General features: G+C 46.1%; 3 protein-coding genes across 6 annotated transcripts; 1 reads left to right on the top strand and 2 right to left on the bottom strand.

Annotated features, from left to right (window-relative positions):
- Window positions 1-10,788: 10,788 nt before the first annotated feature.
- On the bottom strand, window positions 10,789-14,524 carry LOC136522299 (uncharacterized). 4 transcript variants are annotated; one of them, XM_066516130.1, is made up of 3 exons: window positions 13,336-14,524; window positions 13,016-13,219; window positions 11,217-11,348 (listed from the first exon to the last, which is right to left on the bottom strand). In XM_066516130.1, the coding sequence occupies exons 1-2, from the start codon at window positions 14,522-14,524 to the stop codon at window positions 13,149-13,151; spliced, it is 1,260 nt and encodes a 419-aa protein (XP_066372227.1). In that variant the 3' UTR covers window positions 11,217-11,348; window positions 13,016-13,148. The 4 variants fall into 4 exon arrangements, with proteins under 4 accessions (XP_066372226.1, XP_066372224.1, XP_066372227.1 ...); XM_066516129.1 differs by having other exon boundaries at window positions 10,789-11,245; window positions 13,016-14,524; XM_066516127.1 differs by having other exon boundaries at window positions 11,162-11,301; window positions 13,016-14,524.
- On the top strand, window positions 11,264-12,463 carry LOC136522300 (1-aminocyclopropane-1-carboxylate oxidase 1-like). Its single transcript, XM_066516131.1, has 3 exons — window positions 11,264-11,373; window positions 11,459-11,673; window positions 11,790-12,463. Exons 1-3 carry the CDS (start codon window positions 11,272-11,274, stop codon window positions 12,352-12,354), a joined length of 882 nt encoding a protein of 293 aa, XP_066372228.1. The 5' UTR covers window positions 11,264-11,271; the 3' UTR covers window positions 12,355-12,463.
- A 6,763-nt stretch (window positions 14,525-21,287) lies between the features above and the next one.
- Window positions 21,288-25,624, bottom strand: LOC136520204 (beta-galactosidase 9-like). The gene is made up of 11 exons (XM_066513653.1): window positions 24,473-25,624; window positions 23,980-24,068; window positions 23,796-23,901; window positions 23,579-23,666; window positions 23,318-23,436; window positions 22,896-23,230; window positions 22,670-22,779; window positions 22,460-22,569; window positions 22,251-22,361; window positions 22,068-22,169; window positions 21,288-21,971 (listed from the first exon to the last, which is right to left on the bottom strand). The coding sequence occupies exons 1-11, from the start codon at window positions 25,151-25,153 to the stop codon at window positions 21,660-21,662; spliced, it is 2,163 nt and encodes a 720-aa protein (XP_066369750.1). The 5' UTR covers window positions 25,154-25,624; the 3' UTR covers window positions 21,288-21,659.
- Between the last annotated feature and the right edge of the window lie 29,654 nt (window positions 25,625-55,278).

Genomic DNA, 55,278 nt, shown 5'->3' with positions numbered 1-55,278 from the left:
GGACGCTTGGACCCCGAGGGACAAGTTTGACACCGTAGTTGCTGAAGTCAAACCAGTGCTCGACTGCGTCGACCTCAAGGTGGCTCCTCAGCTCGACGGCAGGTCGCCACGCCCAGACATCATCATCGAAAGGTGCAAGATAGCGTGGGAGAGCTTCAAGAGCTTCAACCGCGACACCGTTGTTATCGGCATTACTCATGCCCTTGCGGTGGTTCGGTCCCACTATCAATCCATTGACCTTCAGGCAATAGGGGCTGGATTCGCCGAAGGGATGGGCGAGGTGAAGACCCAGTAGCTGGAGGATGAGGTGGAGAACGCGGTGAAAAAGCTGGCCGACGACATCGACCTGTTTGGTGAGACGAACGGCGATGGCGAAGCTCGATGATATGCTCAGAGATTATCATCTATAACATATGGACAGTGTAGTTAGAACATGTGAAAGCACAAAAAACATTTATGTCTGTGTATAAATGATATAAGGTGCATGTGTATGCAGTTTGCTGGTATTTCGGTGAAAAAATCTTCGTAGTTTTGACCATAATGTAATTATATGTAGTATAAGTAGCGTCCGAGCAGTTAGTTTGTTGTTGAACTCCTTGGCCTTAGCTAGCCCATAGTCCATAACGTGGAGCGTGGAGCCCGTGCACGTGTCGGAGGAACAGGCGTCACCAAGGAACCACAGCCGACCACCCATAACGCAGAGCACGGAGCCCGTAGCACGTGTAGGGAGAGATCGGAGACTGGGTCTTCTCCATAGAGCGCAGAGCAGAACGTGTGCTGCTCGGTGGTTGGCGAAATAACTTGGAGGTAAATGTAGTATAAGTGGCGTCCAAGCAATTAGTTCTTGACTGAGCTCTCGGCCTTGGCTAGCACATAGTCCATAACATCGAGCGCGAAGCCCATAGACGTGTAGGAGGAATAGGCGTGACCAAGGAACCGCAGCCGACCACCCATAACGCAGAGTGCAGAGCCCATAGCTTGTGTAGGGAGAGATCAAAGACTGGGTCTTTTCCGTAGAGAACAGAATAGAACAAATATCTTAGAGATTTGGAGAAAAGTCTTCAGCGATTTGGAGAAAAATGTTTTGGCAAAATACATTAGTGATTTGGAGAAAACATGTTTGACGATTGAGAGAAAACATGTTCGGCGATTTAGAGAATACGTGTTCGGTGTTTTGGTGAATACGTGTTCAGCAAAAACGTTGGAGACTTGGAGACACATGGGTAGCGCAGTTATGACGATTTTGTATTGGAGTTCAACATGGAGTAGCTGAAAGCTCGGCGACTGTAAGTGGAGATTAAACCATAATGGAGAAATAATGGAGACAAATTATGGAGACCAACACTTTATTCATCATAAAGTGGAGAGTACATATCTAGAACGTTTCAAGGATAGAAACGTATAAGGTGCTTGATGTGCCAAGAATTGGGAACATCGATTCCGTCTAAGTCACATAGGCGATAAGACCCTGGTCGGGTAACCTCTTTGACATCGTAAGGCCCTTCCCATGGGGAGGAGAGCTTGTGCATCCCTTTGGTTTTTTGTTTTCTGTGGAGAACGAGGTCACCGACAGTAAATGAACGACCTTTGATGTTACGGTTGTAGTACATCCGCAAGCCTTCTAGATATTTGGCTATGCGGACATAAAGTGATTAGGCGTTCTTCCTTGACCCTATCGACATCCTCTATCCGAACAACTGTGGCTTGCTCTTCATCATAATCTTCCACCCTAGGTGCTCAGAAGGCAATATCCACTGGTAGTATGGCTTCTGAGCCGTAAACCAAGAAATATGGAGACACACCGGTGCTGCGACTAGCTTGAGTGTGCAGTCCCTAGACTATAGTAGGTAGCTCCTTGAGCCATTTGCCTGGATGCTTTTCTTCTTCCTGACATAGCCTCTTTTTGAGGGCATCAAGGATCATGTCGTTCGCCCATTCGACCTAGCCGTTGGCTCTAGGGTGGACAATAGAGACGTACTTGACGGAGATGCACCAATGTTCGTAGAAGTCCCAAAAGTGATGGCCAGTAAATGTAGTTCTAAGGTTGGTGATGATGCTATTCGAAAGACCAAATCTATGGATGATATCTTCAAAGAGCTCGACTGCTTTCTTTGCAGTAGCCAAGACGAGCGGTTTATACTCGATCCACTTGGAGAACTTGTCGATGGCGATGTATACGTACCAAAAACCACCTGGCGCTGACTTAAAAGGCTCAATCATATCCAGTCCCCAGCATGCGAAGGGCCAGGAAGCTAGGATGGTCTGCAGCTCTTGTGCCAGCACATATATTTGCTTGGCGAAAAATTGGCATCCTTCACAACATCAGACAAGGTCTTCTACGTCGGAGATGGCCGTGGACCAGTAGAAACCAGCTTGGAAAGCTTTGCCGACCAGTGTTCTTGAGGCCGCATGGTTGCCGTAGGAACCAGAGTGAATTTTGAGAAGTAGTTTCACTCCGTCTTCTTGGGTGATGCACTTTTGCAGTATCCCTTCCTTAGCACTTTTCCTCATCAAGTCGTCGTCCACCAGCACATAATGCATGCTTCGACGGATTAGGCGTTCGATTTTAGTCTTATTGGTGGGTACTTCGGTGTTGGAGAGGTACTTTATGAACTGTTCCCTCCAATCGGTGTCCGACAAAGGTACCATAAGAACCAGCTGCTCGGAGGGGGGAACTTCCTGAATTTCCTTATCTTCCTTAATGGATGGCGCTAGAAGATCTTGAACGAAGACCCCCAATGGAATCATGGAGTGAGAGGAGCCTAACTTGGATAAGTGGTTAGCGAGCTGATTTTGATCGCACACCATGTGGTGGTACTTGATACCGTAGAATTTCCCTTCAAGCTTCCTGACTTCGGCGCAATATGCATCCATCTTCTCACTAGAGCAGGACCAATCTTTGTTGAGCTGGTTGATGACCAGCGTGGAGTCCCCGTATACCATGAGGCATTTGACACCGAGCTCAACGGTTATACGGAGTCCGTGGAGACATGCTTCATATTCGGCGACGTTGTTGGAGGCCAGAAAGTGTATTAGGAGAACATATCGGAGCTTATCCTTGGTCGGCGTAAGGAACAGAATGCCAGCACCAGCACCATTGATGTTAAGGGTGCCGTCGAAGTACATCACCTAGTGCTCAGGGTAGGTTGCAACGATGGGCTCTTGGATCTTGGTCCACTCAGCGATGAAATCAGCAAGCGCCTAAGACTTGATGGTGGGCTTGCTTCTGAATTCAATGGAGTAAGTGCCAAGCTCAATAGCCCACTTGATGATACAGCCGTTGGCCTCTTTGTTGTGGAGGATGTCCCTAAAGGGAACTCGATGACTACGGCGACCTTATAATACTCAAAGTAGTGGTGGAGCTTGCGTGACGTAATCAGAACGGCGTATAGCAGCTTCTGGACCTGAGGATAACGGGTCTTAGGCTCATTAAGAACCTCGCTGATGAAATATACCAAATGTTGCACCTTATAGGCATGCCCGACCTCCTCGCGTTCGACCACAATGGCTGTGCTGACAACACGAGAAGTAGCGACGATGTAGATCAGGAGAGTTTCATCTAGCCGTGGTGCCGTCATGATCGGAGGCTTTGTTAAGAACAACTTGAGCTGCTCGAAGGCTGTGTCTGCCTCCTCAGACCAGGAAAAGCACTCGGAGGCCTGGAGAAGTTTGAAGAATGGTAGCCCTTTTTTGCCGAGGCGCGATATGAAGCGACTTAAAGCAGCTATGCAGCCTGTAAGCTTCTGTATAACCTTGACACATGTTGGCCATTTCTTGTTGGTGATGGCGGAGACCTTGTTTGGATTAGGCTCAATGCCTCGTACACTGACAATGTAGCCCAGGAGTATACCGGATGGAACTCCAAAGATGCACTTTGAAGAGTTCAGCTTCCATCGGTACCTTTTAAGGTTGGCGAACGTTTCTTCGAGGTCGGCGATAAGATCTTCAACGGTCTTGGACTTGACGACCACATCATCGATGTAAGCTTCGACGTTGCGTCCAATCTGTTGATCGAGGCACATCTGGATAGCCCTTTGATAAGTTACCCCAGCGTTTTTGAGTCCAAAGGACATGATGGTGTAGCAGTACGCACCAAAGGGTGTGATGAATGACATCTTGATCTGGTCTTCTTCCTTGAGGGAGATTTAGTGATAGCCGAAGTAACAGTCAAGGAAGGAGAGCAGTTCGTAGCCTAGCGATGGAGTCTACAACATCATCTATCCGAGGCAGACCGAAGGAGTCTTTAGGGCAGTGTTTGTTAAGATCAGTGTAATCAACGCACATTCTCTGTTCTTTATTCTTTTTTTGAACGAGAACAGGGTTTGCTAACCACTCAGGATGATACACTTCTTTTATGAATCCGACAGCTAAGAGCCATTTTATTTCTACCCTAATAGCCTCCTTGTCTGGCACGAATCGACGGAGTTTCTGCTTGATCGGATTGGCGGTCGGTGAGACATTCAAGGAGTGCTCGATCTTCTCCCGTGGTACCCCCGGTATGTCTGTTGGTTTCTAAGCAAACACATCGGCGTTGGCACATTGAAAGCTCTAGTTTGGTTTTGGTTAATTGATGAAACCCTAAGTGCTAACCTAGTTTATCAAGATGATTATGAGATAGGTAGCACTACTCTAAGTGATGAAGCAATGACGAAGATCATGACAATGGTGATGGTCAAATGATTAAACTTGGAAAAGAAGAAAGAGAAAAACAAAAGGCTCAAGGCAAAGGTATAAAATGTAGGAGCCATTTTGTTTTAGTGATCAAGACACTTAGTAAGTGTGATCACATTTAGGATTGATAGCCATACTATTAAGAGGGGTAAAACTCGTATCGGAATGCGGTTATCAAAGTGCCACTAGATGCTCTAACTCATTGTATATGCATTTAGGATCTAGTGGAGTGCTAACACCCTTGATAATATTTGTGAAAATATGCTAACACATGTGCACAAGGTGTTTGCAGGGTTGAGATGGGTTTGGGTCCCTCTCTATTGCGCTGGATGCAAAATTCTTGGTGGTTGGCACATTTGAGCAAGGGTGAAGAAGTTAGAGTTGAAATGGAGTTGGTCGAAATGATGCTGGTGTCGGTCTACTGACCGGACGCTGGGTCACTCAGCGACCGGACGCTAAAAGACTGCGTCCGGTCGAGCTGTCAGACGACACAGTGGCTAGGGTTGAGCACCGGACGCTGGCTGCGTCCGGTCAAGGTGGACCGGACGCGTCCGGTCGAAAAAACATGCCTCGAGGAGCTTACTAGAAACGACCGGACGCTGGGGCTTCAGCGTCCGATCAGTTTTGACTGGAGCGTCCGGTCAGCTTCGTAGCCGTTGAAATCTGACAAACAGCGTTTGAAGCTGGTGACGCGTGGCGTCCATCGGGCGACCGGACGCTGAGGGCCAGCGTCCGGTCAGAGCGTGTTTTGCCCAATGAAGGGGTACAACGGCTCTATTTGATGGGGGCTCTATTTATAGCCCCATGGCCGGCTCAAGGGACAACTCTTGCACATTTTCATTGACATAGCATCCTTGTGAGCTTAGCCAAAGCCCTCCCACTCATCTCAATCATTGATCCATCATCATTGTGAGATTGGGAGAGAATCCAAGTGCATTGCTTGAGTGATTGCATCTAGAGGCACTTGGTATTCGTGTTGCGCTGCGGATTTCGCTTGTTTCTCTTGGTGGTTGCCACCACCTAGACGGTTGGAGCAGCGGTGAAGGATCGGCACGAGTTGGTGATTGTTCATGGCCGCCTTCAGTGATTGTGAGGGGAGTTGTACCTTCCCCAGCGGAGCGCCGAAAGGTAACTCTAGTAAATTGCTCATGTCATTGAGTTACCTCACTTGTGGGTCGGTTCTTGCGGTGTCCTATCGTGTGGACGAGGTTTGTGAAACACCTCTTAGCCACTGAACCACCAAGTGTTGGTCGACACAACGGGGACGTAGCGTGTTGGCAAGCACGTGAACCTCGGGAGAAAATCGATTGTCTCTTGTCTTTGGCATTCTCCCGGTGATTGGCTATATATTCATTTTATGATTGGTTCATCCCCTACACGTCGGTATAATCACTCTACTCACTCATTTACATTCTTGCAAACTAGTTGATACAAGCTCTTTAGTGTAATTAGAATTGAGAGCTTGCTTTATTATTTATATTCATCTAGTTGAGCTCTTTAGAGTAGCAAGGTTGAGAGCTCTTAGTGAGTAATTACATAGCAAGTTTGTGTGCCTAAGTATTCATTGCAATTAGAATTGTTGGATAGGTGGCTTGCAACCCTTGTAGAGCTAGAGTAAGTTTGCATTACGCTATTTGTCATACTAATCAAATTGCTCTAGTTGATTTGTAGATTTTTAAATAGGCTATTCACCCCCCCCTCTAGCCATATTAGGACCTTTCACACGTAGGAAGGAGACAAGCGCGCTTTCCTATTTGGGGTCAAGGTGAGCCCCAATCTTTAGAGTCTTGGAGGGGTCATTGAGGCCAAGGCCGATCTCCTTGATTTCCTTGGACTTGGCGGAGGCACGAGGAGGCACTAGCTCTGGGATCTCCATGTCGTCGGCGGGCACCGTCTTGGCTTCGATGACCACGCTAGCCATCTAGATGGAGAGGTTAGTGGCTTCGGTGAGGGTGAGACTCTTAGTCTCGCAGGCATAGGCGATGGAGAGGTTGGCCTATAGGGCCAGGACTCCTGTAGGCGAGGGCATCTTCAGCACCAGATACGCTTAGTGCGGTACAACCATGAACATGGCCAGAGCTAGCCGACCAAGTATGATGTGGTAGGTAGTGTTGAAGTCGACGACGTAGAAGTTGATGTGCTCGACGCGATAGTTGCTTGCCGTGCCAAACTGTACTGGTAGGGTGATCTCTCCAAGTGGTTTGGAGGCCCTGCTAGGTACCACACCCTAAAAGGAGGAGTCAGAGGGTGTGAGATCTGCTAATCCGAGGCCCAATTCTTTTAGGGCTCCGATGAAGAGGAGATTTAGAGCGCTCCCACCATCGACGAGCACTTTTCTGAAAAGCACCTTCTGGACGGTTGCATCGAGGATGAGGGGGAAACGCCCTATGTAGGGAATGTCCGCCCACTGGTCGGCCCCTCTAAAGGTGATGGGGACCTCGGACCATGGGCGATAGCTAGGGTTGACGGCGGCGTCTTCCGTAGTGACGGCGAGCACCTGCCGTGCGGCGAGCTTCCATTCTCTTCTGCTCTCGATGGAGGCGAGGCCCCCGAAGATGGTGGCGACCACCTTTTCGTGGTCCTAGAAGGCATTGTTATTGCCCCCAGGTGGTTGGCGCTCCCTGGCTCTGTCATTGGTGTTGTCGTCCAACTTTTTGTCCTAGAACTCCTTAGCCAGGACGAGGTAGTTCTTCATCTTATGTTTGGTATTCTTATGGAGAGGGCATGGACCATCGGGGGTCTTCTTGTATTGCTCATCATAGTTGCGTTTGGCCCGAGGTTCATTGACGGTGGCGACGATGTGGTCTGGCCGGTGGCGGCGATTTTGGCCAGACTTGGGTCCTTCAGGCCGATCATGGCCGCTGTCACGACAGTAACTGCGGTCGTCATAGCGGCGGTCGTTGTGGCGTCGGTCGTCGGGGCGGTCGTCGTAGCGGCATGTTGGGCGATGAGTACCCGCATCCTCGTTGAAGCACACCTCGGCTTCCTCGGTGTCAGCGTACTGGTTGATGGTCGTGATCATTTCACCAATCCCTATGGGCGGCTTGTAGTTGAACTTAGAGCGAAGCTCGCGGTGGTGGAGTCCTCGGATGAAGACGGTGATGACCTCAGCTTCCGTGATGTTGGGAAGAGAGTTCCTCATCTTGGAAAAGCATCGGATGTAGCTACAGAGGAGCTCGAACGGCTTCTAGTTGATGCGGTTCAGATTGTGCTTGGTGCCCGACTGAGTATATGTAGCCATGTAATTGTCGGTGAAGACTTTTTTCAGCTCTTCCCAGGATCCGATGGAGTCTGGGGCAAGGCTTGTAAACCAGCTCATGGCGGCCGACATGAGCATGACGGGAAGATAGTTCGCCATGACACTGGTGTCTCCTCCGGTGGCGCGGACAGCAATGGCATAAGCCTGTAGCCACTGTGTTGGGTTCATCCTTCCTTCATAGGGCTTGACCCCAGTGATTTTGAAACCATGGGGCCACCAAAGTGTTTGGAGCGCCCTCGTGAATGCTAGGGGCCCCTCGGGGTTGTCGGCGCCGTCGTTTGTAGCGTTGCCATCGACGAGCGGCTCGAGAGTTGAGTCTAGGTTACCGTACTCTTGCTCGTACTCCTGACGGCGGTGAACTTCTTCTTCATGGCGACCGAAGCGGCGTTCGTCGATATGTCGTCGTGCATCTCGGAGATTGTTGAGGTACACTCGGACGTCCTGGTCGACCTCCTGGTCGGGTTGGCAGTGATGTTCAATGTGGTTGCCCCTAGCTCTGCCCTGGAGGGGTTGTCTATCGTCGCGGTGCTAGTCGGTGAAGCGACTTGGGCGGCGATCGGATCTTGTGGCGACTGATCGGCGAATCGAGGTTGTGGTGTAAGAAGGTCTCTGATCCTGGCGAATCTCATTGAGCTGGCAATGCGCCGCTTTAAGCATTGCAACGACCTTGGCGACCTCCGGTGTCTGTGGGAGCCGAGCGAGCTCATTGGTGGCCACGGCCAGGTTGGCGTTTAGAGTCTTGTAGACGTCGTGGCCGTCAACACGAAGAAACTCAACGTCAAGGTTGCGCTGGAGTGGCCTTCCTTGCGAGTCGAGCTGCTGCTCGGCCATCACAAGGGTCATCTCATTTGCTCGGCATTGTGCGTGGTTGATGTTTCGGTTCTCACGAGCGGCGCGTTCCTCCTCGGTTTCACCGTTCCGAGGGGGGCTATCGACGCTGACGTTGAAGATTGCGCCACCACGGAACGTAGGGGGAAGAAGTAGCTCGGTGGTCGTTTCAGCGATGTTCTCTGTAGAGCCCTAGGACTCGGAGTCCGGATTCTCCTCTGGGATGGTCTGGAGGGACGCTCCGGAGCATCGGCCGACGTGGAGCATGTTGACGGTCGGCGGAGGCTGGTTGGCAGAAGGATGGACATCTCCAACCTGGTCGGTGAATCTGCCCCTTAGGGCATCTTGGTAAGCGACGGCGGCGTTGGTGAACCCGAAGGGTAGGGCCGTAGCCCCTGGAGTTTTTCGAGCAGCCTCCGATAGATCTGGATCGGAGGGTGGTCGGCGCTGAACCAGAGTGTCCAGAGCCGATTCAGCGATGGAGAGGCAATCGACGAGCTTCAGGCCAACTCGATCGATAGACGCGATCAGATCGTTATTATTGATTTGCCTCCTCTGGTAGCGAGGAAGCGGGCGGCGAGTCGTCGATGAAGGCGACCTCGGAGGCGGTTCCGAGATCGGATCTGTAGTCACAGGCGCAGGGGTGATCGACGCAAAATCGATCTGCATCGGCTCGAGGCGCTCTCCGACTCCGTCAGCGTTGATGATCCACGAGATCGATCCGACCGTGAAGATCTGGCCGGGCTGCGGGAGGGACGAAGAGCATGCGGAAAAAGCCATCTTGTTCGACAAGGAAACAACATGCAATCCCCTACCTGATGCGCCAACTATTGACAAAAGATGCTCGGCAGTCCACCGAGGGGTATCCCGCAATGGTAGATTTGTCGATGGAGGTGCGCGTGATCAGGAACCGAATGGTGACATAAGGTGCGGAGACAGCGATTTAGACAGGTTTGGGCCGTCTGATCGACGTAATACCCTACGTCATGTGTCTTTGGTGTATTATATTGATCTGGATGACCATGTAAACCTATCGATTAGGGGACCCCTGCCTCTCCTTATATACTCTGGAGGGGTAGGGTTACAAGAAAAGTATCCTATTTGGTACTATACAATATCTTACGGTGTACATCGATCAGTGCCGTGCACGCCTTGATCTTGTGGGCTGGGCCACTTCTGATGGTGCGGCCCATGTCTTGTCTTGTGGATACCGGAGGCCATACCCCCACAGGAGGGCAGACCCAATTGTATAACACTAACACTCTCCCTTAGTATGTTATGCTCGTGGCACGTTCATTGTAACTTTTATTATTTCTCGATCTTAATACAAAGCTGCGTAAACCTTTTACGTATTCGAGAAAAAAATTTAGATAAATATCATATGGTAGGTACTCTTTTTTAAGTTTTTTTTTTTGAGAAATAGGCACTCTTTTTAAGTGTCTTTATTTATTATAAAAAAGGAAGAAAGCAGACCGTGGGCTAACTTACACGATTACACTTTAGGATCACACACAATTACGCCCTAACCGGCACCTGGGCCTGGAGCAAAAGCCCCCGTGCGTCCTCGCTGCACGCGGCTGGGCCGTTCCTCCGCAATGTACTTCCACTTGCTCCGCGTAGGCTGCCGACCGCCGTCCGTGACCGCCCGAGTGCCAGACGCGCACCGCTCCCTCCGTCTCCGGGGGCGCGGGTGCCTGCCGAGATTTCTCTCCGGCGTGTATCCATGTCATGCCGCTCAGCCGCTCAGGCAGCAGCACACGGCAGAGATATTAGCCCCGTCCAAATTCCAAAAGCATACCAAATTATGTGAATCAAGAAGGAAGATTAAAAACGGTTGCGATAAGATGAATGCATCGAACAGCAAATTCATCCAACAGGTGCTGCTTAAAAAAAGGACAGACATGATCCAGCAAATCTCTGAGAAAATCTAGGGTTGCATCGACAAACGATATGCAACGAATAGTTTCGAATTCAATTTAACTATTTTGTGATTGACTCTGCTCACAGGTCCGCATCCACTGAATCACAAAGTCAAGCTAACTGCCATGATTAGTCTGACTTGAAAGAGATCTCAAACCTGAGATTTCACTCCTCCCAATATCAGCGATCGTTACAATACCATGACTGGGGCAGCAAGAGTAGTCATCTCAATAGATAACATGCATTACCACTCATTTTTATATGGAAGTAAAACAGAATAAACAAATAACAATCATGCTGTGATCATAGGTCAACCATGTTGATGAGTTACCAAGGATGCCACATAGGTTATCTTAGCTAAATCATATGGGAATAGTGCAATGTATGTGGACATGATTCTACATAAACCTCATAAGAAAACAAGGTTTCCTTCATTCTCAAACAACATCATGTTAGCAATCTCAAAAGGGATATTCCCAACATTCCTATGTAGGCCACTATAAATACCTGGCCTGCTGTAGATGTAGCGTACCAACTTGAGAAGAGCAGACAGCACATCTGATTAGTCTGCAACACACCCAGTGTTTCAGGAAATGGAGATTCCAGTGATAAAGATGGATCAGCTGCATGGCAAGAAGAGGTCAGAGACACTTTCACTCCTCCATAATGCCTGTGCGCAATGGGGTTTCTTTTGGGTAAGTAACAAAATATGAATCATTGTCTAGATGAGGAGAATTTCATTCTATTTTCTAACATATTGCATGCTAAACTGCATGGCAGCTTGAGAATCATGGAGTCAATGAGGACCTCATGAATAAAATGAAGGATCTGGTGAACAAACACTATGAACAGGACAAGGAGAAGAACTTCTACAGTTCAGAGAAAGCAAAAATCCTAGATTATGAGAAAGCTTCATCAAATGTTGACTGGGAGTGCAGTTTCATGTACCGTCATCAGCCAAAATCAAACAGGCATGATATTCCTGAGCTGCTTCGGTGAGTGCGAAGTTTAAATAGAACAAAAACATTTTACCAAGTCTAACAGTCATCTGTTGTGAACTATAAATCACAAAATTGTAAATCAAACTAACATGATCCAATGAACTGTGCAGTGCAACAGTGTTTGAATATGCAGAAGAAGTAATCAAATTGGCTCAACAGCTTGCAGTAGTTATGAGTGAAAATCTTGGGCTGGACAAGGATTATATCGAGAAGGCATTTTCTAAACCTTCTGTAGGCATCAAGGTGGCAAAGTATCCCAGGTGCAGTCATCCAGAGCTTGTGATGGGCCTCAGGGAACACACTGATGCTGGGGGGATCATACTTCTATTTCAAGATGAGTTAGTCCCAGGTTTGGAGTTTCTAAAAGATGGTAAGTGGATCGCAATACCTCCAACAGAAGGCAATAGAATTTTTGTAAACCTTGGAGATCAGATTGAAGTGATGACCAATGGAATCTACAAGAGCATATGCCATCGGGTCCTTCCAAATAAGAATGGGAGCCGCCTGTCTATTGCAACATTCTATAACCCTGGTGCCGATGCCATAATCTACCCAGCTCCAAAGCTTACATATCCTAGCCAATATCGTTTCCAAGACTACCTTAATTTCTATTCTACTACCAAGTTTAGTGATAAGGTATCAAGGTTCCAGACTACAAAGGCAATATTGAAGTGAATCACATCAAAAGCCTGGAGAAAACAAGTATCTTGTTCAGCAATACTGCATCAGCGTGTAGATGCGTTTGTATGTATTGCTCCTAATGAACAGCAACATGTTAATTTATGTATTTTACTTTCAGTGTTTATCTGTTTGAAGAATAAACAGCTTACACTACTTGTACTTAATGTAATATATTACACGCATGCGGGTTTCTTCAGACAGTAAAATGTCATGTTAGTTATGAAGATGCCAATAAAGGGCATACCCAGTGCAGAGAGCTCCCTCTCTGTGCAAGGTCTGGGGAAGGGTGTTAGTGGCAAGCCTTACCCTTGCCTGTGCAATGCGAGGAGACCGTGACTCGAACCCGGGACCTTCCGGTCACAGGCAGTAAGACTCTACCGCTTGCACCAGGCCCACCCTTTAGTTATGAAGATGCCAATCTATTATTTAATTAAGAATCTTATAAACACTAAGAATTAACATATACAATAATAAGTTAGTTGCTTTGTAAATGAACCAACCTTCAGTTTGTATGGTTTAAAAACTAAGAAGCTGTATGTTTTGAAGTTAGCAGATGTTAAAGCACCACGCATGCATAGTAGTACTTCTATAAAATTAAACAGACCTTCCAAGAGAATTAAACATTCAGTTAATCTAAGTAGAAATGTAGACTCACAAGTTGTTCGAGCTTTAATTCCTTAGCAGTATAAATTCAACTTGCAGGGCGCAGTTTTGCCAATACAGCTTTAGTCAGGAAAGTGTTGGTTCTCTCAGCAGCTCTCTCGAGTAAAACCCTCTGATGCTTACATTCATGCCAACACTTTGACACGAAGCACTTCAGAAAGTTGCCAAATTTCAATGACCTCGGGAACTTTGATGCCTGGTCATCAATCACATAAATTAGCTCACCAACGGTGCTTGGTGTCAAGCAAATATCTTGACTGAGAATGTTGTAAAATAGTGTGAACAGAGATTCTGTCCAGACCAAATTAGTACCAATACTCTCCTGATGCTGAGGTATACAAACTGGTTTCCTCTCTTGTTCCTCTCCTGAAAGCAGCCTATGGCAGAAAGCAGTGACGTGCAGTGGATGCATGCATTCCTTGACAATACGTGTTAGCACATCACACTGGGGAACATTTAGCCCGCCCTTTCTAAGAACCAGTGGAAACAGTACAGCTTCCAGTGCTGCAGCTGGATGGCGCTTGCAGAGACCCAATGCAGTGGAAAGGAGAACCGATGAAGCTGGTCTTTGAAGCTCGAGTAACTGTGGTAGGAAAACAGAACACAGAACAAGTGCTGGTCCTTTTCCATCCACTCCATCTCCCTCAAGCACTAAGTTGGAAAGCAAGACCCTCAGAGTGTCATCATCGGCTTCCCACGGCCGTACTAAGCTAAGCACTTCAGCAGCATTCCTGGACTGAACGCAAAGGTCCTGCAAATCCTTCACCACCCGCTGAGCCGACAAGACAGATTCCACTGTCACAATCTCCTTCCGCATAGCCAGGACCCTCTGCACGATTGAGTTCTCAAGCGGAGGAGCCTGAGGAGGAAGAACACGTCCAGGCGCCTCCTGCATCTCCACGTCCTCGTCTTGCACCAACACCAAGGTCTCCAACCCAATCCCGTCCAAACCATCCCCACCACCACGACCAGCACGGGTCCCGCTCCTGCTCCCCATCAAGCTCCGGCAATCAACGGGGAGCCACGGCAGGACAGGATGCGCCCGCGCGGCCGCTTCTTTAAGCCACGTTGGCGGATCGTGAAACCCATCGATAAACTCATCGGAGTCAACACCAGGGACGCCCACCTCTTCAGGCAATCCGTCGATCAGGTGGCGGGCGCCGCGGCGGACCCATAGTCCATATCGGCCAGGCTGGGCGGAGAGGACGCGGGCGGCGAGGGTGCGGAGGAGGTGCGGGTCGAGGAGGTCAGCGGAAGAGGCGAGGAAGGACAGCGCCTGGGACTGGAGGAAGGGCGGTAGGGTCTGGAAGAGGATGGCGGCCGTGGGGTCGGAGGCGGAGGCGGGGAGCGTGGGCGCTGGCAGGAGAAGGAGGCGCAGGAGCGCGGCGGCCGGGGGAGGCGCGCTGGGGCAGTCTCCAGAAGAGGGGGAAGAGGAGAAGGCGGCGGCGTTGGCGGCGGGGGAGACGAGGAGGTGGCGGAACAGCGGCAGCCACTGCTCCATTGGGGGATCGCGGGAAGGTTCCCGCGTTTTTGTTCTGAATTCTGACGATGAGGTTGAAAGGGGAGTGAAAAACTGAGCTTCCTCTCCACACCAAACAGCATCAACTCGGGAAACGGGAATGGACCTATATAATCTATGAGCCGGTCTCGACAGAAGTTTCATAAAGAGCTTTATAAACACTCCCTCCATTTTCTAAATTATAAGATATTTTAAATTTCTTAAGTACAGTCTTTATTAAAATATCTTATAATTTAAAATAGGAGAGTGTAACTTACTCTCTTCATTTCAAATTATAAGTTATTTTAGCTTTTTTAATATATAGCTTTTGTTATGCACCTAGATATACACTATGTCTAAATACATAGTAAAAATGTATGTACTTAGAAAAACCAAAACGATTTACAATTTAAATTGTATGGAATAGTAAATATGCCGATATGTTACAATATTAATGAAGGAAAAAATAATCAAAGTTTAGTAGAAGTAAAATAAGTATCATGGGAGATGAAATTAGTCTATTATTTGTAACACTTAGGCCTTGTTTAGATGACCCCCAAATTCCAAGTTTTTTCACTCTCTCTCCATCACATCAATTTTTAGCCGCTTGCATGGAGCATTAAATGTAGGTAAAAAAAATAACTAATTGCACAGTTTAGTTGGAAATCACGAGATAAATCTTTTGAGCCTAGTTGATCCACGATTGGACAATATTTGTCAAATAAGACGAAAGTGGTACTATTTATCGAGTTGCAAAAAGTTGCAATCTAAACATGGCCTTAAAAACTTGAAAACTAATATATAAAACCTCTAATAAAACTGACCTTAGCAACCCGCCATCAAAGTAGTCAATAGCGCCACCATGACATACCGGAGTAAATGGGGGTTATGTTGCTCTCACTTGCGCCAAGCAATGGCGAGGTATAGAGCAGGGATCACATTTGTAGTATTATGTTAAGGAAATATTTATATACCTAAAAATTACGAATTATTTAAGGTCTTGTCGATGTTTTACCACCGGCAACCCGCCACGGGGTACCCGGGACGGTGATTTGTTCGGAGGGGTATCGGCGTTTGCAGGAACTCGATGGTAAACGCAGGGAGACAACGATTTATACTGGTTCGGCACGCCGGAAAGTCACGGCGCCCTACGTCCAGTGTGGGGGTGGATAGTATATTGCGCCCTGCGCTATTTGTTGTGTTGCGAGGTATGTTGTGGTTGTGAGTTCTATCGGTTATGTGTTGCTGTAGTTTGATCTAGGGACCCCTGCCCTCCTTTATATAGTCCAGGAGAGGCGGGAGTCCTAGTTGATTACAAAGTAGAGATCCTAGTAGGATTACGTGTAACTAGTCCTAGTAGGATTACATGTAGGGAATCCTAGTTAGACTAGGTCTTCTTCTCTCTTCTCCGTGGGAAACCCCATGGGTCCCGCATCGACAAGCCCCCGAGCATTTCATGGATGAGCTTCAGAAGCCTTCTTGTTCTTTTTGGTCTTCGTTGAGTTGTTGTTAATCCGTTCCATGTTCTTCTGAAGTGAAACCTTGAGATGGTCTTCTTTGTCTTTTCTTCGGCTAATGTGCACTTTTTGACAAAAGTGCACTCAATGAGTGTAGCCCCCGAGCCTCTTGCTTGTTGGGACAAGAAGCCAGAGGGTCCCTTTAGTCTTCTTGGTTGCTCCGAGTTCTTTTTCGGTGGGTGCAATTTTTCGTAAAAATTGCACTCACTGAGTGTAGCCCCCGAGCCTCTTGCCTTTGCTTGCAAAAGTTGGAGGGTCCAGAATCTTGTCTTCAAAAAATTTTTGGGGTTATGTATCCCGTAGCCCCCGAGCCTTCTCCGAGTACTTTTCTTTAGAATAGAAATCGGATGAAGGGTCTTGATGTGTTGTCTTTGTTGTAGTCTTGAGTACTTGTATTCTTGGTCTTTCATCCTTGAATTCGAGCCCCCGGGCGTAGTTGAAGCGAATGCTGAGCCCCCAAGCTTAGTGCGAGTTGTTTTTATTCATCCAGGTCGTTTCTAGACTTCTCTAGTTCTTGATGTACCTCTTCCAGGTTGTTTGCACTTCGTCCAGGTTCTTTTTGAATTTGTCTTGGTACTTATAGCATCTCTTCGGAGTTGTTTTCTGATCGATCCGGGTTCTTTCTGAACTTGTATGTACCTTGTCCGGGTTGTTTTCTGATCAATCCGGGTTCTTTCTGAATTCGTCTGTACCTTGTCCGGGTTGTTTTCTGATCAATCCGGATTCTTTCTGAATTTGTCTTGGTACTTACAGCATCTCTTCGGGGTTGTTTTCTGATCGATCCGGGTTCTTTCTAAATTTGTATGTACCTTATCCGGGTTGTTTTCTGATCAATCCAGGTTCTTTCTGAATTTGTCTTGGTACTTGCAGCACCTCTTCGAGGGTTTTTTTTATCAATCCGGGTTCTTTCTGAACTTGTATGTACCTTGTCCGGGTTGTTTTCTGATCAATCCGGGTTCTTTCTGAATTTGTTTTGGTACTTGCAGCACCTCTTCGAGGGTTTTTTTTATCAATCCGGGTTCTTTCTGATCTTGTCTTGGTTCATGCCGTACCTTGTCGGGGTTCTTTTTTGATCAAACCAGGTTATTTCTGGACTAGCTCTCAGGAGCGTGTTTTTCCTGATATCATGGTACGGATGTAGCTCCCCTGCATGTTAAACATAAAAATATGTTGTAAATGATATTCCGGATATGAAGTCAGGAGCATGTCCCAAATTTGGATAATCAATCAGGGGCGGACCCCGGCATTATAAAATGTATATAAACTTTTTTCGCGTCTTGCTCTTGCTAGGCCATGTAAATTCCTCAGGTAGTGTCCTGTTACGTTTAAGCACTTTGAATCTCGCGTGTGGTTCAGAGGTTCATTGACGTGACCATCCGTTCGAGTAGACAAGCTTCATGGATTAAGGTCTGTTCTACCTGAGGACTTTAGCAACCGTTAAGAGAAGACTTAGAGCACTATGTTTGCTCGTATGATGATTTTTTATGTCTTCCCTTGCTAGGTCGGTTAATTTCCTAGGTAGTAGCCTATTACGTTTAAGCACTTGAATCTCACGTATGGTTCAGAGGTCCTTTGACGTGACCATCCGTATGGTTCAGAGGTTCTTTGACGTGACCATCCGTATGGTTCAGAGGTTCATTGACGTGACCATCCAATCAAGAAAACAAGCTTCACGAATTAAGGCTTACTATCCGAGTAAATTAACAGCCGTTAAGGAAAGATGATATGGCCACAGAGGTATACGAATAATATCCGGAATGTATTTAAAAATTAAAGTGTCACTTAGCTTGGTTCATGGCGGAGTTGTCGACGAAGCCGTGGCGGTCGTTGATGAAGCCGACTAGTCAGAGTAGATTCCGACTAGTTGTCGATCATGTGGAATCCGCCCTCGACTAGTTTTCTCGACGAGAGGAGTAGTCGAACGGAAAGTCACGGCGGTCGCCGAGTGCTCTCGCGAATTTGAAGTAGTCGTCGGGGACGTTGGGGTAGTAATGCTCGCGTACGTCTTCTGTGTATGTTGAGCGAAGGTCTTGGAATCTCTTTGGTAGCTTCTTTGTTATACGTAGCAGAATTCTTTGAATTTGACAAGTCTGTTGCTGATCGGACTCGGATAGATTGCGGTGAGTTGATTGACTTGCTCCAGGAAAAAGTAGATGCAAAGGACCGCCTCTGTAGACCGGGCTTGTCGTCTTGCATGTAACAGCAGATATTAAGCGCTATGGATTTCCGAGATTTCTTTGACTTGCAGGCTGCTAGCTTGCTATAGTTTGTAGCTGCAGCGCTCGTTGATAGGCTCGCTGGAGTCGGAATCCCGTGCGAGTGCCGTGCCTAATGTGGTCGTTGGGATTAGGGACCCCACATCCCGTGTCGAACAGAGTAAGATCGATCCAGATGAGACATTGGCTAGCTTCGTGATGAAACGCATCTGGTTCGATGTAGTCGACGAGTTGACGTGGACGAGTTGCCCATGTAGGACGGGGATCACCATGGAGAAGTCGAGCTTCTGCGGGACGGTGCTGAAGATGCATCTCAGATAGGGCCGATGAGGGCCACAGCGAGTTGTCGACGAGGGCTGCGAATATTGATCTTGAGGTCCTGTCGCCGAGAACGTGTTGTTGATCTTGAGGGTCGACGAGAGCTGCAGCGACTTGTCGATGAGGGCCAACAAGAGCCACAACAAAGCTTTGATCTTGAGGTCCACCGAGCTCTCAAACGCAAAGCGCCGAGAACCCCTACCTGGCGCGCCAGCTGTCGATGTTTTACCACCGATAGCCTGCCACGGGGGTACCCGGGGCAGTATGTTCGGGCTTCGGCGTATGCCGAACTCGATGGTTAACGCAAGACACAGTCGATTTATCCTGGTTCAGGCCCTCGATCGTAGATCGAGTAATAACCTTACGTCCAGTCGGCATTAGCCTTTGCGTTGGATTGATTGTCAAGTGTTGTGTTGTACAATGGTCCTCTCGTCTCAGGAGTCCTGCCCTCCTTTATATAGTCAGGAGGCCAGAGTCCTAGTCCGTTTACAATGAGATTTCCTAGTAGGATTACTTAATAGCTATACTACTAAGATTACATGGGGAGAATCCTAGTTGGACTAGATATTCTCTCTCCCTTGCGGGGTATCCTGTGGGTCCCGCATCGATAGGTCTAATCCACCAAAATAACCTAAATAGGTAGGATTTAGCGCACTACTTCTTCTGTCCTAAAATACAAGGTACTACTCCCCAAAAGTCCCAATCACAAACTTCATCCGTTCTAAATTTAAGTCGTTTTTGCTTTCCTGGGTACACAACTTTTGCTATGCACCTAAATATATATTGGTGTCTACCACCAGACTCAAAATATGGTAAGAGCAAGGTCAACCATAGAGCTAGGTGCTTGGCTATAACTCAAGTTATAAAAGCTAAACTATACAATAGTTATCTTCAGTTTGTCTATAATTTTTTTATTATGATTATGTGGCATCATTTCTTCTATTCTCTTTCCTATTCCTCCTCACATATTTTTTTGACCGAATTCCTCCTCACATATAATTCTATCTGGGTTCTGGGCCCACTACTACATAGCCTCTCATGTCCAATTTGTTGCTTGCACGAGAACAAAGCTCTCTTCTCTCCCTTTCTTCTCTCTTTTACATCAAATAAAAACAAGCTGATTCTCTTAATTATAAAGATTTTTGCAACAATTGGCTTATAGCCAAACTAATCTCTTTTACATCAGCAAAAATATCCCATTTTATGTCAATTGTTGTACTTGCTCTAAGCACAAAATCTCTATAATTAAGAAAGGGTTACATGCGTCATTTGCAGTACCCCTTAATTTGTCCTAGAATTCCCGATATACCTTATATTTCAGGACCAAGAGAGTAGTAAAAATTACTTATAGTTTGGGCTTAATCCACCTAATAAATAGAGTGGATTTAACATGATCATTTATCGCGCAGCTCACCTTGGCAAGATGTTAATTGTGTCACTACTCTCTTTGTTCTTTTTTAGACGTTGTATTAGTTTTGTTCTAAATCAAACATTTCTAACTTTAACTTTTAATTTTAAGTCACGGTTTCCTCCGAGCACTCTTTGAGGGCATTAAGCCCACGCGCCACGTTTGCGCCCCTTCCATATATACTCTATTCTTCTCACTTTTTTCCTCCTATGGGTACCCAAAAATTAAAGGACGGTACTCACTCTAGTCTTGTTCTATGTCAAGTTCCTTTAGGCTTTTTAACAATTGTATAGCAAATACCAAATAAATGTGATATCAAGAAATATTCTATGATGGATTTAATAAATCTAATTTGATATTTTAGATGTTTATGAATTTCTTTTATAAACACGGGTGCAAATAAAGTTCAATGGAATTTGACATTTGGACATAGAAATAATATACTTCATATTTTGGAAAGGAGGAATTCCTGACCTGACGCAGACATCAACTACTGTCCTGTAGATATCAGCCACTAAAAAGAAGGCGCACGAACAACGAACAAAAAGCACGGCAATCACGAAACCTTTTTTCTCGCGTGCAGTGCCAACCGCCAGAATTATTGACGTGGACGGGCCATCGGCACCGCATGCAAAATCGGTTGCCTGACGAGACGTTTGGTCGATCCACCGGCCACCACCACGTATCGAGGGTGTTCGGCTGGCTGGCCGGCCGGTCAGCCCACTCACGAAAGTACGGTTCATATGAACAGTTTTTTTTTTTAATAGAATAATATTTTTCTCTCACAGCAATCAGTTGAAATAGTATTTTTATTTATTTTTCAGTTATGTCGAACATGCTCGATATCATCTAATTCCAAGGCCGTTATGCAAATGCAATGCAAGTACATGGATCATGAATGCAATGCAAGCTGCAACTGCGAGCCGACATGTGTAATACATGCCATGCATGGTGGTTGGGTGAAGATAGGAATTGGTCACCAACTCCTCAATCTATACAGACCCAGCCAAATACTACTCCGTACTAAACAACTTGTGTGTGCTAACTGCTTCCCTGTCAGGACCAGTCCATGCGCCCTGTAACGCAAGTGAGCCCGGAGCGAGCACCTGGCAGTTGCCAGCAGTGCTTGCTGATGTTTTATCTCTAGGTTTCGCTTCAACTAGTATTTCATAATTGTTTGCGTGTTCGCTTGAACTTATATACAGTGTTTTTTCTCTCGCAATAAATCAACAAATAATACTTTTCAGACTGGCTTTTCAGCCAAACGAATAGAGCCCGGAAGTTCAAGAAAACAAGGGACCTAGATGTGGGAAAAGAATAATTATTTCTCTTGTGACATTCACACAATAAGGTATCATACATAATGGTAAGAATAAATAACCTCATTTACAACTCAATGTTGCAAATTTCTACCGAGAAAATGGAAGTCTATGAGATTCATGCAGACTGCAGAGTGCAGACAAAACCATTCTACTAGACTACTACTATTCAAGAACAGATCTCCAATAAATATCACTCTTTTAAATCTGTATACGTACGTATAGTGAGCACGAATTGTGTCCGTATGTACGCCGTATCTATAGATACCGTATGAGCAAGAAAGAATTGGTGTCATGTGTGTGTGCCCTCCCTTCTCTTCCCAGCAAGCAAATTATTCACAACTTGGTCTCCATTTCCGATCATGTCGTCCTGGTGGCCAGCTTGACGCCGGACAGGTCGCCGCCGAACTCCTCGAGCACCACCAGCAGGTTGCCGCTGGGGTTGAGCCAGGAGCGCGGGACGTGGTAGTACCTCTGGGAGAGGTCGCCGCAGTTGGTCTGGCACTTGGTCTCGCTGTACGTCCCCGTGTAGCTGCAGCCCCCGCAGCTGCCGGAGGCCTTGTACGACCAGTACCGGCCGATGTGGCGGCCGTTCACCCACACCTGGCCCTTCCCCATGCTGCCCATGTCCAGGGCCACCGGCGCGTTGCCGGACGGCGCGTTGAAGTAGGCCTGAAGACGATCACAGTAACACAAGCGCGTGGTTTGAGAAATGGGAGCCTTGTTACGTGTGGTGGGTGGCAATGTAGAGATCTGTAGGACACTGACCTTGTGCCATGTCAAGGGTTGCTTCCCGGCGGCACTTCCCCACTCGACGGACGAGCTCCCGGCGACGGAGTGCACGCCCAGCGACTCGCCGTGCAGGCCGATCTGCGTGCGCCGCGAGATCAGCCAGTCAGTGTGTGTCTAGGTTCAGACTTCAGAGTAGCAGAGCAAATGAGCAGCAGGTACCTGGTAGGTCCATTTCTGGTTGCTGAGGTCCCTCTTCCCCTCGTTGAGGCCGGACAGCGTCACCGGACCGAGCACGCCGACGTTCCACGCCTCGTAGTGGGTGCCCTGGTTCTGCAGGGTCACCAACCACAGGAGGTTGTAATGCGAGCTCTGAAATTCTACAAGAGTGCAATGACGAAATAAAGACTCTGAATGTCCGGTGAGCTTACAGGGAGGCCGACTGCTGCGCTGAGGATGGAGATCTTGTTGCTCCCCTGCCACATCTTCACGTACCCGCTGTATGTCAGCTTCGGGCTGTCGTAGCCGCCATACGCGGCGCCTGCCATTGAACAACACCAAGAAATGTTTCATCAGTAAATAAACTGGGCGATGCAACATTGGCTGGGTAGAAAGAACAACGAGATTCAGACAGACGATACCGTAGGACTGGCCGTTGACGAACACCTGCAGGGCGTGGCCGGCGGAGTAGATGGTCAGCTGCGGCCACTGTCCGGACTTCAAGAACTGCTCGTTCGAGTTGATGTTCACGCTGCATTGAAACATTCTGAGGTCAGCACGCAGAGATCGACCATATAACTGCTGTGTTCATCAGAGACAGAGAGAAGTGGAGGAGGAAAGGCTCAGTTCAGGGATGCCATCACTCACTAGGTGGTGTACCACAGGTAGTCTGACTTGTCCCACGTCATGCTGAGCTGCTCCACCAGGCCGTCCTTGGTGAAGGCGCGGTCGTCCAGCGAGTTGGTGGCCTCGCTGTACGACTGCCACGAGAAGCCGCCCACGGGGCTCATCCTCGCCGGCGCCGACGACTCGCTCACCGTCGCCGTGTTGAACACGGCGGTCTTGCAGTCCGGCAGCACGCTGATGGACCAGGCCGGGAGGTCGTAGCGCCGCCCGTTGAACACCACCCGCGCCGCCGCGCTGGTGTGGTAGTTGGACAGGAACGCCGCGCAGGCGCCGCTGCTCGACTTGAACACGTACGCCTGAAAATTAAAGTGAAAACACAGCTCCACTCCATGAGCGGCTCCTCTGAGCTCGATCCGTACATTTTTTTACAGAATTTGGCCGACCTTCTCGTAGTTCCCGATGGACTGGATCGTGGGGTCGCCGGAGACCAGCGCCGGCTCGGCTTGCTTGATGGCCTTGTGCAGGTCCCTCAGGTGACCCGATTTCGGTTGCCTCAGCAGACCTGAACATGCCATGGTTTTCAGAGTCTCAGTTACAGACGGACCATGAGACATTCAGAACAATCTACTGCAACAATTCCAGTACATTTTTCTTCCTCTTATTAACTGTCACATACTGAAACTGAAACTGCCATGGCGGCCTACCGTATTCGTCGATCGGCGCATCATAATCGTAGCTGGTGGCGATGAACGGCCCGCCGGAGGTGCGGTCGAAGTTGGTGCCTCCATGGTACTGAAGAAACAATGCACATGCTAATTAAACATCATTATCCTTTTAGAAATCAGGCATCCTACTCATGTGACTTGACTGACCCATGTGGCAGCTCAGCTGGCGCCAGCCAGCCCAGTGACTCACACTCACCATGTAGTAATTGACGAAGGAGCCGCCCTTCTGGATGAAGCGCGCCACGGCGAAGGCCATGTCCTCCACCGGCCGGTGCGGCACCGCGCCACCGAACGCCGTGAACCTGAACGCATTTTGGTTTCATTCATTCACGGCGATCTTAGCTGGATGTTAGTAGAAATAAGTTGAGTGTAACAATTACCAGCCGGTCCAAGCCTCGGTCCACATGGTTGGCTTGCTGTTGGAGTTGGGGCTGAAGTAGTCGCAGTAGAAGCCGTTGCAGGTGTTGATCTGAAGCCATGATCAGCATTTCGCAAGGAGAGGATGGATTAAGGTAGTGTAATTCAAAGATAGTAAGGTAATTAAAGAATCTACACATACCAAATAGTAAAATTAACTTAAAGATAACTGACGTAGCAGTATGAAATGGGACAGGCATCAGCATAATTGTTTGTCCGCAGCAAGCAAAGCAAATGTGCCAGGTGGAAAGGATGGACCGCGCGCGGCAGCGATTGATGTCCTAACGACGACGAGAGGGAGAGAAAGCGAGGTGGTTGATTAGCGCGTCTTAACCACGAACGCGACGGAGCGACGGATTAATTGGCCGTTATATCAACCGAATTAACCACCGCGGGAACAAGAACGGCAGTGGAGCGGTTGAACAAACTGGAGTAGTGAAGTTTTTTTTAATTTACCACGGGGTCCGGTGCGTCGTCCTGCTTGCACATGACCCAGGGCACGCCGGCGCCGGTGGCGACGGCCATCTTGGCCGCCCAGCTGGCGTAGGGCTTGGCGCCGCCGCCCATGACGGACTCCATGGGCCCGTACTCGTTCTCCACCTGCGCGAGGATGATGGGCCCGCCCTGCCACTCGAAGAGCCCCTCCGACTTCATCATCGACACGATCTTCTCCACGAACGTCTGCATCGCCGCCTTGAAGGGCGCGTTGTCGGTGCGGAAGCTGACGCCGGGGACGTACTTGAGCCACACGGGGAAGCCGCCGAAGTTCCACTCGGCGCAGACGTAGGGCCCGATGCGGAGGTGCACGTAGAGCCCCGCCTGCTTGGCGAGCTTGACGAAGCGGACGAGGTCGTAGCGGTCGCCGAAGTAGTACTGCCCCTGTTGGGGCTCGTGCCCGTTCCAGAAGACGTAGGTCTGGATGACGTCGAGCCCGCCGTCCTTGGCCTTCTGGAGCAGGTCCGGCCACATCTCGGGGGTGCTGCGCGGGTAGTGTATGGACCCCGAGATGAGGATGCGGCGCTGCCCGTTGATCACCACCGCCCTGTGGTCGTACGACACCGCCGCAATGGCTGGGGACGGGACGGTGATGATGGCCGCCGCCGCCAGCAGGGCCAGGAGGAGCACGCCGCCGGACATGGTACCGTGGCGGCGCTGGAACGGCCTTTGGCGGCCTGACTAGCTCTCCCTTCCTGTCTTTTTCTCAGCTTCTCGGAGAGTGGCCGCAATGGCAGTGGACGTGAGGAGGGAGGAGGAGGAAGGGAGTGGGAGAGAGGATGGATAGGGGTGGTGCTGGTGAGCTTATATCTGAGCTCTGCTGGCTGATGAGTGGGAGTGCGTTCCTGGTTTCCGATTCTTTTACCTGCTGCGCCGCGCTTTTGATCTTTTGCCCGCCCTCGCTTTTGGATTGGATTAGCTTGCGCTTCCTGTTTTACCGTTGGACGAGTGCGCAAGCAAGAACCAAGAGGCAAGAGATGGGAGAAGAGTGGTGGAGTGGTGAAGCGAGAAGCGGAAAGCCGAAGCAGAGCAGGTAGAAGAAGGAAGGCCTCTACCTCTGCCTCTGCCTCTGCCAGCACTCTGCAGTGAAGGAGGGCGGCTATTTAGTTGGCGCCCAATCCCAACATGGGAGGGAAAGGACAGATGACCCCCACTGGCTGGACGCCTGGGGTTCAAAGTTTAACTAACACTTGAACCGAAGGAGAAGAAGGTTGGGCCCATCCACAGTGCCTCTTTTTTTTTTCCTTTTCCTTTTCCTTTTGGAGCGAGTGAATGTGGCTAGGTATTTATTTTTCCTTCCATTTTTTTTCTTGAACAAAGTTCAGTGCTGGTTATATGGGGTCATGGTTTTCATCAAATAAAACATGATATGTCATGGCATCCCATCCCAGCAACATTATTCATGCCCAGATGGTCATGGCTCATGAACGTTTTGTGAATTTCAGTTGCCGGTTGAAGTGGAAGAAAGCGTGGCATTAAGCAAGGCATCAGTTCAAAGATTACGAGGGACGGCAAAGCCTGGCTGAAAAGATCTGTATTATTGATAGAACGGCGTTGGTTTGAGGGCATCGCTGGCATTGGTGGTACAAATACGCAGGCCTTGTACGTCTGCTGACTCTTGGGTACGCGTCCTGGATGGTTGTTCCAAGTTCGTTGAAAAATGAAAATGGCAAGCAGATCTAGCTTTTGCACCGGGTGCGAACGGATCTGTAAACTGCGCGGATTACTGGATTCTGGTGGACCAAGTATAAATCGATGCACCTACAGTACATGTACAGCGTTGCTCGCTGGCTTCAAATCCTCGGAATAGTGCGCCAGTGGTTGGTACAGTCCACTACAAGTACTAGGCAAACCTACTCCGCGCTAGTTTGAAGCATATAGGCTGAGATAAAAGCGGTTTCAATAGTTTGATTCAGTCTAACAGCCTGTTCGCTTGGTCGTATTTGGCTTATAAGCTATGGCTTATCAGCCAACGAACATTATTTGTCTCTCACACCAAACCAGCCAACAGTACTTTCAGCCACGACTTATCAGCCAAACAAGCCCAAACGAACCAGGCGTAAAATGAGTGCACTTTATTCACGGCATTTTCAATCAATCTTGCTTTTTTATATGAAAAATTATTTTATCATAACTCATCATTTTAAAATATCGTATATGTTGAAGGATATATCTCCTCAGCAAGTGATTGATGGAGAGCTTATCCATCAGTCACCACTCCTCCCTGTCTCTCTGCAGCGATTCCTCCCCCTCCACCGCCTTCTTCTCGCTCGTCGCCGCCCTGCCTCCCCGACCCCCGCCACCCCCGGCCGCAGCTGTCTCGCCGTGGCCAGCCCGCCTACCATCCTCTCCCCCTTGTTGACCCCGCCCTCCCCTAAAGTCAAGGAAGGTTGCCTGTGGCAAACCTTGTCCTCACCCTGCCCCCGCCCTCACCATAGGCGGCCAACGACAAGCTGCCTCGCCGTGCCACCCACAACCCGCCGCGCCCCTCGACCCTGCCCACCCTAACCCTATGGTAGCGTGTCGGCGAGCTCGCCACGACACCCCCTCCCCAACCTGGTCCGGCCGCCTCCACCGCCGCCAAGGCCCCTAACCGCCCAGCCGCCGTCCCCACCGAGCCCCTTCTTCTAAGCCTGACGAAGTTGGGGAAGAAGGGGGTGGCGCGGGCCACCAGAACCCTAGGTGCCTCCGGAACTGGGGAAGAAGTGGGCGGGCGCAGGCGCGGGCACGGGCCACGGCGATGAGCGCGAATCGGACGGCCAGGGATCGGGCAGGCGCGAATCAGACGGAGGAGGCAGGTGACGGATGGATTTGTAGGATAGCAGGCGACTGCTGTTGAGTAAATCTAAAAGACTAAAGAGTGTAAGCGAAAAAATTGAATCATTATAGATATTACCTAATTTTAAAATGTTAACAAAGTTTATTCTCAAGATATGGATCCTATGTAAAATCCTGCGGAAGTAGAACTCTGAGTAATGGTCATTTCAGCTTCCTATTTAGGACGTAAAATTTGAATATCCATATCGGCGTCGCTACTAACAGATTTGGAAAATACTTCTTGTCTACAAATTTGATATGATAAAGTGACCTTCTCTGGTTGGGTGCAAGATATGTTCATGCACACACCTAGCCATCTAAATTTAAGTCCTATCCCAGCTTGAAATTAATCCCCATTTATTTTCTTATTAGGTAAAAACCACCTACCTCCTCTTAGGGCACGTTCAACAGTTTAGACGCCTGTCGTCTGTAAGCACGGGTCATGTCACATAGAGATAGCAATACAGACAAATTATACAATGGGTTGTCTTTTAGGCTATCTGCAAGATAATTAATTCTTGTACAGACTCATAAATTAAGGTGATCAAAAATGGCTTAGGAGCACGAGCTCCCGTCGTACAACGATGCTGGAGCGGGCGATATAGCTTGGGAGCACGAGCCCTCGTCGTCTCTTCGTGAAGAGACGGCACACCCGTCTGTTGGCTGAGTCGAGGGGTTTTTTGCAAAAAATGATATCTCCCAGACGGCAAAAAGACGACCGTTGTATGTGCCCTTATGATACTTACATTTTGTAAATCTTGCAGTCTAATTGACGGTGTCATTAGAGCTTGTCTGGTTTGCCTATCTAGCCAAACCTGTCTCAACCGACACCACTCCTTAAATACCGACATTGAATTTTCAGCGTCTGAGGCCGAGAGATGTTTGCCCGGAGCAGGGGCTGCTGGAGTGCGCCAACCGAACACAGTGAGAGCCTCCTAGGTTTGGACGCGGTAGTAGTGAGATATGCAGTTGTGCACCAGTGATCGAGCCGCCCACGAACAGCAAAAGCTGTGCCTCTTAAAGGTGTAACAAATCTTATCTAGCTAACGCCATGACCTGTCTGTCTGCAATGCGAGTGAGGTGGTGACACTGAGCTTTCCACAAACAAGGAAAGGTGGACGTACCTGCACAACGAAATTTCATGGAGACGATCGTTACAAAATGATACAAGCTCTTATGCCTACAACTACAATTGGATTTACACTAATTGTGCCTCTAATAAAGCACATTGTTGCTAAAACATCATGGCATGGCATCTGTTTTTTTTTAAGGGAACTATTTCCAGCCTTTTAATTTGTACCGTGATTCATACAGCTTTGGACAATGAATTGCATGTGTCATACAGATGTTGTTTTACATTAGTTGTCATTTTACAATCCCTATCATAACACGCAATCTATTTTTCTTCAAAAAGAACACGCACTCTGTTTTACCCACTCCTTATTTCCTTTTTTTCTTGATAAAGTTCTTATTTCCTGTAAGGTTGTTGCATGCAAGGTGCTAACATAGGAGCAAGGGCAACAGATATGTCGATATCAGAAAGGATGGATGCTCCAACGACTTCCAAGGTTGTAAGTTTGTGGGGGTCATAACCACCAACGTATCAGTGGTTAGGAGTGTGTTCTTTCAGCCTTTCGTTGCAAGCATTACTTCAGTGAATGATGATGAGGGTGCGGCGGTGGCGCTACTGATTGTCCTGGAAGAAGGCGGAAGCGATCTCTTTTATTTCTCATCATCACTGACAGTGAGAGACTGACACAAAAAGCCTGGATTTTTTTTAATATATCGCCGCCCCATGGACAAGATCTCTCACCGACCAAAAGCTTTCGATAGATCTTTACTAGCAACACTGCGCCAACAACAACGGAGGTTACGGAAAGGAAGCGGCTCATGCAATTATATTAGTAGTAGATGCCATAAATCGCACTGCAGGAGTACATCACATTTGGTTAACGAAACACTCAGCGTACGAGCTTGCCAGTACTGCATTCCATTAGTTAGCTCATCAGCATGCAACCCTTACGAAAGATAATTTAGCCAAGAGAAATGGGTAAGGAAGTGTCAAATATTGTGTTTGTAGTTCGATTGAAATCATCCAACATTTATTCTTTAACGGCTATTTTGCAGGCTTTGTTTGGAATACTGTACATATCACGTATGGAATTTAATCTCCTACTAGTTTCGCCAATATGTTTGGTTCCTGGCTACATGGTTTAAGTCTAAAACTTAGAAACCAGATTTTTCTGGGAGCTGCTGCACTGTGTTGGTCGATTTGGTTGAATAGAAATAATATGGTATTTAACAAAGCTAAACCTAATACATCGATGCAGGTAATTTTCAGGACGACGTATTGGATACGACAGTGGTCCATGCTGCATAAGAAAGAGGAGAGACCATTGTTCTTTGAGGGATGCAAAAGATGGGAGATGTTGATTATGGCTGTCTTCGCGAAATTCGGCTGGAACTTCATGAATCGTATTGAAGCATAGTGTTTTGCTTTGTTCGCTGCGCCCAGTAGTTGGGCTGAACTTTGTTTCTTTTCCTTGGACTTGTAAGCCTCATGGCTTTGATGTTTTCCTGTGATTGTCAGCTATGTATCATTCACGGATGATAGAGGCTGGAATTTTGTTTCATTATCTAAAAAAACAACCTACTAATAACAGGGAAAATAATTGGGATGACTGAAAAGCAGTTAGTAGTACGTAGATGCTTGGTTTGCAGCAATAGACATCAATTGTACTCCGTAGGCTGAAAATACGGTACACAGTTCAACAGAGTTTCTTCATCAGAAAAGAAAAACACTGTGACAGTGATCACTTTTCAAAGGGTACACACATACACAAGCAGACGTACAACGTACACACTTGACAAATACAGTACAGTTAAGTAGACACTAAACACTCGTGCGTGCACATTGTGGCTCACATGAATTCTCTGTTGAGTTGCATGCAGCCGTTCAAACCATAAGCATAATATAAGGTGATGGGAAAGGATGAATAATTCACATGTATTTCGTCACTCTCACTTATGTGCAGGCTTCAGCTTCACCAAACCTCAAATAATTAAATAAAAGTCAGCTGCAGTTTTTTCATTTAGGATCAGAGATTAGAAGAGTTTTTTTTCCCTAGTTTTGCCTTCTTATTGTAGTGCACAGGTAAAGACAGCTTTTCTAGAATCTCACCGGCTTCTATATGTTGAGAAATCCTCCTCATGAGTAGGTGCCGAGGAGAGTAAATGCTCCAAGTGAGCAGGCCCACACGTCATAGGTGCAGCACAGGAAATGGACCAACCTTGTGTGCATCTAGTGTTTTGCCTCTTGACTTACAAGAGAAGAAAAGGGAAGCTTCGTGAGTCTTAGTTCAGCAGAGAGAGAACAGAGCAGCTCCAGTTCAACCCCTTGCTCCTTGCGTGTGAGAGACGGAAGAAAACCAGAGAAAAAAAAGAGAGGAAGAAGAGTGAGATTAGAGAGGAGATCTTGCAATAGATCAAGAAAGATTCGTCCTCAAGGTTGTGAAGCTTCAGATCCACATCCTTAGTGCCTCTAATCTGAGTTCCACCATTATTTGGTGAGGTCTTTTCACTCTCTAAGTAGCAGCTCAAATCTTATTATTGTTATCCAAGATCTGCGTATCTTGATGTATGATTGCCTCTAGTGCTATCTAGAGATGAACTTGTTGTAATCCCACAAGCATATAGTGGAAGAAGATTTGGCTGGCTTGGTCCCGTGGTTTTTACCCTGATTTGGGGGTTTTCCACGTTAAATCTGGTGTCTTATTATTGCTGCGAGTTTGGCTACGACTAGTTGCGACTGCAGTTGCAAGTGATTTGCCGCAACTAGTTGTGCTTGCTGTTGGTGCTGTTGTGATCAGTTGCAAAACTGCGATTGATGTGAACACAGCTGATTAGAACAAGCTGTGACTGCTTCTGATGTGATAACAACTGATTGGGACCAATTGTGATTGCCTGCTATTTCCTCCATATATATGTGTGATGCATATTTTTTCTTCCATGAATAGGTGACGACTTGGGCTGATTTCGCTTTGTAGTGAAATTAAGCGCTTCTGCTATCACTAGCAAGTGTGTTAGTGTCGTTATCCCAACATAAACTGGTATCAGAGCCAAGGTTAATTGTTGGAGATGATATTCCTCACTTTGGCAATGGAGGACAACAACACTCCAAGTGGCATGATCAAGTTTGATGCTACAAATTATTCTCTATGGAAGCCCATGATGGAGGATCTGCTTTATTGCAAGGATTTGTATGAGCCAATTGTGAGAGATAAAGTACCCACCAGAGTCACAGAAGAAGAATGGAGAGTACTGAATCGAAAGACAGTAGGTATGATCCGTTTGCACATCAACCATAATATTTTTCACCATGTTGCTAATAATAAAGTTGCGTTTGAGTTGTGGCAAAAATTAGAGTCTATGTATGAGCGGAAGACAACAATTAATAAGGCCTCGGTGATAAAGTAGTTTGCAAAGATAGAGTACCGAGATGGCAGCAGTGTTATTGAACACTTGAATGTCTTCCAAGGCCACATAAATCAGCTGACAACAATGAAGATAAACCTTGATGATGAGGTGTAGGCACTGCTGTTGTTGAGCTCATTGCCGAACAGCTGGAACACGCTTGTTGTATCACTTAGCAACTCAGTTCCAGATGGGAAGCTGACCCCTGATATGGTGAAGAACAGCATGCTGAATGAGGAAGCCAGAAGAAAAGAAAAGGGCAGCCATTAGGCATCTTCTTCTGATGCATATGTGGCTGAAAAGAAAGATGAAAATCGAGGCCACAGCTACAAGAAACCTCAGCAAGGCAGAAGTAAATCTAGGGAGAGATCACAGTCAAGTTCAAGCACTAAGTTTATTTGTTTTCATTGCGGTAAGGAATGCCACAAAAGAAATCAGTGCAGAATTTATAAAAGAGAGCTCGCACAAGCAAAGCAAGGCAAGAATACCAAGCAAAAGGGTGAAGACTCAGTTGTAACTACAGCTGGTGAGGATTATCTCATTGTCGATGATGACAGTTGTCTCAATGCTGTTACTGGTAATGATTTGAGTTGGGTAGTGGATTCAGGAGCCTCTTTCCATCTAACATCACACAGAGAGTATGTCACATCTTACACTAGTGATGACTTTGGCTATGTGAGGATGGGAAACAGAGATACGTCAACCATTGTTGGCAAGGGCACTGTATGTATTGAGACAAGCACAGGTTGCAAGTTGACACTTGAGAATGTGAGGCATGTCCCTGATATTAGACTGAACTTGTTGTCGGTGGGAAAGCTCGATGATATTGGTCTTGACAGTTACTTTGGTGAAGGAAAATGGAAGCTCACCAAAGGTTCCTTGATTCTGGCTCGTGGTGCCAAGCAAGGGTGTCTTTATGTGACAAAGACAAAGTTATGCAAGACAGATGTGAACATTGCTGAGAGGGATTCTAGCATTGAGTTGTGGCACAAGAGACTTGAACATATGAGTGAGAAGGGGCCGTACTCCCTTGCTCGCAAGGACTTCCTCCCTGAGTTGAAAGGTATTACCTTGAGACCCTGTGTTGATTGTTTAGCTAGTAAACAACACATGATTGCTTTTTGTACATCCACTATTCCACATCATGCTAAGAATATTCTTGATCTTATGCATACTGATGTTTGTTCTATGACAGAGAGTTCCCTTAGTGGTGCATTATATTTTGTCACATTTATTGATGACCACTCTCGAAAGGTTTTTGCATGTCTTGAAGAACAAATTTCAAGTACTTGATGCTTTCAAAGAGTTTCATGCCAAGGTTGAAAGAGAAACTGGCAGGAAATTGAAGTGCATCAGATCAGACAATGGCAGTGAATATAGAGGACCATTTGAGAGGTACTGCAGGTTGTATGGAATCTAGCAATAGAAGACAGTGCCGAAGACAGCTCAATAGAATGGCCTTGTAGAGAGGATGAATAGGACACTCACTGAGAAGGTCACAGCTATGCTCTCTCATGCAAAGTTACCAAATCAGTTTTGGGCTGAAGCATTGATGACTGCAGTATATGTGCTGAACTTGTCTCCATGTGTTCCACTTGAGGGTGATATTCCCTAGAAGGTATGGTCAGGAAAGGAAGTATCATACAAGCATATGAAGTCTTTGGGTGTAGGGCATTTGTGCATGTTCCTAGAGATGGTAGGTCAATGACAACAAGACCAAGCAGTGTGTATTGCTGGCCACCTTGATGAACAGTTTGGCTATAGGCTGTGGGATCCTGTTAACAAGAAAATTGTGAGAAGCCGAGATGTAGTGTTCTTTGAAGATAAGACAATAGAAGATATTGTGAAGCCAAAGAAGCCAACCACTACACCTCAAGTTGTTGATATGGATCAAATTCCTTCTCCTATTGTGCATGGCAATCGTGGGGGAGATGATGGCACTGAAGGTGCAAGTTCGAGCCAGGGTGATGATCAGTCATTTGAGGATGTTGATGCTGATGAGGATGCTGATGTTGATGATACTCTAGAAGAACCACAGCAGGAGCAGTTGAGAAGAACTAGCAGAGTTCACAGGCCCTCTAGCAGTTATCCACCACATGAGTATTTGTTGTTAACAGATGCAGGTGAACCCTCATGCTATGAGGAGGCAATGTTTGATGAGCACAAGAATCATTGGTTGGAAGACATGAAGGACGAGATGAATTCCCTTCATAAAAACAACACCTTTGAGTTGGTGAAGTTGCCAAAGGGCAAGAAAGCACTGAAGAATAAGTGGGTGTATAGGTTGAAGTCTGAAGAGAACATCTCACAACCAAGATACAAGGCAAGACTGGTTGTGAAAGGCTTTGCTCAAAAGCAAGGTATTGACTTCGATGAGATATTCTCTCCTGTGGTCAAGATGTCTTCAATCCAAACTGTGCTTATGTTTTGGAAATGGTGATCCTATATTGCATGGCTATACAAATACAGATTATGCTGGAGACAAGGACTCTAGAAAGTCCACATCGGGATACCTGATGACATTTGCAGGGGGAGCAGTGTCATGGCAATCAAGGCTGCAGAAGTGTGTTTCATTATCAACAACATAGGTCGAGTACATTGCAGCGGTCGAAGCTTGCAAGGAAGTGTTATGGATGAAAAACTTCTTGTAAGAGTTGGGACATAAGCAAGAGAAGTGCAATCTGTTTCGTGACAACCAAAGTGCCATTCATCTTGCCAATAATTCAAGTTTTTATTCTAGAACCAAGCACATTGATATGTGGTACCATTGGATTCGAGAAGTGGTGAGTTCCAAGTTGTTGCAACTTGAGAAAATCCATACCGACCACAATGGTGCGAATATAATGACCAAAGTGCTACCGAAGGAGAAGCTGCAAGTATGCAATGAGGTAGCGGGCATAATGGTGCCCCCCTCATGAGTTGGAGGGGGAGATATGTTGGGAATCCTCCTCATGAGTGGGTGCTAAGGAGAGTAAATGCTCCTAGTGAGCAGGCCCACAAGTCATAGGTGCAGCACATGAAATGGACCAACCTGGTGTGCATCTAGTGTTTTGCCTCTTGGCTTACGAGAGAAGAAAAGGGAAGCTTCGTGAGTCTCAGTTCAGCAGAGAGAGAATAGAGCAGCTCTAGTTTAGCCCATTGCTCCTTGCGTGTGAGAGAGGGAAGAAAACTAGAGAAAGAAAAGAGATGGAGAAGAGTGAGATTAGAGACTAGAACTTGCAATAGATCAAGAAGGATTCGTCCTCAAGGTTGTGATGCTTCAGATCCACATCTTTGGTGCCTCTAATCTGAGTTCCACCATCATTTGGTGGTCTTTCCACTCCCTAAGTAGCAGCCCAAATCTTATTGTTGTTATCCAAGATCTGCGTATCTTGATGTATGATTGCCTCTAGTGCTATCTAGAGATGAACTTGTTGTAATTCCACAAGCATATAGTGGAAGAAGGCCCTGTTTGGTTACCCATCCTAAAAGTTTTAGGAGCTAAAATCTGGATAGAATTTGCCTAAAAAACCAAACACCTCCTCCTAAAAGCTCCTAAAAACTTTAGGAGGGGCCAAAAACTTTAGGAGCTCCACCCCCTCCTAAAAGCTCCTAAAGTCCATCCTGGACCCCCACTACCCCTCCTTTATTACCCTGTCGCTTCTCTCTCTCTCCCACACTCTCTCTCTCTGCCCCTACCCTCCACCGTCGCCCACCATGCGAGTGCCGCCGGCCTTCGCACGCACAACCACTGGCCACCACGCGAGCGCCACCGGCCTCCACGCGAGCTCCGCCAGTCGTACGCGAGCTCCGCCTTCTGTGTAGCCCCGCGCGACCGAGCTCCGTGCCATTCGTTCGTCCGTGAGCGAGCCAGCTTGTCCATCCATGCGCGAGCTCCGCGCCGCCGTCCTCCGCACGCGCCACCACTAGCCGCCACGCGAGCGCCACCGGCCCCCTCGCGAGCTCCGTTGTTCATGCCGTCCCGCGCAATCGAGCTTCGCGCCGTCCGTCCGTCCGTGAGCGAGCCAGCCCGTCCGTCCACAGCTCCACGTAGCCCCGGCCTCTGCACCACGTCCGACGCCCTCGCAGCTCCACCACATCCGGTGCGTCCACCTCGGGGCACAGGCGCACAGCTCCAGCACCACGTCCGGTGCGTCCGCCTCGGGGCGCAGCGTCCGGCCATGAATCTGGCAACTCGCGTGCCCAACAACACCGCGTCCGCCTCGGGGCGCAGCACCACCGCCGGCCATGGACGCCGTATAGATGATGCCCACCATGTGTTCTATAGATTGTGTGAGAGCGGTAAACTTACCTTCACAAAGATAAGGTGATCCTATGCGACCAAGACAAGGCGGCGGCGCGTGGTGGAGCTGCTCAAGCTCCCATCCGTCGAGATGGCCACCTCTGCGGAGACGGCAAGGGGGAGGAGAGCGAGGGCCACGACGGGAGCAGAGAAGGAGCAGGGGTATGGAGGAGGGCGGCATGGTCTGTTTGCTAGTGCATTTATTGCTTTTAGTCAGTTTTAGGAGGTGGAACCAAACACTATTTTAGGAGGTTTTTGCAACCTCCTAAAAGCTCCTAAAACTTTTAGCTCCTGAAAATTTTAAGAGGTTGGAACCAAACAGGGCCTAAGATTTGGCTGGCTTGGTCCCGTGGTTTTTACCCCGATTTGGAGTTTTTCACGTTAAATCTGGTGTCTTATTATTGTCATGAGTTTGGCTGCAACTAGTCGCGACTGCAGTTGAAAGTGATTTGCCGCAACTAGTTGTGCTTGCTGTTGGTGCTGTTGTGATCAGTTGCGCTTGATGTGAACACAGTTGATTAGAACCAGTTGTGACTGCTTCTGATGTGACAACAACTGATTGGGACCAATTATTACTGCCTGCTATTTCCTCCATATATATATGTGATGCATATTTTTCCTTCCGTGAATAGGTGACGATCTGGGCTGTGGTGAAATTAAACGCTTCCACTGTCACTAGCAAGTGTGTTAGTGTGGTTATCCCAACACTAATCCCATCATTTCGAACTTTGGTTACAAATTATTCTTTCTATTGACTTTGGATATATGAAAATGGTGTGAATTAATCTCTCTCCTAATACAATTATTTTGTAAGAAAGAATGATCAAAATTGTGCTTTGGAGATTGTGTCAATATCTAAAAATGTCAGGGCATCAGACATGTACATTAAAACCTCAATAGGAACGTGAGCCTGAAAATGGTCGACATGGTGCTATTTCGTTTCCATGTAGCAAACTAGCAATCGATATATACGTGTGCAACAGGTCACCGTAGTGTAATTTCAGATGGATTAGTATATTTGGTTAATGGATAAATAATTACATGTATCTGGCTCTATCAAAATGATAAACTAAGCGTAAGTAAAACTAAGCATTAATTTCAGCTCCTTTCAACCCTTAGATAATGAGATGGACTTCCTCAGAACGAAACAATGATAATGAGACAAGCCAGTGCAATCTCTTATGCTAATAAGCAACAAATTTGATAAAGAAATACAAGTACTAGGGGCAGTGGATCATGGGTCATGAGTCATGACACAACTGTCAATTTGGTTTATTAGTTATATGCCTGGAAAACGAAAGAAGAACCATCGATTGAGATGTGTCCATGCATTCATGCATGACCACAAATCTTAGAAAAAAGAGAGTGGGGGCCAGATTCGGGAGATGAAGATTAGGGCAATAAAACAGATAAAATCTTAGCTACCAATCAGGCAATCACTCCCAAATGTTGAAGTAGATATTGCTGCAGTTATTCTCCAAGTTTGCAGGTTTTTAATTAAAATATGAAAAAGGACATGTCTACCCCTGTTAATAGTCGATTAGTAGAGGTAGGTATTTGTGATCATTTACGGATGCTGCACTTCAAAATACCCGTCTCTATTAATGAGGGAGCATACCTCTTAAAATATTTTTTTTATGGTAGCTACTGTGACTAGTTTACATTTGTAATAAGTAGTTTTTTTCTGGACAGTGCCATGAGGCGCGTTTTTCATTAAGCCGGAATTTGTAAAAGTAGTTTAACTAGAAAAATGAGAAATCCTTAAAACACAAGGATGGGATCTACGATGGAATGTGCATGATGCATGTGTAAAAATGGTTGTACCAAAAGAATGAAAAATACCTAGGAGCTGTACGTGCCATGTGCTGTATCAAGATTGGATCAATTGTTGACAATGTGGATATAGAAGAACGTTATCTTAAAATTAAGAAATATTCCAGTGACTCGCAGCACATGGCAAATCAAGATTGGATCAAATATCGAGCACTTTCCCGAAACGGTGATAAATATTCTCTCCAAGAACGTGAAATGCTCAAGAGACAGCAGTACATCACCATGCCGTATCAGAGGATTCAAGACTTTAGTGTTGGAAGCAAAGCCATGCGCATGAGGAGGCATGAAGCATGAGCCATTTTTTTTTTTTTGCCCCATGCATGTTTGAATGATGAGCACAGTACTTTCATGTGCAGCTAGTTCCATGTGTGGGGTCCGGCGTCGTTCCAGCAGGCCGCCATGCCCCAAAGACAGAGAATACCAGCACAGCAATTGCCAACCGTGAGATCTCTCAGTTTGGCCGCGTGCGGCTAAGCCAGCAACTCCAACTCATCACCTGAATGAATACATGATGCATGGATCTGGGCAATTTGGCATTGTGGTTAGATCTAATCCATAGTGTCACTCCACAATGCAAGAACTTTGCTAGCTGATGCATGCATGTTTATCTGATGTGGCCTTTTTTTACAATTAATAATGTGCCTTTCATGATCTAGCAAATCAGGCTTGAGATACGAAGGCCGGGATGGCACTGTTCTGAAATTAGGCTTAAGGTTTGAACGAAATGATGAACAGGCAGCTGCGCTGCGCTGCGCATTGTAGGCAAGCATCCATGCATCAAAATGTTAGTGCAGTTGGGTAGTTGATTGGATAAGCTAGATTGTGAGAGACACATCAACTTGCTGTTTGGATTGACGACAAGTGAAGCGACCGATCCTGTTGTACAGCATGAGGTCATGTGTGTTAGGCAACCAAAAGTCTATGTTTCTTGCTTGAGCAAGAAGCATCGATTCATTCCCATGTCACTTATCAGCCTGCACGCTTCCGACTTAAGCCTATCCTATCACCAATCATATACAGAATCCGTTTTTTTCCTTGATAGAGTATACGGTAAAAATAATTACTGAAACTGCCGAAGAGAAATGAATGGAACATTTTTCTCTCACCAATAAACAGTTGTAACTTCCAGAATCCAAGGCTTAGCAGACCACAATCAAACCTTAAGCATTTAATTGCCATGTAAAATTTGAAGACATTTGTGAGTAGGCATCTAATTATTCAAGAAAATATGATATTAGTATTGACATAGCCTTCCAAAATTAATTATTTTTAATATTTCACTATTGGAACTTAGTGTCCACTATAACACATGCTATCCGCAATCCGCTACGTAGACACTAATCCGCTACGAAGTCATTATCCGCTATTTATTACCTTGCCACTGCCCCGAAAAAAAAACATATCACCGTATGTATATTGCTATTTGCTAAGGGCTTGTTTGAATGCATGTGTATCAACTTCAATCCACATGTGTTGGAGTAGATTGGAATGAAACTTAGTTTAATTCCACTCCAATCCACTTCAACACATGTGGATTGAAATGAATACACGCGCATCCAAATAAGGCCTAAAGCGAATAACTATAACCGTGGAATAAATTGCATGGACAGGGAGCTTCTGTTGCTTGGTGGCATAACAAAGAGAATAGAGTGCTGAAAGGTGATAGCAACCCCTCAACAGCACTACACCAAGTCTCAACCTGGCTGTTTTTTCTTTATTTATTTATGCGGAGGCATCTTGTTATATATATACTGTACCTACCAAATACACTAACTAATTCGATGACCGTGGTCGAGTCTTGACAACAACTTCGATCAATCTTATCATCGTTTTGACTATAGGTCTTTTGCCATCCTAATGAGTCAGCCATTGGTAGATCTTGGTAGCTGTGACGACCTCGAACTACTCAGAACATGAACTCTTCAAAAAAAAAAACACCCAAATGGCTGTCCAAGTTTACCTAATAAGGACTTGGCTACCACTGGTTTTTAGTAGGAGGGGCAACTCTCAAACCTCTAATGGTCACCCAGCTAGGTAGCGAGTAATTAGCTTTTGTAAACCAAAACCTCTGCAGCCTAGTAGGGAGCGCCGCTCGCACATGTAACCGAGTGTATGCTACCTTCTTCTTATTATAAATCAAAGCCGAGCAACGGGATCTTTCAAAAAAAAGAAAAAAGAAAAATAGCACTTGGTGAAGTTTTCATGTAACTAATCAACAACACGAAAGGAACGTAAATGGACAAAAAGGATATATTCCCTTTCTCTGCTCCAGTTCATACCGACCGCATGGGGCAAGGCGCCTGGATGCACAATGTCTGATGCACATGCACAATCGATAGACTGAAGAGAGGAAGAAAAGGTCAGAGGAGACAATTAATACCGATCATGACTCAAGAAAAGAGATTTACAAGGCTCTCCATTTTATCTTATGTTACACTGTTTCCATACTTTATTCCTGTGCAAGATGCCAAATACTCAGAAAGTGACGGTGAAAAGCAGTAACCAAGATACAGATATAAAATGTCTCCATCCATTTTGATGTAGTGTTGCATATGCTTTCCACTGATAAAACCTGCAGCGAATCAGCATCCTTACAACTGCAGTGACCCAATCCAAATCTGATCCGTTTATCGTCTCTGAATCTTAAGGGTAGGAAGTGTTCAGGTTCAGAACTATTCTTCATCACTCGTACCTATATACAGTATCATATAAAAAGTGCAGACGAATCACACATATCTAACCTAAACTATATAGCATTGCATGCTGTGTGTGCAAAACAAGTCCACATACTCAATACAATATTGACAAAAGATCAGTGATCTAATCAATAGATCGATTATGATCTGCTTTATCATCAGACTGCTCTGACGACAAATTTCAACGCGTAAGACGCCTCTTATCCCATTCTACAGGTTCTATGCCACATGATTCAACAACTGCAGCAATTTTTAATATAGCAAGCTCGCACATGTCCGAACAGAACGGGTAGGAGTAGTAGGCCAAGGATATATGCTCTGTTTGGGCTTATTTGGCTTATAAGCCATGACTAAAAGTACTGTTGACTGGTTTGGTATGAGAGAAAAATACTGTTCGTTGGCTGATAAGTCATGGCTTATCAGCCTGTTCGGCTGGTGCTGATACGATCGAATACGATCGTGGATTATTACTATTGGCTGGTTTAGTGTGAGAGAAAAATATTGTTCTGGCTAAAAATTTACGATCGTTTACGACCAAGCGAACAGGCTGTATAAGCCAAATACACGTATGGAAAGTTGTTGGTCATGGATAAGGTCTGCATACGCGCTTCGCCGTGCAACTGCATAAGCCATGCGAGCAGTAGCAGGTTGCCTCACGCAATTTCCTTATCCAGAGTCCTAACTCCAATTACTTCCTGATAGCTCCATCCTTCCTTATCGGTCCAGCCCGATTTTCCTATCTGAACAGTGCGTGACGACAATGTGACAAACAAGCAGATGATTTTTTTTTTATCAGAGAGAATCCAATAAAAAATGAACTTTAATTTTCTGATAGAAATGGGAATGTGTAATCGACAGAGCCACTTCAAACTGATTTCAGGCTTCTAGCACCTCAGTTCCAAGGCCTGTATTCTAAGCCACATTTAGGTGTCAATCGTTCTTCCCAAGACAAAAAGCTTGAGAATCCTAGCAATCGGAAGGCAACAAGCAGGAGGTAGTTGGCCTGGCCCAATGGTTTAACGGACAAAGTCACATCCAAAGACTCTAATGCAGACATCAAAACAAGTCAAATTTCAACTTCAAACTCTGATCTGCGTGTGGACAACAGTTTGATATCTGAACGCTGAGGGATCCTGATGTGGGCTTCCATAACCCAGAATAATGTTCAACAGTAGTGCATGCCGCTTCATGATCCACCATTGGCCAGTGGCCACAGACCGTTGAGGGCATGCAGCATCATTATGCGAAAACAAATTCAGCTTCAAGCCTTCAACGTGTACAATGCAGTAACATGGAGGCACGGTGTTATACTTGGAAGACACTGCACATGACTAGGTGCGTAGCTTAGCTTTGCATGTGCTAAAGGGCTGTGTGTGTCATATAATTGCTGATCAACAAGGAGCATCTACAGAGAAGGGCACCAGACATACAGATATTTGATGGGGGAATGAAAGTGCAGGCCCAAGGGACCACAACGACCTAAAGAAAAACGGGAAAGGAGGCCCGCGTAGACACCTTTCTTGAGCTGTGTAATCATCCACTGATGCTTGAGAAATCCTCAATATCTGAACCCTACATGTTAGAGCCTAACATACAGCATCAAGGCTACCCATAACTACACTTGTCAGTAAACATATCAAACATGCATATGTATTGGCCGGTGAATAGGATATCATTGTCTAATCCTTTGCTTTTTCTCCTATTAGGTACATAGGATTATGTTGAAAATATATTCAGAAAAAGGAAAACCATACGTCGTCGAGGATGAGCTTGAGCTTGACACTTCAGCTACCACAGTGATATGTATACCTGTGTGGTCCATCTCAAAGTAGTGACAATAAACCGTAGGGTCAGCGATTGGGACAAGTATCAAGTCAATGATAGCAGGACTATTTTCAGTACCTGAGGACCCATGGACGGTGATAACAGAGGCTTTAATTTGCATGCGTTGCGTTCTTGAATTCTCTCAACACACCTCTTTTGTCCTACAGCTTTGTAGATGTGTGTTAGAGAATTCAAGAACGCATTCTTCTCTCCTTATCCAGTCCTTGGAGAATATGTATGTAACCATACACTGAGCTTTGATCGGTGACAAGGACATGTATAAAAGTGTTGTTGAAATATTGGCCTGAACTTTTTTTCGCTCAACCTTATCAGATCAGATGATTGCTTGTTGTTGAACACAAACTTCGACGTCACTCCAAGGATGTGAACGAATAGAGGATGATTGCTGCTATCTATAGTGCTATTTGGCGATGATGAAAGGAAAGACTGGATCCAGATCTCTTCTGAAAACTAACTGCGTGCCTTCAAAAGTCAAAACTAATGACATCCCCAACCTTAACCGCGGCTAAACGATGCCGTGAAAATTTTCGATGTTGACCGTCTTATGGTCGTTCGTTGCCTTTTATCAGTTTTATTTAGGCTTTGTTCGCTTGAACTACTTCAGTAACACTTTTCAGCCAACGAACGGTGTTTTTCTCTCACAGCAAATCAGCATAAGCCAAATTTCAGCGAAACGAACAGGGCCAAATCAAAATCAAACATGGCTATGCAACTTACAAGTGCAACCCTACATCCACCTCACCGTTGCAGATAACTTCGGAAACAGATGTTCAGTTCGGATCAACGTTTTTTTGACGTGAAAAATTGGTGCGGCCGGCCGTGCAGGGCTGTCCGTTCGGCTGGGGGCTGGCGGCGCGCGAGAATCCGAACTCCCAGTTGCAGGCTTCCAGTTCCAGCACTAGTTGCTTGGGTCTTGGCCTCTTGGGCGACAAGTGCCTTGCACGGGCCTCTGCCCAGTGAATTTACGTCTAATGTGAAGTTTCCTTGTACTGCTCCCTCATCCTCATGGGCCATGGCCTCCTCATTCTGCGTGGACTTGAGACTTAGAACAATCATGGCCCAGTGTCCAGCCGATACAATTTAGGTCCAAGTGGGGGTGAGGGGATGAAGAAGGCCTGCTAAGGAAGTGGACACTAGAAATAAAAGGCCCAAAGGTATCGTGGCTCGTGGCTCGTGGGAGAGAAGCTGCGCCGGAGAAATTTTTTTTTGTATCTATCAACTATCAATCATGGTCGGCTATTTTTTCTCCTCAAACCCTAATACCTAACATCTTACTTCTGAACTTTCAAAATCTAACAAATTACCTTTCTAGTCTAGTTTTGAGTGGTTTTAAAGGCAGTTTTGTTTTTTTTTCTCGTTAAAAATAATTTGGTAAATACTTGATAAGGTTTTTAAACTATAGAAAATGTCTTTAAGGTTTTAAAATTTTCAAAAACAATTAGATATATATTGGGATACAAAAAATCCAAATAAAATATTTAGAGCTCACGAAAACATCATTATAAATTTTAAAAAGTTAGGTGTAACTCTAGGAAAATGGAAAAAGATATTCAAAGAAATATAAAAAAATCTAATTGATGCATAAACATGTTTTTAAAACTTTGCGCGACAAAAATATGAGATGCGATCAGCATGAATGCAACATACATTAATGTTGAATGAATGCATTAGTGATGGTCTCTTATTATGTTATTTGTTGTGAAAAGTTACAAAAACACATTACATATCAATAGAATGTTTTGGGAGGGGGTAGGGGTTCAAAATGTTTTTGATATATATTTTTTTATTTTTATAGAGCCAAACCTATTTTTTTGAAGCATCTAGAAATATTTTCATGAGCTATAAATATTTTATTAGCAAATTATCTTTAGTGTTTTTCAAAAATTTTAGAAGCTTAAAGAGATTTTCTATGGTTTAAAATATTATCAAGTACTTTTGGACTTTTTTGACTAAAAATATAAATTGCCTTCAAAACTACTCAAAACTAAGCAGGGAGATAGTTGAACAGTTTTGAGAGTTCAGTGATAAGATGTTTGGTTTTAGAGTTTGAGGAGTAAAGTCAAACTACCGCGATAGTTCAAAGTATGTCCAACCGTATTTCTTAAACTCACTCTCGATCTCTATATTTTTCTACCTTCCAATAGCTTCTCTATATCTTGTGCGTACCTTGGAGAGCCAACTTCACTCTCTATCTTTTGGCTACACTACTAGGAATATCCACTTCTATGACGATCAGCTTTCGTCACTGAAGGAGTCCAATTCGTCATAATTTCAGTTTTATGACAAAAAACGGTTTGTCATAGAAGTCGCGTCATTCCTTAACTTCTATGACGATTTTAGAAATCCGTCATAGATGTGGATAGATCTATGATGAAAACTGAACGTCATAGAACTGCTTTGGCATGCATTGCAGGGGCATCAATGCTGGCGGTTTCTTCTGTTGGAGATGCTTTCCACGTGTACCTGCTATAGCCGGTTGCATTAGAGATGCTTCGGGTACGTGTCACCATGTTATTAGACAACGTGGCCAGCTCTGATTCTTGCACGTTTCAGGTTCTTAATGGAACACGTGTCGGGCCCTTGTTGTTCCACATGTTTGTTTTCTACTGGCACACGTGTTGTGTTACGGTTGGGTCACGTGTCATTTCTTCATTGGACCATGTATCGTATTTTTATTGGTCCATGTGGTCGTTTCATATTCGACCACATGTCATAGTGCTGTCCGTCCATGTTTTGTTTTTTTATTCAGCCATGTGGCTTGATGGCTTCTTTCCACGTGTCGGATTTTTATTAGCCCACATGTTGTGTTATGGCTATTTCACATGTCATGCACTGGTTTATCCATGTGTCGTATTTTTATTTGATCACGTGGCCTGCCTAGGTTCTACCACGTGCCCAATAATCAATTCATCATAAAAGTAATTCAAGATCATCACTACTGCACAGATTGACTACATAATTATTCGACAATGTCTATATAATTATTCAGCATGACAATCAAATACAACAAATTACTGTTTATACATCAGCAACAACCCGCTGATAGTTTCACCACATCAAACCAACACACGAGTACACACATCAAACCATAAATGTTCACTACATCAAGCCAACAGAGTTGACGACTGAGAGTTACTAGAAGAAGAGCTGAAGCATATGCTATTTTCACATAGCTTATTGTACTCCTCCTGTTGTTGTATCTTGAACTCCTCAAACTCTCTTTTAGTCTTTTCTGTCTTCCTCTTCAGTTCATCCACTTGTTCGACGAGGTTAGCGAAACTTTCCTGTTCAGCAACAAGCTATTCTCGAAGCATTCTCTCTGCCGATGTCTCTGTTCTAGCGGAGCTTGTCGGGATACTAGCATTCTTCAAAAAAAGAGTGTTGCCACTGACCTAGGAGTATACCTAGCCATGGGAGAGGCAAAGGACCATGGGAACAATATCAGCACTTGTCATTAGTTTGTGCCCATCAACAACAGGTTTTGCTCGCATAGTTTCCATAGCTTTCTATGAAATTCAAGCAGTAAACATTAGGTCACAGATAGTGGAAGAGGACTTTAATTGAAATCCTAAGAGATTAGTTCATAACAAGTAACGCAGGTTTTATATTGATATGGATTACGGGGTTGTTTGGATCTTGGCCACACATAGCCACGCTGTGGCAAGTTGTGGCGGTGGCGGGGTTTTCATCCACCACACTCTTGTGGCTCATTCTCTACTGAGTAAAGCTGTGGCAGCCTCATTTAAGTCAGCAATCAAACAACTGCTTTGGTTCCCGTGGCGAGCCATAGTTTGTGGTGTGGTGACCGGTGGCCCTCAACCAAACACTCTCTACATAAGCACAACACACATATACTGATATGGATTACATACTGTGAAATTCTAGCAGTAAACAATAAGTTACAGATATGGATTACATAAGCACAATGCACAGGTATTGCAACTTCAAAATTAAATGATGATGCTAAATTTAGGGTCCATTTGGTTCATAGGATTTCCAAAGAAAAAATATAGGAATCACTAATCCTATGGAATTAGCACCATAGAGGCCTTAGGTTCACAGGAAGAAATAGGGGAAGGAAAACCATAGGAAAGTTTCCAATCCTTCAACTTTTATAGGAAAAACAAAGGAAAAAAATCCAGTGAAACCTCATTGTATTGGGTTTCCTATGTTTTTCCTGTATAAAACCAAACACCCCTTCTAACAAAATTCCTCTATTTTTTATTCCTCTATTTTTCACATGCATTCCAATCATATTCTTATATTTTTTTCCGTTCCTATGTTTTTCCAATCCTACGTTCCACAGGGGGCCTTAGGCTCCTGCGACTATTGCTTCTATTAACAGTGCACATGAGTTTCTATTTATACAAAGGCTAGAGTAACACTAAAATACAACCATCACTTACAAATGATTGCAGCTCTATAGCATAGGAGCGAGATCCTGTAGCCTGGTGGCACTGCACTTTTTCATGATTTTGCTTGTTCTTCTTAGATCCATGAGTCAACTCTCTAGGTCATGTTGACTTCACTCTCTTGGACTGCCTTCCTCTAAGACTGATATCAACGCTGCCTTTTGTCATGCTGGCGGAGCCTCCTCTACGACTTCTTCGAACCAGACGCTGAAATTGGAGAAACAAATTTAAGTAGGAAGCATGTACAAATTGCATTGCTATCCAAACAACAAAGCATTACATTGCTATCTACACCCATGGCCCCTCCCGTCCGAAGTAAATACAAGGTAGAACAAGCACCTCAACTGCAAGGGCCACTAGCTCATCTTGTAAATCTAAATATGTTTCATCTGTATCACCAAATCTATCAACAACCACCCCTGGTTCTTCCATCTTCCTATGATTCTTTATGACTTGTGCCTCCCGCTCTCATTCAAAAGCAGTTAGTGTGTGTTCATCTAGATTACAAAGGTATTTATTAACTAAAGCTTCTAGCGAATGCCAACATAAAAGAGAGCAAGAGTATGCAAATAAGCGCCTAACTAGTAACTACAACTTATACGGAAGTCATTAATCTAATAAAGCACATGTCCGCTACACTCAACTATAGGAAATATGCAACCCCATTGCTATCTACATATCCCTAGTTGAACCACTACAGTACAACACACATCATAAAAGGAATTTGGATATTTCTTCCTCCGCGTACCCTGACTACGTTTCGTCATTGGCATAGCCATCTTGTCATCATGGTCGTGGAACTAGTGTGGCCAGCGTTGACGAAGGGGTACCAGATCCAGCTCTGGCTAGGGTCCAGATCTGGCTGGTCATGATAGGTGCCAAAGTAGGGGATCCATATCTAGCCTATACCATCATCGAGGCAGTCCTTCCATCGTCAACTGACCTATTATTAACAAATCAAAGGGGATCTGGCTCCGGCTAGGGTTTAGAAAGCTATGAGAGAGGGTGTGGCTGGAGAGTGTAGATTGATGAGTTGAGCTGCTGTGATGATGGCACCTAGGGTCCGAAGAGGGGTGGCAGAGGGGGCGGCTGAAGAGTGGAGAGGAAGGCCATAGGGCTAGGATTTGGAGCGGGAGGAGAGATGGTGGCGGCTGGAGGATGGAGATGGAAGCGGAGACAATGACTCCTTGCGCTTTTATGTGGCCATCATAGTACCACAAATGCCCTTGTCTAAAATCGATGGCATGGGAAACCTAATTTTCGAGCGGAGGGCAAAAGAGAGACATCTAATTTTTGGTGCGTGTTGGCGGGACTGCTAGGCACGGTGCAAAATTTTTGCCAAAAATCAAATTTTCACGTGGGCATATCTCCCAGTCTGTTCGGGGCCCACCAACACAGCAAAATGGAATCCCAAGAAATGGACAAAAGAAACTCAAAAACTTATGGCTACTTTGGAATGGAGGAGAAACAAGAATTTTGAAGGATCCAAATCATATAGGAAAAAAATCATATGAAGCCCTTTGGACCGGTAGCTCCGGCGGGAACCATGGCTCCACCACACACAAGTCCGTGTCTAAACAGAGGTGGGCGGTGGCCAGAGCTGACGTAGCTCGGTGTCGAACGCCATGCGTCACTACCTCCTGGATCCACATTGGCAGAGCACGGATGTGCTCAAGGAAGTTTATCCCCACCGACAGCACAGACATGATGTTCAGCTGTTCCATGATGGATGAAAGAGCAAGAACAAAGAAAACTCTACCAATTAATAAGATGCGGTGCCACACAAAACAAGAAGATACGGTAATGACAATGCCTTACCAGTGAGCTACGCCTACGCTTAACCCATTGTGGCTTCAGTCACGGTCGTCTCCCTATCGGCTATGGTGAGTGCCATCTCCATAGTGGAGAGGCACGACCATAGCCGCTCCACCTCTTGGTTCTCTACATAAAGAGTCTACCTGGTCACGTCCAGGTCCCACAACATCATCTCCTCCCTTAGATGCTTCTCCGCCGCCATGATTCAAGCTTGAAGAACGAGGTGCTAGGGAGGAGGCGGTGAGCAGGAAAGGTGAGTTCACAAGGTTACAAAGGCAATTGTACCGACTCCCTTGTTTTTCCTCTATTTTTATAGTAGGGGACGCACACGGTCGATGGAGTTCCAGCAGATGCCGAGCAATAGCTAGAGGTAAGTCGAGGGCGCGAGGCCACATCTCCACGATCTCTATGGAGCACGCCTTCCGAGAAATACGCGTCGAGAAATGAGCCACCGAAATAGAGCAGTCAGATAGCTGTTCATATTTTACTGCACTCGCAAGAAAGTCTAAATGCGGCACATTTGATCTCATCGGACACTATACAATACAAAGCTGTGAGTAAAACTATTGCCAATGGAGTGCACTCGGTCACAACATTTGTATCAGTAGTAGTAGTAGTCATGAGTGGCTTTGATCTGTGTTGAACCCAACACGTCTTATTTTTGTGTATTTGATAAGATTTGTTGAACTTGCAAGAACCATGCATCAAACATAATTTTATTTAGAATTTGGTTTTTATAATCTGATGTGTGCCTCTACAAACTAAGAGAAATTGAAGCAAGTCCTTAGTCTACACCTCCACTGTCATAACTGCTTGGATTAGGCCGCACTGTCTATATTTCACAGGATCACACATGGTCCGACCGCCTAAAATCTTGACTACCCGAATAGTGTAATTGATGAACAACATGCTCTTGCATTCCCGCGTAGGCGCGCGCGTGGGTGGCGTCAGCATCCTATTACAGCAGGGGACATTGCCTCCAGGCCTATCGCATTGATGTGATGGGGCAAAGCCCCGCCACCCACCGACGCAAATGTCTTGGTTGTGGGGTGGTCAACGGTGGACGTGGAGCTAATCCTGCATGCCAACCTCAACCCTTGATCTGTGGGACATATCAGTAGTATTAGTAGTCATGGACGCCCTTACAAATATGTGAACTCTTATTTGCATGTTGGTGTTAACTTTTGTTGAACTTTGTATTATAGGGGTTAAACTCTATTGATCGTGGTGTAGCTTAGATCCTTTGATCATTTTGTAGCTGGTTTCTAGCCCCTGTTGGTTGCTTTTTGCTATAGATTTCTTTCTAGTTATCTTTGATCTGATCTATAATATGCTAAACATTCATGAGTGCCTTTGATCACTGTTGAAGCCAACTCGTGTCTTCGATAAATTTTGTTGACCTTGAAAGAACCATGCAGTGAGGAGTTCATCTAAACAAGTCTTGCCTCGATCTAATGCAGAACGTAGGTGCCATAGCTGTTGACTTTTACTGTGAATGCAAGAATGTCTGCCCGCTGAGTATTTGATCTCGTAGGACAGAATAAAGTGTCGTACAGAGTAGCAATCAGTCTACCCCTCGATTGCCGTGGCTACTTGGATTGGACTCAAATAAGTACAGAAAAGACCTATCACAACCGCACCAGGCATTCAGGTGTCAAGCGTGTCATGGTGGTCAAAAGCTCTTTCTCTGGATTCACTTCTTGTGTCCAGCTTTCCTACCGCATTTACTTCACTCTCATCCACCGTGCAAGGTCTATATGAAAGAAGTGTCCCCTTCCCTCATCCGATAGCATTTACATCAATCGCCTACCTTCTGCCCCCCTCATCCGTTTGCATTTTCCCAACCACGTTCGATGCTAGTTTGAGGACCTGAATAAAGGTAATGTGCTTCATATCAAACCATACTATTTGTATGAACTTATTATTGCATTCCATGCTGGTTTGAGGATCTCAATTGACATTTATTCTAACCAAAATCATGCTTATAGATGGCAACTAGTTACCATACCATGGATGTTTACTCTATAGCAAACGATCACAACATTTTCCCTGACCATGTCCGTCTATGATATTAGATGAAATGACGTTTACCTGTTTCTTGTAAACCATATGTTCACCTGATAGTCCAAGCAACGTAAATTTGAACGGGCCGAACATGTAACTCTTGTTCTCAACTATGAGTAAAACTTTTGCCTGATCGGCTGTGCTACAAATAGGAGCTGCACCGTCTATGGCTGCATGCATGAAGTAGTAAGGTAGGAGTAGTTGGATTTGTGAAGTGGTAGCTTCAAACACAGCCGATGGAGTGTAGATGATCAGAACCTATGAGACCATGTAGCCATCTCTAGCTAGCTTCTGCCCCTCGGCTGCTGCGAGCATGTGACTCCTTGGATTGGACTACACCGTACTTCATCGAATGATAGAAGGTCTGACCATCTAAAATATTCCCTACTTGGATACTAGTAATGCTGAACGTGGTGCGCTCGCATCAGAAGCCTCTTCCAGCCCGAGCGTCCCTATGTGTACAAAGCCTGGACTCACTCCCATTGTTTTTTATGGTCACCTCACTCCCATTATTTCACTCCCCCTTGCATTGCGTGAAAGCCTTCTCCTCGCACCGCCTCGCAAAGTCCCCACCTCCGCCTCTCCATCGGTTCCCATGAAGGTCATCCCCATGAAGCGCTCTAGGTCCTCCTCGAGGAACTATGGTAGGGCTTCAGTCCATGCTTCCTCCAATGCATTAGCACACCCAGCTTTGATGCCTTCTCATACCCTTCTTGACTGCTGGTACCCATCATGGTCCTGCACGCCGTCTTCTAGGCTACCTTTTGTCTCCCCGTCACCCATGATGACACCGTTGATGCCTCTAGGACTGTTGGTTCCCTTGCCACCGCTGCTCCTAGTGCGTTCCACCTCATCATCGTTGTAGGCCATGTCATGGTCCCACACACCGTCTCCTAGGCTGGCATTGGTCTCCCCATCGCCCTCAATGACGACATTGATGCCACCGGCACTGGTGGTTTGCTCGCCACTGTCACTCCTGGTGTGGTCCACCTCACCATTGTTGGTGGCCCCGTCATGGTCGAACTCGCTGTCGCTGGATCCCCTCCCGGTGCCCCACGACAGGAGCGGGTCTCCTGCAACATAACGGTCCCTCTCACCGTCTGCCGAGGACATGTTCGAGGGTTCTATGGTGGTGGCCCCATCGTGGTCTAGCTCACCTTCGCCGGATCTGCTCTAGGCACACCATGGCAGGAGCGGGTGAAGTGATCCTCTGGTTAGATGTGGCAGATAGGTTTGCTGGTTTCATCCCAGGCAAGTTTACCTTGCAGGCATTAGATTTTGATCGTGCCTGTTGGTACCCTTGTTGCTTAGGGCTATGGGATGGCACAATTCATTAAATTAATTAGTAGTATCAAGTCATGTAAAGATTTGTAGTTAGGACGAGTATGCTGCCTGGTGCTCATTACTACCACAAAGTCATGTTAATCATCTGTAGTTAGAACTAGTATGTTTATGTAGTAGTTGTATGACTTTGAGTAGTGTGGCACGTTTCTCCTCTTATTATGGTCGATGAAGGCATGGTTATGTAGTCTGAACTCATATCGTTGCTGTACTCCACACACACACACACATATATATATATATATGAAGTATGGTTTGATGTTATGTTATCTTTCTAGTAGCACTGCTCCCCTCTTATTATGCATGTAGCCATGCCTAGCTCTGCAAAAACCAACCAAGACCCAGGAATAGGTGCCTAATCTTTTATGCCACCAAAGCACAGTCCGGCCATGTTGTATTAGACGAGGCCAGACCATATATTAGGTGTCCAACTAGCTCTTTTATCTTGGACATGCAAAATCAATAACCAAAGGACAGTCCACCCCTCATTTTGCCACAGGCCAGACATGCAAAAAAGGGTGCGGAAGCAGAAGGGCAACAAGACGAGTTCGGCAATGGTTTGAACTTAGTTAATTATGGTACGTATCTGGATGTCAATAATGCTGATGTATCTCAATCTATAATTGGCAGTGCGCTTGTTTATTCAGTGTTTGTTTAGTGTTTATATCAGTTAGTTTATTTCATCGTAGTGGTGTTCATTGTTCAAAGAAAGCCATTACCTGTGCGCCCTCATCAAAATCACATTCCAAAATACGTGAAAAGCACTAAAAATAGTTAAAACCACCATTATATTGATTCCTAATATTTACTATCTAGGTACATGAGACCATTCGAAATAGACCAAAAGTGCACTACAACGCACCCGCCATTGTACTACTACTAGTTCCTACTACACCTACTGCTACTGTACTAATTAACACCTACTAATCGATGCCACTACCCCCGCCATCGCCGTTGTGGCTACCCTCCTCATCGTCATCCTACTCCGACGAGGAGTCATCCTCGTCCTCCACAATTGTGTTGGGGGATGGAGGGTTGAGCCTGCGCTTCTTGTAGCATGGCATGGGGGCGAACCCCGGTGGAATGGTCTCAGTGATGTTGTCCACCTCCTTCATCGGTGCCTCCTCCTCCTCCTCCTCTGCCACCACCGACACCTCCTGCTCATCGTCGTCGGTAGGCGCCTTGTCATATTCGACGAGCTCCTCCGCCAACAACGGATACTCCTCGTGCTCAGGGCTTGGTGTCGGTTGATTCACCTCCTCGCCGTCCTTGTCTTCGTAGTTGGTGGAATACTTGTCGGATGACCAGTGCCCCATTGCTTGCTCGACGTTGTAGTCATCACCGATGAGTAGGGATTGAAGGAGGTGATTTGATGGACGGGTAAGTTGAGTACGTATGATAGAATACCCTAGTCGTGGAGTTCTCTATAGCCTACTGGTCATTTTAAAGAGGAGAGCCAAGTGGTTGCTCTCCCATAGGACGTGATGCTCGAGGCTTCATGGTTGGTTGGCATCCCCCGTTTCACATTTTGACTCCTAGGTTTGGAAACAGTGTACATTCAATCTACCTAGTAATCTGAACCATGTCGTCGTTGCGAGTTCCCACGATAGTTTGCATAGTGTATTTAATAACTCCTACTATATCCCCTGCTCGACCTCCTCCCCCACCTCCTCCTCAATCATCCTAAGTCAATCGCGTCGCTCCCCCTCTCCAACCCTCCTTCCCATCGCTGTCCACATGCTGTAGCTCCATCCATGCTGGCAATCATGTCGTTGACGGCGCTCCCTACTAACGTGCAAATTGAGATCACTGGCCACCTCACTGCGACCTCAGATCGGCCCATGGACGACCTCCGTGACCTATGGGTGACCTGCTCATCCATGCGCCTCATCTACGTCCACCCCACTGTTGGCCGGCGTCTGGCACTAGATCGGTTCAAACGCAGGAGGACGAGGGCCGACCCCATCAACTACTATTCCCTCCTTGCTAGCCTGACCCAAGTTGACAACCTAGAGGCTTGCTTCCTCACCGAGATACAAATCATATTCATGGAAAAGCATAGCCCCTAGCCATGCCTCAATGATCTCACCCACGTTGTCCATGGTGGGCACAATCTGGCGGCCTATTTGGTCGCCATATTGCTCTATAGGCACAATGGCGGTGCCGACGATGACGACACTATGAGGCGGTGCATGATACGGGTCGAGGGTGAGGAAGAATCATGGGCATAGGTGGTAGGCGGCGGCAGCGAACCAATGAGTAGGTGGCTAAGCAACAATGGTTTTGTGCTGTGCCGCCGCCCGACCGTCAAGGTGATCAACAATATGATGTGGGGACGATTGTCGCTGCCGCCACTGGCACAGGTGCACGGAGATCTTCCATGTGCAAGTGGTGGTTGTGGTGATACAAATGGATGGGAAGGAAGGGCTATGTATTGCAGCAAGGACTATAGGCTTTGTCAAGAAATCCATTTTTTCAAATGTGAATTTGGAATAAGAGACTAGTAATTCACTCTTCTCGTGCGAGGGTGAATTACTCCCTCCATCCTGAAATGTAGTGTATTCTAGCATTTGAATTTTGTCCTAAAAATAGTGTATTCTGCAGCTTTTGATTTCCTATTGCTTTTGCTTTTCTGTTGTTTTGTTTCAATTATATTTGTTTCCTTTAGGGATTCAATGGAAATACTAGTACGAAACAGGTTTCCCTATATAACGTGAGATGTGTCTGGCCTGATCAGATTAATAAGCTCAGACTTTCTTGCGTGTGCAGTAAAATTTGAATAGCTATGTGGCTCCTCTAGTAGGCACTAGATCGATGCGAGACTAGATCGAATGAATTCTATTATGGATGTTTATCAAACTACAGATAAGAAAGAGAATCAAAAAGAAACATGTAGGCAAAGCCAACCAACATGGGCTAGAAATCGTCTACCAAATGACCCCTAGTTTAGTAGTAGTAGTCACGAGTGACTTTGATCTGTGTTGAACTCAACTCGTCTTATTTTCGTGACTGCTTCAGTCTTTAGTCTGTAACTCGTCAGTCTTTAGCCTTCAGTCTACCCCTCGACTATCGTGATTGCTTGCGTGCTTCTGCATTCCTTCACAGACATGCGCGTGTGGGTGGCGTTAGCAGCCTGCTACAGTAGGGACGTCGCCTCGTGTCCTGTCACATTAACATGATGTAGCCAAG

The sequence above is a fragment of the Miscanthus floridulus genome, chromosome 18 (genome assembly GCF_019320115.1).
Source record: "Miscanthus floridulus cultivar M001 chromosome 18, ASM1932011v1, whole genome shotgun sequence".
Classification (NCBI taxonomy): Eukaryota; Viridiplantae; Streptophyta; class Magnoliopsida; order Poales; family Poaceae; genus Miscanthus; species Miscanthus floridulus.
The sequence above is the reverse complement of the archived record's forward strand: the minus strand, read 5'-3'. Positions and strand labels throughout refer to the sequence as shown.

Coding starts and splice junctions, on each gene's coding strand:
- LOC136522300 (XM_066516131.1), top strand. CDS start 11,272: ATGGAGATTCCAGTGATAAAGATGGATCAGCTGCATGGCAAGAAGAGG. Junction 11,374..11,458: donor CGCAATGGGGTTTCTTTTGG/GTAAGTAACAAA, acceptor ACTGCATGGCAG/CTTGAGAATCATGGAGTCAA. Junction 11,674..11,789: donor GATATTCCTGAGCTGCTTCG/GTGAGTGCGAAG, acceptor TGAACTGTGCAG/TGCAACAGTGTTTGAATATG.
- LOC136522299 (XM_066516129.1), bottom strand. CDS start 14,524: ATGGAGCAGTGGCTGCCGCTGTTCCGCCACCTCCTCGTCTCCCCCGCC.
- LOC136520204 (XM_066513653.1), bottom strand. CDS start 25,153: ATGTCCGGCGGCGTGCTCCTCCTGGCCCTGCTGGCGGCGGCGGCCATC. Junction 23,437..23,578: donor TGCGCCGATCGACGAATACG/GTAGGCCGCCAT, acceptor TGGCATGTTCAG/GTCTGCTGAGGCAACCGAAA. Junction 22,362..22,459: donor GCGCAGCAGTCGGCCTCCCT/GTAAGCTCACCG, acceptor GTGACCCTGCAG/AACCAGGGCACCCACTACGA.